The sequence below is a fragment of the Protomyctophum bolini genome, assembly GCF_963924005.1.
Source record: "Protomyctophum bolini genome assembly, chromosome: 14".
In the NCBI taxonomy this organism is placed as follows: domain Eukaryota; kingdom Metazoa; phylum Chordata; class Actinopteri; order Myctophiformes; family Myctophidae; genus Protomyctophum; species Protomyctophum bolini.
Genome location: NC_137875.1, coordinates 14,235,968 through 14,308,056, shown reverse-complemented (window position 1 = coordinate 14,308,056; position 72,089 = coordinate 14,235,968). Strand labels below are relative to the sequence as shown.

The 72,089-nt window shown below is 42.0% G+C and overlaps 2 protein-coding genes across 2 annotated transcripts; one reads left to right on the top strand and one right to left on the bottom strand.

Moving 5' to 3' along the window:
* Positions 1-36,338: 36,338 nt before the first annotated feature.
* On the top strand, positions 36,339-42,859 carry cuedc2 (CUE domain containing 2). The gene is made up of 9 exons (XM_080781881.1): positions 36,339-36,591; positions 37,300-37,392; positions 38,090-38,233; positions 38,602-38,663; positions 39,138-39,265; positions 39,946-40,113; positions 40,993-41,057; positions 41,202-41,262; positions 41,361-42,859. Exons 2-9 carry the CDS (start codon positions 37,310-37,312, stop codon positions 41,505-41,507), a joined length of 858 nt encoding a protein of 285 aa, XP_080638007.1. The 5' UTR covers positions 36,339-36,591; positions 37,300-37,309; the 3' UTR covers positions 41,508-42,859.
* Positions 42,860-45,769: 2,910 nt separating this feature from the next.
* Positions 45,770-68,043, bottom strand: hif1an (hypoxia inducible factor 1 subunit alpha inhibitor). The gene is made up of 8 exons (XM_080782304.1): positions 67,667-68,043; positions 61,699-61,949; positions 56,439-56,587; positions 54,966-55,111; positions 54,586-54,692; positions 51,838-51,901; positions 51,577-51,687; positions 45,770-50,175 (listed from the first exon to the last, which is right to left on the bottom strand). Exons 1-8 carry the CDS (start codon positions 67,862-67,864, stop codon positions 50,119-50,121), a joined length of 1,083 nt encoding a protein of 360 aa, XP_080638430.1. The 5' UTR covers positions 67,865-68,043; the 3' UTR covers positions 45,770-50,118.
* Between the last annotated feature and the right edge of the window lie 4,046 nt (positions 68,044-72,089).

Below are 72,089 nucleotides of genomic sequence, written 5' to 3'. Positions count from 1 at the left end.
GTCTAGTTGCAGTCGACTAAATATCAGAAGATTATTGTCAACTAAATCTACAGGCCTTGATGCCAAAAATCTACAAGCTGACGACGCATCTGCGACGTGTTGTGAGCTTGTAGATGGGACATTTTCGGAGCGTTACACTCACTCGCAGCCAAGCATAAAATGTGTCTTTTGGTTGGATCTCTACTCCCTGGCATTGCAGTGTAGTTTTAATTCGTCAACAAACTGCAGTTTTAGTCATCACAGCTGAGTTTTTATTTATTTTTTGTCAGTGAAAAAAAGGTCATAGTTTTACTCATCTACATTGGGGGGGGGGGGGGGGGGTGCTGCAAGTATTGCAGAACTCTTTGAAGTGAGAACGAGGGAAACGGGGTTAACTTTTTGCTAAAGAATGTGAAGAAATAATAATGGAGGGGCTCACGGGGAGCGGAAACGCTGGCGGTTCCTAATTAATGGAAGCAGAGACACTCCCAAAGTCTCCCCCCATTCATTCACAGGCTCACAATGGAGTCCTCCGCCAAGCAGAACCTGCAATGGAACACGGGAAGAATGAAGGCAGACGGACGGGGCACAGACCAGGAGGAGAAAAAAAGGAGAAACTCAAGCCTTCATTCTTTAGCAGCTCTCTTCTTCTTCTCCTTCTCTTGTTGTATTTCTATTTTATGGTGGCCACCACAGGGCCTAGCTGTGCGCGCCTATAGTCTCTGTTCTATGCGCTGGAACGTTTTCACAGGATCCCACTGGTCAGTTTTGTAAATATAGTCTCCAAGAGGATGGCACCGATCCAGGAGCTGTCCAACGTTAGGCCCCCTTCCACCCAGATGCTCTCTCTCTCTCTCTCTCTCTCTCTCTGTGTCTGTGTCTGTGTCTCTCTCTGTGTGTGTGTGTGTGTGTGTGTGTGTGTGTGTGTGTGTGTGTGTCTCTCCCTCTCTCTCTCTCTGCATCTCAGGTGGATTAGGAGTAGCGAGAGTCAAGGGAAAGGGGGGGGCACATTTTCACGCGAGTCAAATCAAGACAGGAGGGCTGTGTGAATGCATACAGAAGGGGTCTATGGGGGTCCGAGGGCCTACACGAAGGGTCTGTGGGGGCCTACTACACAGCACTTGTTCCCAAACACTGGCGGACACATTTTTTTATGGGTCTCTTTATTTTTTTCCCTATATTGTGTTTTAAATTATTATAATTTCAAAAACAAAAGCAAAAAAATTCATGAATTTAAAACAAGAAATCAAAGAAATTCCATAAATTAGAAAACAAATGTTGTATTAAGTTAAGTAGTATAGTATTAAGTTACTGTATGTATTAAGTATAGTGAAAATAGCCAATCTACACAACGTGGCAAAGTGACGCGTTGTGAGCTTGTAGATCGGCTTTTTTAACTAGTGTCCCAAGGAGCCACATTTCTCTTTTGGATCACGGGGCTAAAAAGTTTGGGAACCATCGGCCTACAGGATAGGTTTGTGATGAGGGCCCTACGAGAGGGCTCTGTGAAGGCCCAACACGAGGGCTCTGTGAAGGCCTACGGGCAAAGTGTGGACCCACCTGCCACTGATTATCCTCCCAGTTAGAGGGTTTAGTCTTGACCTCCGAACTTCAGAGCCGCCCCACACCACTAATCTGTTAATTAACCGAGAAATACCCTGGAAAAACTTTGAGCGGCCTTTTGTGTGGGTGTCTGCGCGTGCGTGCGTGCGTGTGTGTGCATACAGGCATGGATATACGCACGTGAGTGTATGTGTGCATATGGGGTAGGGGCAAGAAAGAGAGAGAGAAAGAGAGAGAGAGAGAGATGGAGGTTCACTGGGGACGTTACTGTGTGTAGTTCTACAGTATGTGCTTGTTGTTCATTTCGTTGCTGTTACTTTTAAGGAAATGGATAGCCTCTCGGTCACCAGACTTACTCATCTGCAAAGAGAAAAGCCTGGTCACAACCTAAGGCAGAGACGCTATTGGCGGAAGTTCAGACCGGATACGATATTTTTTCGACCCCCCAAGATTACAAGATTACCTGCGATCCAATTGGATCCGAGTTATTATAAACTGCATTACTGCATAATTTGATAAACTTGTCTGACCATTTAGTCATTATGCAGTAAATGGTCAGATGGTCAATATTTGAGTATTTGTGATGCTATATATCCTGGTGTCAGTATGCTGGTGTCAGTATCCTGGTGTCAGTATGCTGGTGTCAGTAGGCTGTTGTCAGTAGGCTGTTGTCAGTAGGCTGTTGTCAGTAGGCTATAATCTGGTCTACTCTGTCACACAGCAGTGGTAAACCCTCCCTAATCTTCTTGTATGATTAATTTATTCTTAGAAATGAATTAGGCAATTAATTTAATATTTGCCAATCAATCTATGAACTTGATCAATCATTGCATGTCTTCATGTATTAAAAAAAAAAAAAAAAAAGTATTTATATCTCAAATGCATTTCTAATAGCAGTATTCTGTATTTGTATTTTCGCCCATCTCTGTGCCAGCATCCTAATGTTTAGTTTATGCTCCACCGCATCCATCCCCGTCACAGATCTGATATATATTTTGCCGCACGACACAAAATATCACACGTAGGTCTCAAAATGGGGTTTTTTTGCTCCGAACTAGGCTCAGTGAAAACGAACGCTGTTGATTTGACTGGCGAGGCGGTTGATAAGTGGGGCAACAAAGTCAATTAGTTGTGTATTTATTAATATGTGACAGGTGCTGGGTCGTGCAGATTAACTCGCAGCCCTTCCAGTGATAGGACAACAATAACAGTCAAACATGTCCGTCCGACCAGAAAGTAAAGGTAAAGCAATAGGAACACAGCAAAGCCTGCTCAATTAATTATGTGGATTAATGAAGTTCTGCTTGATTACATGTTGATGGCATTAAAACGCCTATTTTTCTCTCTCTCTCTCTCTCTCTCTCTCTCTCTCTCTCTCCCCCCTCAATGTGACATAATGGACATTCTTACATAAATAATGGAATCCTCTGTGATTAAGGAGGCCAGCCCGTTAAGTGTTATAAAACGCTGCTCTGCTCAGAACCCGCAATCGATTAATTAAAGCCATTGGCCTTGATGAACCAATCACAAGCTTAATCTAGGTTTGACCTCTAACCTTCCACCTTCTCCGACTGGGAGGATATTGATTGAGGAGAATGCTTTTATTTTCAGCTACTGGGAGCAACGTTACCTTTAAAAACACCAGCTGACGGACTGTCTTTGCATTGACCTCAGGGAGGCCTTGTGACCATTGTTTTTCACTTCCATAGATGGAATGGGCCCTTTGAAACACCAAGCGCCGCCCTATTAGAGAACACTATGATGTTAACCTTTTGTTGAGGGTGTTGAGAAGAATCAATAACAACGTACCATGAAATAAATATGATGAGCCATCCTGTCAATCTGTGTTCACTGTCATCTCTGATGCGTTTTGAAGATCTGCTAATTTCTGGTTAATGGGGTTAACCAGAAATATCATTGGTGCAGGCTAAAATAAATATGGGATTGGCATCCAACCCAGCATTGCAGTGTTGATTTCGTCGAGTAAAACTAAGACGAAAAATGTTCGTCGACTACTTTCTTCCACTGACGGAAACTAAACTATGATGACTAAAACCAAGACTAAATATACTGACAATTTCGTCAACAAATAAAAACTAGACTAAAATGTTAGGAAGGGACTAGAGATCCAGGATAAGTAATTTTACACTTGGTTGCAAGCTGAAAATAGCAGATCTACAAGCTCACAACGCGTCACAACACGACTTGTAGAACTCATCAAGGCCTGCCAAAACGCATTTTAGTCAACTTAATGAACTGTAGATTTAGTTAAAATAAGTTAAAATAAGTGGTTTGATTATGAGTGAATCGATTTAACTATGCTAAAAGTCATACTATGCTAAAAGTCAAAAGGAGACCCCGGGCCAGACCAAGGAGCAAATGGAGGGATCACATCGACTCACATGGCCTTGGAACAGCACGGGATCCCCCAGAAGGAAGTTACTAATGTTGCTCTGGAGAGGGAGGTTTGGAGCTCTCTGGTGGAGCTGTTGCCCCCGCGACCGGACTACGGATAAGCGGTTAACTCCTTTGCTGCCCCGGTCTGTTCCCGCCCACTCTATGGAGCTTGTTGTCCTTCCGGGTTAAAAATGGGTTAACACAGCCCACAGCTGTATGATTTACGATCGTCGGGTGCGCGCCGGCTCACCATGGACAGCTCGCTGACCTTTGGAGATACGGCGCTTTGAAAATCGGGTTATAATGGGGCTCAACGGAGCTGGATTTAGAAATCCAGCTAAAAGGTAAACAAACGAACGGCGCGTTCATAGATGGATTAAACGGTTGTCTACGCTTATAAGCGTAGTTGGCATAGATAGGTCCTGATAGCCTAGCTACGTATATAAGCGTAGATGGCAAGAAAATAATTAAAGATGGATGGATGGATAAAAAGTCATGCCGCATTCATCTTCTGTATACAGGAAAATGCAACCATAAATTGGAACGGTCATAGTCTGGGTCACAAATCTTACTCTAATCTCTCCTACTCGTCCTCACACTCATAACACCATAAAGTAGCTTAAATTGATGCCAATATTATTTTGTATATAATGTGCACCTGTAAAAGAATGTACACTTGTATTTCATATTTTGTATTCATAAAAAAAGTGTCTGCACTTGTTATTCATATTTTGCAATCGTAAAAAAAGAATCACACTCGGGCGAAGTAAGGGGTGCTCTTATCACCATACATCACATTCCGTGATAAGCCAAATCAAATCGTCACTGTGTGGTACACACAAACACACAAAGCTGGGCAAAGGAAGGGCTATAGCGCCCCTCAAAGATGGCTTTATAGGTTAGGAGGAACACCTAATTGAAGTTGGTGTGTGAAACAAGGCATCCAGCACCAAACAGAGAGAGAGAGTCACAACCTCCCACCAAGCTGCAAACCACAGGCAAGTGGTTATCAAAGTGGGCTCCGTGTCCCTCTGCAGGGTTCTTTCAGAGGGTTCCAATATAGTACTACATGTCTGTAACTCTGAGAGTGTACATGGATTATGGCTTGGGTCAAATTTGGTTCCATTTCTACACTCTCCCATTATGAGTCCTTCTGTTTAGAAGGTTTGGGAACCACTTCCACATGTGTTTGGTACTAATACAGATTTTCCCACATTTTCGTCCAACTGGGGAAACTCGGGGGTTAAAGCAAAGAAAAAATACCAAGACTGAACATTTTCAATATGTGAAATTAATTATAATATATTTGAAAAATGGTCTTAAGTAAGATGTGAATGTGCATGGTAGATCATTATCAAACGTTTTGTAGTAATTTGAGATATATATATATATATATATATTATTGTTTTTATAGTATATTTTCAACCCAAATACTACTGTACAGTAAATTGCCATTGATTAATTGTTCACACTGTCGGCTGTTTGTAAACTGTGCAGAGGAGCTTGCCTCTCACTTGCATTTTCTGTAGCTCCGGCGATCTACGAGACCACAACGCGTTGCGGATGCAATGCGCTGTGGGCTTGTAGGTCAGTTCTGTTCCCTGCTAGTGCTGCTTTGTGAAGCGAGAAGCAGCAGCAGATTCAACGCAGAGACATACAGCGGTGTTTTCAAAGCACTACATGCCACAGACGACAGCTACTGTAGCCGCATGCACAGCATTTAACATTAAAACGTCAAATATAACCTATGCATCAAACATTACCACTCAACGTAACGCAACGACGGAGGCTGTACTGTACAAGATCTCCACAAAAGTTTACTTGTTTCCTCATGCAGATCGGCTACTCTCACGGCGCCGTTTGGTAACTTGGTTGGTCCTTCTCGCTGCTAGACCAGGGCAGGCTGAGGCGGGGGAAGAGGGCTGCTTGAGCCCTGAGTCGTTATTAAGCAGCGGAGCCGCAGAGAAAATTATTATTATGTGGATCGGCTTGGCACTTTTTGTTTCCCCCCCCTCAGATCACTTGACTAGCCTGCTGCGTTGTGACTGCTTCAGTCATGTCAATCATTCACACCACAGCTACACTGTATACACATACATACGCCCAACCCCATTCATATTTTTTTGCGGATCTACACTGATCTCATAAATGGTCCCTAATGAAATCCTCAGGACGGAAATCCAGTGCGGCTTCATTTTATCTGAACGGGTTGAAACCCGTCACACTGTACTGTATAGTTTCAATGTGAGCATGTGCATGCTGGAGAAAAAACATACATGTCACACCGTTTTGGTAAGTTCGTGTATATGTATATGACGCCGGTGGGACTTCAAGTTACCTAACTGACGGAAACTTTTGTCACACTGTTCGCAGTGGTAAGGTTTTTCTCCTGTGTGGATACGGTGGTGTATCTTCAAGTCACCTGAGTGAATGAAACTCTTGTCACACAGTTTACAGTGGTATGGTTTTTCTCCTGTGTGGACACGCTGGTGTAACTTCAGATGAGCCAACTGACTGAAACCCTTGTCACACAGTTTACAGCGGTAAGGTTTTTCTCCAGTGTGGATATGCTGGTGTTTCTTCAGATTACTCATGTCATTGAAACTCTTGTCACACTGTTTGCAGTGGTAAGGTTTTTCTCCAGTGTGGATATGCTGGTGTCTCTTCAGAGCACCACTCACATTGAATCTCTTGTCACACTTTTTACACTGGTAAGGTTTTTCTCCTGTATGGATACGCTGGTGTATCTTCAAGTCACCCGAGTGAATGAATCTCTTGTCACACTGTTTACAGTGGTAACGTTTTTCTCTTGCATGGATATGCTGGTGCAACCGGAAGGAGCAGGTGCATTTTCCGGCAGCAGCAATGAGACGCGGCTCTGCCGGGGGGAGAGACGCCAGCTGCCGGGAAGGTGGGTGAATTATGACAGTTCCATTCCGCGGCAGTGTCGGTCCGTTCGGCGGCCGGGAAGGTGGGTGAATTATGACGCCTCTATTCCGCGGCAGTGTCGGTCGCGGCTCCAGACGCCGCAGCTGCGATAACAGCTGGGCCGCTGCCAGGGGGAGGGGGGGCATCTGCCGGGGAAGACCGCCTCTCATTTTCGCGGCCGCCGCTCCACTGTGGACTCCACTTCTGCTCGCTTCGGCGGCAGTGCGTTGTTCCGACGTGCGTTGCGTCGTGCTTGCGGTTAGGGTTTGGGGTAGGGTGTCGGGCCACCTCCGCCGAGAAACACTGCCGCCTGCCGCGGACAATCCACGGCTGATGCCGCTGCCGGAAAATGCTCTAGCTCTCCCTCCAGCTGTGTTGGTCAGGGAGTAAAGACACTTCGTCTTGTGCGGGGGGAGTAAAGACGAGGTGCCTTTACAAGTTAAAGTCTCGGCAGGCTGTTTATGAGATACTTCTTTTGCGTCTTCTTGTCTGGTCACAGAGCTAGGGGGGGTTTGTACACTCATAACTTGATGTCCATTCATCATTTGACAGTAGATGTCACAGTGGTTGCTCTTCACGTTGTTATGGTTGAAGGTCTGAGACAAGAAGGCTTCTGACCACTAAAGAACCGAAGACAAGAGCTGTAGGAGTTGGCCTTATAATATGATCTGTTCTTTCTCAATTCTCTCCTCCTCTATCTGCAATTTGCTGCCGACTCTCTGACCTCTATATTTTTCTAGTTATCTACTGTATGTGTATCACTCGCTCATGATCGCTCTTGGTCATATGAAAACACTAAATTGCTAAATGCATTTTTACTCATTATATAGGCATGGTCTAATGTCAAACACAAGACAAACCTTTGCCATAGCAACCACAATATGTGCAGGTGCCACTGCAGCGCACCCTGAAGAGAAAGATTAATGTTTTCAAAGAGGGTCGGGATCCAGTGGGTCCCCATCACAATGAGGAGCAGTTTACCCGCCAGCATTATTCAATTATTTATCATTATATTGCCAGGATTTTCCCCCGTTCAACCCTTATTTTGAAGGGCCAAAAATCCCTGATTGGATGTTATGGCGACATAATAGTGTGTCTTTTGACTCTTTTCAGTTAGGACTTTACCAGAATAACATAATTTTCCTCAAAACATAGCTTAGGACATTTATTAGTTTAGGAAGATGACGATATTATACATCATTTTTTAAACCATATGAACCCTAGCAGGGGTGAACATTCTGCGAAAATAGCAGATCTACAAGCTCACGACCGGCAAAACTATAGAGACAACAGCTGCTTCTCAAAATAAACTCAGAAAAAACGAAAAAACTAAACTGTCAAATAATCACGGGCCAAAATGAGCTAGAAGTTGCATCAATCACAAACAAATCACTCAGCTCCATATATGGGCACAAAGGGCACAGACACACGAACGCATGAGTCATGGTGAATATGTACGAGCTGCGTTCGCTTCCCGCGTTTGGGCGTCTTACTGGTATGTATCTATAGGAAGCATAATTGCTGTGGACGGAGGAACGGATGAGATGCCAGAAATGGGCAAAGCAAGGACCACAATTCAACCTCTTACATAAAATCTGCAAATCTTCCAACTCAGATGTGAAATCCACCCTGCTACTCGACAGTTCAGAAACCCCGGAAGATAACTTACATACATTCTTCAACTGCTGCCTCTGACCGACGCCTCCTAGGAATCCACTGGCCCAACATCAACTCCAAGGACCCCTGTATAGGACCTCACTAGACAAGACACAATAGAAGAAGCACAAATCAGGAGGAGGCAATGTAACTGGACAGGCCACACACTTAGAAGACATAACAGATCGATCACAAAACATGGAACCCTCAGGAACCGTACAGAGCAGGAGATGACGGCGCAAGGGCTGCCATGCATGGCAGAAACTGGATCGGGTGGAGGGCACAAGACCGGATGGAATGGAGGAGTTTCACCAATGGCCTATGTCAGTAGTTCCAAAAGTGGGGTCCGGCCGTCCGGGGACCCCCAGGTGTCCTTGAGGGAGTTCCAGGGGGTCTCCAGCTAAATGATAGTTTGGAACCAATTGGACTCTTATGGGTCTGTAACTCTGAGAATGTACACTCTGAGTTAAATTAACATTGATTTTACAATATAAATTGGGGGTCCCAGAGATAGAAAATACCATTAAATGGGGGGTCCGTAGACTAATGCATGTCATGCTTGACACGAAAAAGTTTGGGAACCACTGACCTATGTTCCTCAGAGAATTAAAGGCCTAAAAGTGTATACTGTAAGTAAATGAAGATTGATGGTGGATCAACCTTAAATGATAGTTTCATTTAGTGGCGTATCAGGGACTACCAGGCGCCACACGTGCAAACCGGTGTTGTGTCTGACATAGGGGTGGGACTATTCACTCACCTCCCGTTTCGATAATGATCTTGATACCGGTGCCGATTAGATTTATATTGCTATTCTAAAGTTATATTGAGATTCTGCTATTTAACTGTTGAGATTAGATATTACAATTTTCTTTCCCCCTCCAAGTTACTTTGCTTTTTATTAAAATTTAAAACAATTATATAAACCATGAAAAGTTTAATCATACACTCAATGCAGTCAGATAACGTAAAAAAGAAAGAAAGAAAGATTAGAGCACTTTTACATAAATTGTTTCTCAGTCAAGTCTATGGACTTTGTTTAGGGTACTAATTGATGACGTAAGACATCATGTGGCCGATATAAATACACTGGGGGACACTGGGCACCCCTCACTTCACACAAGTGTGATTTTTGAGGGGCACTAGCCCCTCCTATGCCCAGCTTTGTGTCTTTGTGTGTATCATATAGCGATGATTTGATTGGCTGATCACCCCATAGTGATGACTTGATTGGCTGAGCAAAGTACATATTGAGGATAAAAAGTGAGGACAGAAAAGTGAAGTCGAAAAAAGTGAAGACATGAATTGCGATTGGCCAGAATGTGATGATGTAAGTCTAATGATGATGTATGATGACAAGATCATTTCACACGTGTGTGATTTTTGAGACATACAGCTTTTTGTCCTAACTCGTGTCACATTTGCCTTTGACAATGAAAGGAGGATTTACGTCATACTGTACGTGTCTGAACAAAATCGGCTTTTTGTGTAAACACCAACATTAAATGCCATTGACAATGAAAGGAGAAATCACGTCATATGTAGACTAGCAAATCAGCTATTTTATCACATACATTCAGTTGTCATCTTACATGATCATGGTGAAAAGATGAGTTTTTTCATGGTTAAAAAACATAAGTTGACAAATTCATTCATGAAGAAGTATATAAAAAAAATTATTGGATGATGTACGACGACAAGAGCACCCCTCACTTCACACTGGTGTGATTTTTTTATGTTGTTCTATTATGTTCAGATTTTAATCCAGTTGCAGACTTTTTTTAACTGTCTTTTATTCTGTGCAAGTCTGATGTCAGTGTGAGTGATGTGTTAGTGTTGGGTATTTACGTAATGTAGTCTGGCGGTCGGTCCCAGTGTGGAGAACCTTTGTAAGAGCCACAGACCTCCACATCCACACTCTCACAGAGCAGATTGCCGTCGCAGTTAACTATGAAACTCTGTTTGTCCCGACGCCAGCGGCGCCGTCGTCTGGCCAGGGAACGCCAGAGGCGCTGCCGTCAGAGACCAGCAGTCCCTGTTATGACCATATATGGAGATCCTTGACTGTGATCAATATTAAGCCCATATATTAGTTAGTCGATTGATACACGACATGTTATCGTTACCCGTCATCCACATTCTATTGGGCGACTCCCCCAGAAGCAAATTCAAACGGAAACGTCACATGACAGGGAGGCTGAGTTTTGCATAACGTTTTTTGCCAATATAAGTGGCAGAGAAGATATATATATATATATATATAATATATATATATAAATATATATATATATATATATATATCCCAATATTTGAGAGAATCTTTTTTTTTTGCCCACCCTTAATCAGTGTACGTTGAAAATGACACGGTTTCTGTTCAGTTCCTGTTGAATGGTTTCTGTTGTGACTGACACCAGACCATGTTGCTCATGTCAACAAGGCCTACAGGCGTCCACCTCTAGTCTTTGTTGCTGTTAATGTTTAAACAGGCAGTAATGACACAAACTCAGCAGAGAATATACAATCTGCTCTGCCAATATGATTTTTGGGTAGATCATTAACTATGGCAGAAAACACGTTATTATTATTTTTTAAATGGGAGGGTATATGTAAATCCCCCTTGCAGCATTTTGAAACACTATTGATATGACAACCTAGCGCATTTGGGATTTTGCACTTAAATTCCTGAATGGAAACACCTCAAAATTGTTGCGCTTGCAGGGGTGGATTTTGGGGCTATATCGAAAAAGAATTAATGGTATGGAAACACTTGTGTAATAGGTTTTGAATTAGAAAGCATTGAACTCGCATGATACTGCTTTTGCACAGTTGAGGGGAAAAACCCGGAGCCAGTGGAATAAACTGAGGGTGGGTGGCCAGGGTGGGTGTGATACATTTACACAAGCCTCTGCACAGTTCTTGCTCTCTCGGTGAGTATAGTGCATTGATAACGGAAGTTCCATCTGTGAATATATTTCCAAGTCAAACGGGTTTAGGAGGGTCTCCTCCCTCCTAAACACCTCGGAACAGGGAGACTATACCACTCCACTAGTACATTTTATATCTATGCTTGGAAATGAAACCACCCCTGTCAACACAGTGAACACACGTCTATTCATTTAACAGACAGCCTGATTGAAAGACAGCCTCCGGACAGAACTTGCAGCCCAATCACCAGGCAGTCTGTGTATAATATTTTTGTATAGAGGGTATATGCGCGTGACATCATCATCATACCTGGAAGTTATGCTGGACCGCCTATACTGAGTGGCAAAAAACTATACATACGTATACAAACAAAGTCCTTTCTGGTTGTATTAAACGATGTTAAACTTTGCCACTCACTTTATGCATGTGCATACCCTCTCTATAGCCTAAAATGTCAAAACATATGCGTCTCACTTGACCACCTTATTTCAAATCTCCCAAGATTTGCATTTTATTAGTGGATGGAAACGGGGGGAAATACATGTGCTTTTCTTTTCTTTTGTTTCTGCAAATGCGCTTCCTATTTCCGAAACGGCTTGATGGAAACACAGTCTCTCTCTCTCTCTCTCTCTCTCTCTCTCTCTCTCCCTCCTCTCTGGGTGCGGTGGGGTGGGTTGGGGTGGGTGAAAGATCCCCCCGTCCCGCCCCCGGGGGTCCTGGCACTAACCGAGGCAGCAGCTTAACAACAAACTGTAAAGACTTCAACTGAGCAGCACACAAACTGTTCTCCCTCCACAAAGACACCCGCTTCAGCAAATGTTATAAGCCTATAATGGGATAGCTGAGCTCTGTAGCAACACACAGAGAGGGATGGGGGGGGGGGACTTCCACTGTCCAGCCAGCTACCGGTAGGGGACACATTTCTATGGGTCCCTAAAGAAAATGGTGTTTCCTACATTTTGTTGTAAATTATTAATAATCAAAATGCAATGATTTTATTTTCAGTAATTTCAACATTAAGAAATGTGTGTTGCAGCTTGTAGATCTGCTATTTTTGAAAAATCGTGAAAATGTGATGTGAATCTTTGAATATTCTTTCAGAACAAACGTTTTTAACTCAAATCTTTGCTTCTGCAGAGGGGTCCCTGGAACAACATCATTATCAGATGGGGGTCAGCGGCCAATTTCATATATTTTTGGGGGTCCTTGACAGAACGACTCAGGTTTTTCAGAAAACTGTCAAATTTGTAGAATCGTCCTCAGGTCTAAATGGGTTAAGTCCTTTATCCAAATGTGTACTGGAGTAAAAGAACAAACATATTGCCCTCACTATATACCATACATACATACGTCTTACAGTACTCGTTATTCAGAATTTCCCATTTTGCTAAATTCTTCCAAAATAACAGATCTACAAGTATAAAAGAGGGTGCATTTGGTAAATGTATATGTTTTAATATTAATCAAAATCAAGTGACTTTTAGTAACTGACGTTTGCAAATAATTGCTGTCAGTGTAGTAAGTATTGAGTTGTACATAAAGTACAGTGCTGTGAGTAAATATGTCACTATGCACCACTTGGCTGGGGGAGACTTCTACTCTCCAGTCAGTAGACAAAAACCCACCGACACTGGCCAACACAACAATGCTGGTCATAATTGGTTAATTGGTGAGAAGGTGAAAATCCAATTAATGTGTGTCAATGAAGCTGTCTGTTTTGCATGATGATTGCTCATCAGTGAGTGGTGCAGTGGATGACGGCTGGAGGGGCTTAAACCCCACTCATTAAAGTTGTGCTTTCCTCCACGGGGTGTCTTTTTTTTAGGGATTGAGGCTGGATTATTTATGCAAAAAGGTCCCAAACAAAACCTCAGTGTTCGCCGGCTCAGTTTGGTGCAGGATTTGACGGTGATGAATTCTTAAACGGCTTGGAACTATTGGATTGGTTGATGCGTTAGGATACTGGGCATAGAGCTTGTAAACCAGCTATTTTCAAATTGCAGAAATGTATATAGATAAGGCTTAAGTGGTTAATGTATGTATTGTAATAAGAGTCAAAATCTACATTTCTAAAATAAATGTAGTGGAGTAAAAGCACAACATTTGGATTTGAGATGTAGTGTAGTCGTCTACTTGAGTATTTACAATTTCCAATACTTTTAGTTAAAGTCAAAATTGTACTTAACTACAGTACTTAAATGTACTTCGTTACTTTACACCTCTGGCTTTGGTGGTGTGTTAGAATACTGGACATTGGGTTTCATTACAGCTCACTGTATTCTATGCATTTGCCTATTTATAGGCGGCATGCAGGGGCTCCCAAACGAAAGGTTCCCGGTTCAACGTGTTAGTGTCTATATGTGTCCTTGAACAAGATAATACTGAACCACCAGTGATGTTTTTGTTGACTAAAACTGAGACGAAAAATGTTCGTCGACTACCTTTTTTCACTGACGAAAACTAAATGGAAACTAAATGAAAACTAAGCTATGACGACTAAAACTAAGACTAACTATATCGACAATTTCGTCATGAAATAAAAACGAGACTAAAATGTTATAAAGGCACAACACGTTGCGCTGCAACGCGTTGTGAGCTTGTAGATTGGCTATTTTCAGCAAGTATACAATCTGCCATTACGATGGCATCAAGGCCCGCCAAAACACATTTTAGTCGACTAAATCACCTGTAGATTTAGCCGACTAAAATTGCATGACATTTAGTCGACTAACACTAATACATTCCAGGTGACTAAAATGTGACTAAAACTAAGTGAACTAACTATTCAAGAGACTATGACTAAAACTAAAATAGAACTTTGCTGCCAAAAAGAACACTTTGAACCACCAACTGATTTTTTTCTTTCTTTCTTGTGATGTTATTGAATTTTGTTGTTATTCTTCATGTCATGTCTATGAATTGATTGCATATAGCTAGGGCCTACGTGGAAACAAGATCACAAGGAAATGCCCATTGCAAAGCGCTTTGGATAGAGGTGCTATATAAAAGCACATATTGTCTCTAGAGAAACCCAACTAGACAGCACATTATATTCTGCCACCCGACTCATATACAATACTTACAGTAGTTGACCAGAGTCCCCCAGGGCTCTATACTAAGCCCTCTACCATTGTCCCTCCCTCTACACTAAATTATCTTCAGAGAATATTTGATCTACCATATCTCACAACACAACCCAGTGCACGTTGTGAGCTTCTAGATCTGCTGTTGGCTCCAAATGCTTGCCCCAGGATAGGTACTAGGTAGGCAGGCTAGGGTCCATCCATGTTGTTAAGCACTTTCAAAATGGTGTCTGTATTTTGTACATACATTTTGACAAAAATTTACAAAAATGTCCATAATTTTTTAGATCAGCTATTTATTTATTTACCGTGGGCTTTAGGCTTAAGTGGTTAATAAGGTGTGCACTGTGCAGCAAACATCATAACTGTTTGGAGTAACGTTGTGACGTTATTACAATTGCTAGAAGAACTAATGGCACTATCCATACGTTCCAAAATGAAGCGATGTGGCTGGCTGTGTTGGCTACCCCCCCCCCGCCCCCCTCCCCTCAACACACCAGTGACAGCATAAAGAATGTGCCTCCATGCTGAGGCGGGCCGGGGCCCCTGTTTGTCTAGCCCCCCGCGCCTCAATGTGTAAGATTGATTCTGTTGCCACACTCTCATAGAATAATGTCACTTTAATCTTGTTTGGGGCGAAATTCGAAGTGGAGTGTGTCTACTTGTTTCCTGAGATTACTTCATCTTTCTTTCGGCAGCGGTGTGTGACTCTGCCGCCTGCTGTCCCCTTGGCACTGGATGTCCCATTACCCTTCACACGCCGCAACTTTCTGCTGTTTGCACAGCGCTGGCCACAGGACCCGACAGGAGGAGGCCAAGGCTCTGCCGAACCAACCAACGAACGAACGAACGAACGAACGACCACTGCGTCTAGCTGTGCTTTACCACTGCTGGAAAAGAACCAACACCCGAGTACATTTACTCCAGTATACTACTGTTGCTCAAGTACAATTCCAAGGCGCTTCTATTTACTCGACTCCGAGTAGGCTTGCCTCAGATTTTGGCAGCGCGTCTACCGCGCTACTGACGTTGTGCGTTGTACTCCGCTAAGTACATTCATCCGGCGGCTTTTAGTTAACCGTTTTAAGTCTTATTTTGTACTTGGTCAATTTGAAAATAGCTGATCTGCAAGTTCACAACACGATGTGGCGCGGCATGTTGTAGGCCTGTTGATCAACTATTTTCGAAAATGTCCGATACATTTAACGATTTTACCACTTTTACTTAGGTATACTTAAAGTGTATTTTAATGCCAATACAGCATTTCTACTTTATGTTATTGCTACTTTTACTTAAGTAAATAAATCAGAGTACTTCCACCGCTGTGCATTGTGGCGTTCGTATGTACGAGTGGACCGTTGCCAGTGGCACTGACAACACCCAACGTGCACGCACAACGTGCACACAGCAGGTTGAAATGGTCTGCTCCACAAAGATTGTCTACAAAGAATCATGGGTTACTCAATGTGGTCCTCTTTGGAGACGTGTGCATGCGCACGTGTAACGCCAGGATTCGAACTCGGCTCTCCTGCATGTAAGTCTAACATCTTAACCACTAGACCAAAGGGATATCCCTATGGACCGGGGGAGATATAAGACTTTTGAGGCCATCAGGCAGAGGCTCTGAGCCACAGTGCTACACACACCAATCTTTATTTTTCCTTATTGATTCGACCCTCAGTCACGAACTGCATGAATGCTGCACTTTCGTTTACTTTGAGAATTACACAGATGCTGCGACGACGTCAACACATTTTCACTGGGTATTCTTATTTCACTTTGTTTGCAGCAGTAAAAAGGACTACGGTAACTTGGGGGATTAGCTGAAGTGAGTTCATCTGCAATATCGTCCTCTATCACTGCAACAGATAAAGACACAAGACATGAAACCTACTATAAACATGGGTATAGGAAAATAGTCATATTAACCATATTTAAATAGCAGAAGGTGTTTTTTTTTGTAAATATTTGTATTTATTTAACCATTTATGAAATCCCTGATTTCCACTTTCAAGTGTCTGTACAGTGCAGTAGATAGTAAATTCCTCTGTGATACTCTACCTCCAAGGTATATTTTTACTATATGTGTTATGTTTGCATATCTTTCCATTCCAATAATTGATTACTGTCATTTTTAAGTCATTTGAACTTGAGCTGTGATCCATCGCTGTCGAGATTCAAGGAAATACATTACAAGAATCTTTATTCTAATATCACAATCACACACCCTTCTCGTGCCGTTTCATCTAAAACAAAATCATCTATGTGCTATAATTTGGCAAAACATTTTGAATTTATATGTGTATAATTGTTGTCTTGCCAATGGCATTTAATTGTATTATCGTTTAAAGGTATAGGCTAAGTGATATTCTTTTGGTTAAAACAAAAGGTTTTTGTTAAAAGGTTAAATCACTATTTTCTGATAGTGTTTGTTCAGTAAAATGTCAGCCAATCAGGATAGAGTATAGCTATTTATCAGCTTAATTTTGATACTGTTCCAGTTCCAATTTTTGTCTGCTCATTTCTTTGTGTCATCACTTACAATTCCACTTGTTTAATCTGTATCCTGACTGAGTTATCTATCCTGATTGGATTGAATTGATATCCCCCAACTGAAAATGCATTTTATGTTTAATATAAAGCAGCAAAGACATGGAGACTCCTGTTACTGAACGCAGTGTACTATCACAATATCGAGCTTTAGAACACGTATTTTAACCAACGAAAATCACTTACCCTACCTTTATTTATTTTTCAATTAAATTCAATGGCGAGCACAGTGAAATCAAATGTACATAATGATACTATACATAGATGAACAAAACATGCGCACATACGAACCATACATAAATATTAATTCACATGTATACATGTATGTGTAATATTTGTTTTCCATGTTATTTATTTAGACGTGAAATATTTTGTACTAAAGCTGTTCGCTAGTAGAAAAGGTTCTCTCTCTGTGACGTGCATCACCATAAATCTGTTTAAAGCGGTTTATAAAAACTTGTAAAGCTTTATTTATTAAATAAATAAATTAAATGTTCATATAGTTCATACTCATATTTACGTTCGTAGTTTACAAGTGGCCGACACTGCTCGTTTCTGTAAATTTGTGTTTGTTCTCTCTCCTTATGGTGTGTGGTATAGAGAAACATAGATTGCATAGCTGTAGCTTTGTGCTGTATGGAAAAGCAGCTCTCTCTCTCTCTCTCTCTCTCTCTCTCTCTCTCTCATAATCTATTCTGCTCAGCCAGCCGCGTACATTGACAAATGTTTCCAGCATTAGGTATTTATCCGCTGAGAGGTAATAGATGCAAGGCTTTTTTTTAAAGGCTGCTGCAAGACACAAGCGGTAGAAATATCACCCTCACGTCCTCACAACAGGAATACACTCTGTTTGCTATATCCAACATCTTTACAAAAGACTGCAAGAGAGGGCTGCACAAATATATCCATTATCCAACGTCTTTACAAAAGACTGTAAGAGACCTGCACACAATATCAAGATGTCCTCTGGGACGTGGACAACATTTTCTTAATATGGTGGATGTGCTTGTGTGTTTTAGTCACATTTTAAGTCACCTGGAATGTTTTAGTGTTAGTCTAGTTTCAGTCGACTAAACATCAGAAGATTTTAGTCGACTAATTCTACAGTTGATTTAGTCAAACAAAATGTATTTTGGCGGGCCGTCGTGATGACAGTTCTTTTCACTTGCTGAAAATAGCCGATCTACAAGCTCACAACGTGTCGTGACGTGTTGTGAGCTTGTAGATAGGCTATTTTCACTAACTGTAAAATGACTTATACTGAATCTCTTGTCCCTTCTTAACATTTTAGTCTAGTTATTTGTTGACGAAATTGTCAGTATATTTAGTCTTAGTTTTAGTCATCATAGCTTAGTTTTAATTTAGTTTCCATTCAGTTTTCAGTCAGTGAAAAAAAGGTACTTTTTGTTTTCATTTTAGTCAACGAAATCAACACTGATCTGGACTGAAAACATCTGTCAGAGGCTGCTTGGAAGTTCTGCAGCGGATTCACTGACTGACTGGTACAACTTACTGCTATACTGCCACAGACAGACCCCGATCCCAAGGGAAGACAAACTATGCACCCATTGCACACAAAGTGTGGTGGAAACAGAGCTGCACTTTCTAAACATTACCAACGACAAAAAAAGAAGCTCCCATACCTATTGGGAGAATTACGACAACGTGCAAACACAGCAGCAAGATTTGTGAACTTGATGCGGTAAAAGAAGGTTGGCCAATTGAATACAACCACCCTAAATACCATCTGTATCGAGTAGACAGAGCTGATACCTTTAAACACATTTCAAATGAGGCATTTTTGTGTACTATTTCAATTGTTTGGGGAAAAACATGCTGCTATTTGTCCCAAAGTGACCGCAAAAGATGGAGCTTTTTTGTTTAAAAAAACGTAATACTGTGTACCTGTATATATAACGACGCAAAGTGACAATGCTCTATTTACACAATGCTGTACCCCAATGCTGTACCCCCTCCAGTATACTTTCCCCATTTTCAAAGTTTGCACTTGCTTTGGCAATGTAAACCTATGTTTTCTCATGCCAATAAAGCTCCTTTGAATACAGTATACCCAGAAAAGGTAAAATCACACCCGTGTGAAGTGAGGGGCGCTCTTATAATCATACGGCATCATACATCATCCCATTCCAGCCAACCACAATGTGCGTCGTCACTTTTGTCTTCAATGTTTGTGTTTACACAGCCCCTCAAAGCTGAACATAGGAGGGGCTATAGCGCTCCTCAAAAACAACCACTAACCCTGGGATAGAGTTCAAGCCTATTAATGGGTTTTGCCTGTATCGCATGTCCTCTCTATAAGCCAGCTCCGGGTTTATTTATACATTTATTTGTTTGTTTGTTTGTTTATTTATTTGTTTGTTCAGTTTTACTTTTTTTTTTTTACTGCTCTTTCTCTTTGTGATTTATACCGGTGCCGGTCGGGTCCAGGGGGGGCTAATGAAAGCTGTGACAGTGCATTAATGAGATTGTTTGTTTCAGGTCCTCTCTACTTCCTCCTCCTACCCCCCCCCCCCCCCCCCCTCCCATCCCGGTGCGATATACTGTTCTGTTCTCCACTGTGCAACACTACATCCAGCTGGATGCCCGTTTTATTTGCACGCTCGTAATATTAGGTGACGATGACAATTAGCTCCCAGAATGTGACGGTGCCACGGTGGTATATAAAAAAGTGCAAAAGAGCATCCAAGCGGTATACATTCTGCATTTGTTTTCTTTCTGTTTGCTCCGTACTTGTCTTATAAGACCCAATAGAATAGATGATAAACACAGTAAAAATCATGATTTAACTGAGAGAGTTATTAACACTTATATTGGGCATTACCGTGCATCGTGTCGTTGTGGGGTAATGTACGAGAAGGACGAAATTTATAATAGAGAGTCGATGGTAATGCATTACTAATGTTTGTTTCATTGTGTGGATGAATGGAGGTCATATTTCACACATCATGTAGTCTTTGTAGTTTCAGAAAGCAGCACTTCATATAGTTTTACATGATTTGTGTTTGTTCTTCTAAAACCAGGATACGTCAAGCACACAGCAATCATTAACCACTTCAAATCAAACCCCGGGCACAGGTGAGCTTGTAAGTTCAACATCAAAAAACAGAAACAGGGCTGTTTAAATCAGAACAATGATTCAGAATAGTGTAATTCACCGCTCTTACTTACAGGGGGGGAGGGGTTAAAGGAGAGAAATCCAATTACAGAAAGAGTTGACAATCGGAGGTATGTGTTGGAGTTTTCCCCTGGCCTTACTGGGGTTAATGGATAACTGCGGTGAGAGACGCCTCTGTTCTTAGGCAAGACAAAATGACCACAGGCAGCCAAAGAATTCGGCAGTCAGTAACTGTAGCCGTTTCCCATACATATATTATTATGGCAATAGTGGCACTGGTGATTGAATTTCTGACCTTTCGTTGAAATGGGAAAAGAGGGGGTGGCGGTGGGGAGGGTGGGGGCGATATTTCAATTTTTTGTTGTGTCATTTCTGTCTTAAAATAACTACGGGGATGAAAGATCATGACTTGATTCAATTACGCTGCCGTGTAAAGGCTAAAGATTACTGTATCCTACACGGATACCTCGGTTGTTACACGCATCTGAGATAAATATTCAAGGCTCTTTCGAGACACTTCAAAACGGATTGAAACGGGTTAAACTGGAAAAAAAAATTGCCGTCCTTTAGGAGCACGTCTGGAGCCCTTTGTTGCTTTGCCTCATAGTCTCGGTTCACCGTCTGTGAATGTTTTCAATGTCTTTTCCACGTGGACGTGTTGTGACACAAGGCTCAGTGAACATTAGCCCATAGGCAAGGGGACTTGATTATTGTGCGATACAGTAGCTCCGCATTCATGTGTACTAGTATGTGTAATGTATGTGTAATAATAATGTGACAATAAAGTGATTATTTGCCGTGTTTATTGACTACTAGAGTTCAATAAACACGTGTAAGTTGCTCTGGATAAGAGTGTCTCCTAAATGGTGATAATTTTGACAGCAAATTCAGATTTAGTCTTGGTCATATAGTCTTTTGAATAACACAACATTTAGTTTCAGTCCTATTTAGTCATCTGAAATGGTTTAGTCTTTTGGTCTTAGTCACAAGGCCTATTCACACTCCAGTTTTAGGTGATAAACTACTCACCTTTCCGGTGGTTAGTAAAGACAGAGAGATGTGTTGGGGTGAGCGATGAGTCGCTTATCACCGCGGGCTTAGCGGTGACGCCATGTTGTAGTTTCCGGTGGTCACCTTATCACCTAAAAAAAAGAAAAGTATGAATAGGCCTTAAGTCAACAAAATTAACACTTCTTCTAAATGGCTGAATTGTCAATTGCAATGATATAACAACAACAACAACATCCTTTAACCACTTGAGCCTTATTTCAGAAACAGCGAAAGGTGAATGTGCCCAAATGCCCAAACCCGTCCCCCCTTTAAGGTTGAAACAGTTTAAACCGCTACACGAGATGACAGCGGCTGATACGGGAGTGTCTGTCTGTATAAAGGGCTGCGTGCGCTCGTCATCATCATGACTCAAGGCTCAAGAACTCAGACGTTCGAGCTGAAGGTTTTTTGGTGGCAGTCAGAGGCTGGCCAGCTCTGCCAATCAGTGGCTACAGTTCTCATTAAAAGCTGCTGACAGCTGTGGGAGAGAGAGAGTTCCCACTTTCATCTCGCTGGAGCTGCTGTCTGGCCCTCCGGCTAACCTCCTTGTCACCCTCTCTCCCTTCTCCCTTCTCCCTTCTCCTCGCTGCCGCCGCAGCAGAGCTGCCCTAGCTCTTTATTAAACCACGGTGCATCCCACAGTCTGGCCCGGGCCCACGTATAACATACTGGAATCTTTTGGCTCGTCTCTTTGTTTTGTTGTTTTATCTCGTGTAGAACAATTTGTTTGATAACCTTGAACTGTCTGAGGGCCCTGGCTGCACTCCCACGCTGAGCCAACGCCAACATCACTCATGCAACAACCTGTTTGATGCACCGTGTGTATTGTGTGCGTGCCTAGTATGTGTGTGTGTGTGTGTGTGTGTGTGTGTGGATAGATATGTTTTGGTCACGAGAACCAGTCACTGGATGTAAATATATTGCATTGTCCATGGGGGGATGTACGTGTGTGTGTGTGTGTGTGTGTGTGTGTGTGTGTGTGTGTGTGTGTGTGTGTGTCATACAAAAATACTACAGCTGCAGACTTCACCTGTCCAAGTTCTACTGAAAGTGGTTAAATTCAATGTTTAGGTTAATCTATTTTTGTTGTTGTTGCATTTTGCTAACCACTGGTATTCATTATTGAAAACCACCACCACACTCCCAGGATTAGAGAGAGAGGGTCCCAGCTGAGAGGAGCCCAGAGACGGGTTCACATTCTCTGGGTAGTACAGGCCTCTGCTGCCCCTTAGAGGCTGGATGGGAGACGACAGCATTAAGACCTGAGAACCTAATACAAATGTCTTCTAAATCATGACAGTTTCCTGAAAAAAACATATGTTTATGCTCAAACCTTTTCATATCAAGGACCCCCAAAATTGTATTGTAATGTATTTGGCCACACACCCACAACTCAAAATGTTTTCTTCCATGGTCAAATATTTTGAGATCAAACGTTCGCTGTGAAAGAATACATATTCAAAGACTTTTTGATGATTTTCATGTCATTCATTTTCATGATTTTTCAAAAACAGCAGATCTACAAGCTCATAGTGCGGCACAAATATTTTGAGATCAAACGTTCGCTGTGAAAGAATACATATTCAAAGACTTTTTGATGATTTTCATGTCATTCATTTTCATGATTTTTCAAAAACAGCAGATCTACAAGCTCATAGTGCGGCACAAATAGATCTGCTATTTTTCAAAAGCTAAAGTATTAAATAATGGTTGAAGAAGTGGTTAAAAGCTAAAGTGACAGACATGTCCCAGCTGTTAATGGAACAACACAGTCATTCTTCCACGAAGGCATTGCAGGAAAAAAGGTTGTTCTGAACGGTCGCACAGGCAGGGTCTGTAAACGCATTGTTTTAAATAACCACTGGTGATTAGGTGGAACATTTCATGTTTTTTTATCTTGCATTTTGCATGAATGTGTGAATATGTTCACAGTATCAGGTCGTTTGGGGTTATCAGCATTTCTTGCATAATTATACTAGCTGTATTGTTTGAAATGTGTTAAGTATTCAATCAATTAATCAATCAATCAATTCCCAAAGTGGAGTCCCAGGCAAAATTAAGCCCCTTTCAAAGCCAATTGAAAATGGTCTATTGACAAGCTCACAATGCATTGAGGTATGACACATTGTGAGCTAGGTAGATATGCTATTGTTGGGTCGTTTGCACAAAATCCTTTCAAACGGGGGTCCCAAATTGTCTCTTAGAGAGTCACTGGAACAAATTATTCTCAAATGGGGGTCCGCATCCAAATACATCAATGTTGGCTGTCGGGGTCTTTGACATGGAAATTCGATTTGGGGTTGCGAATGCATGTACAGGTGTGGTGGCCGAGTGTGAATGTGCGTGTGCGTGTGCGTGTGTGTGTGTGTGTGTGTGTGTGTGTGTGTGCATGCGTGGCTGCGTGCGTGTGTGTGAGAAGCAGGTCTAATCCCATTAGCGTGGCAGAGTGCTGGCCTCGGGCGGTGTCTCGGGCGGTGTCTCTATCAGGTCCAGACTGTCTGCTGTACTCCCATCCACCTCACATGGCTTCACTACAGCGAGCACTTCTCAAACATTTTCATTTCAAGGACCCCCCCCTCCTTGCCCAAGTTGTGTGTGCTCTAGGCCCCCACGGACCCCTCAGAACTCAGTCTGGAGTTACAGAGTTACAGACCTGTAAGGGTCAATTTGGTTCCATGTGTATTGTGTACACTCTCATAGTTACAGACTTAAGGGTCCATTTGGTTCCATCATGTACACTCTCAGAGTTAGACCTGTAAGGGTCCATTTGGTTCCATCATGTACACTCTCTCAGAGTTACAGACCTGTAAGGGTCCATTTGATTTCTAACTCAATATTTTAAGCTGAGAAAGCCCCTCGAGGACCACTGGGGGTCCCCAGACCTCACTTTGAGAACCACTGCAATAGAGAGGTGTTTTTATTAAGTTACGGTAAGTTAAAACGGGCACAACTGAAGGTTTATGAGCAGTTTTGCGTATACACAGTGGTGGGGAAAAGTACTCTGATGTTTTACTTTAAGTAAAAGTATCAATACTACAATGTAGAAATACTCTGTTACAAGAAAAAGTCCAGAATTCAAAATGTACTTGAGTAAAAATACAAAAGTAACAGCGTCACAATGTACTAAAAGTAAAAGTACTCATTGTGCAGAATGTCCCATTTCAAGTTTTTTTCACCAAAATGTATATAGGGCTGAAGTGGTTAGTGTATGTGTCGTGTAATAATCCAAATCTACAAAGTAAGTTACTTTACAACACTGTGTATACAGTATATTGTATCCTGTGAATTTATCTGTCTGTCTCCCTTTTATGGGATTAAGAATGGATGGAAAACACTGCCCCCTAGACAGCAGACTGAGCACTGCACTAAACAAGCTTCTGGAACAAGCGCGGAATTTCATAGGCCTGTACAACAACTTCATATTTAGTTAAAAGTCTCAATTTGAACGGTGACGTCGATATAAATCCACAACTTATTATGTAACTAAGATTAATGTCTAGCAGTCTAGTCTAAATACATTTGTACAGGTGCATCTGGTTCCGTATTTGTACACTCTTGGAGTTAACCACTTAAACACTATCCCCCAGGGCTCCATACCAAGACCCTTGTTTTGTACCCCCCCTACACAGAATGTATATCAGCTATTTTCGCCGAACGTTCGGCCCAGAATAGGGACACCCAGGGTAAAATTAACACGGAGGAATTTTACTGTGCGGTGTTGTATTTTTTCTCTTTCTCTTTAAAAGAGTACAGAGAATTAAACCCAAAACGTTTCTTCCGAAAGGAAGTGGACGCGGTGTCACACTATATCCCGAGGTGTTAAGTTCCTTTTTGTGAGCATTAGTACATGCACTTAACCTCCTATCCAGAGCCCCATGCTGCCTTGGGCCTTGTTATACCTAAAAAGAAATATGCCCGTGCTTTTCTCTCTCCAACAGCCAGGCTCACCTGGAACTTGTCAGAGAGACAATGCGGCATAGGAAGTAGGAGATTGAGTTGCCCGGCTCCCCTCCTGCGCTGTGTTTATTTGCTGTGTCAAGGATTGAGAGATTACACCGTTCCTGCGCGCGGGCAAGGCAGGAATCTGGTCAAGCATCTCCCCGGGCTACAAAACGTCACCCGACGAGAGGAGAGGGAAGATTATCGACACCTGCATTAAGAAGGAAAGTCCTGACTGGGGGTTCATTTGCTGCGATAAGCAGGCCTCATCAATCATTTCTTTTTTTTTGGGGGGGGGGGGGGGGGGGGGGCAGAGAGAGAGAGAGAGCGAGAGAGAGAGAGGCCATTTACAACCGAGTGGGGTTTCATTTAGGTCTGTGGGTGATAGAAGCACCAGCGGTTGGACTATACAGAAGGTCCATTCACTGTCCCCTGACAGGGACAATGCAGTGCATTTTGAAAGCCTTGCGCTGTTGCTGCTTTCCAGTATTGTCCATTAACTGTATGTGTGGAATCAATTAATCGCCATTTTACGTTTTGAACTAAAATGTGTAGAAAGACACAGGGACAGGGATTGGCTCCATTCACTATTAACCACTTCCACCCTGTAGTCCCTATTTTAGGTATGACATTATAGACGGACATTTTTCTCCAAAACAATAACAGTTACAAGCTTGTAGAGATGTAGGTTTCCTAATTCTGCTATTCATCGTACAACAAAGTATACAGGGCTTAAGTGCTTGACAAAGAAAACAAATATATAGGTTTGGTTGCACATAAAATACTGTATGTCCCACATACATTTAACTCAATGCAAATCATTTCACAACAATACATTGCGGCGAAAGAAAGATATCATGTGAAGAATTCACACAATAAAAAAATCTATGACGATGTTTTTTCTTCCTTTATTTTTCCAGCTCTTTCTATTGAACGACGAGAAGAAGAGTCACTCAGCAATCATCAGTGGCGGTAACACTAGCCCTCATGTGCTGTCAGGCAGCGCTGTGTGTGATTGATCACCAGCAGATAAACAACTGATCAGACACAGAACGGGACAGGACACACATTGATCCATGTCACCCACCATCCGCCAGCATACACAACATCTATCTGTCAAAATACCACAACAAGGCGGAGGAACTGTACCTCTGTGTGTGTGACTCACAACATGCACACACGGGCACAAACCGCCACACGCAACCCTCAACATGCTTTACATATCCGTTGGTGACTGTTTCTTTGGTGGTATTTAACTGCTCCCCGAAACATTTTCTTACAGAAATAGAAAATGAAATATAAAATGTGAATATTTGTCACTTTTTCTCTAATAATGTATTTATTTTGTTTGCGCATGTAAAACCGAGTACTTTTGAATATCCGAAGTATAAAATAGGACTCAAGTGATTAAGAAACATAAGATTGTGGAATTTGGGGATGGAAAACTTTAGGTGACAATTTTAGAACAGACTGATAGTGAGACAATATATATATTTAAGAAGGATAAAACATAAAATGTGTACTAGTACCAACAATGTGCTATTACAGTGTACACTGTTGTACAATAGCAATATATGAATCCAAAAGAAAGCAGAATACCACTGCATGACGTGACAAAGACCCAGACGAAGGCGTTGAATCCTGTCCAGTCTGCATCTATACTTTTGAGCGTCCGGTTTCTTCTCTCCACTCTAGACTAGAGTGAGTCAATGTCAAAATAAATATAGTTGTACGTGGCCTCCTGCCTTAAAAGTAAAGAAGGGGAGGGGGGGGGGGGGTCCCCTGGATAGGCAGGGGTTAACAGCACCTGCCCCGAGGCACCCCAAACAACAGCTAGAAGAAGGCAAACTATAGCCTGCTGCTGCTTTGACAGTGTGTCTGTCTGTCTGTCTGTCTGTCTGTCTGTCTGTCTGTCTGTCTGTCTGTCTGTCTGTCTGTCTGTCGGTCGTGGTGGAAACAGTTAAAAGAAAATGTTTTACTGAAGTAAAAGTATCAATAGGCTACTCTACTGCAATATAGAAATAATACTGGAAAAGTATTGCCTGCCTGCCTGCCTGTCTGTCTGATGGTCATAGATAGTTGGTCTTGTGGTACATGTGGCACAAGACAAACAGGGGGAAAAACGTTTTATCATGTAATTGTAAACGGCCTGCGGTTTAACGCCAGGCTACCTCAGCCGGGCCGGGTGACCATGCAAGATAGTTTTTTTTATAGGGATGTCCGATACTAACTTTTTTGCAACTCCTAATTTCCGATACCGATATCAACCGATATACTGTATGCGGTCGTGGAATTAACACATTATGCCTAATTTTAAGGTTTTCTAAATGCAAATAAATCATATCATAAATCATAAATTTGGGAGGATTTGAAATGAATTAAAACCGTTAAAATGTTCATGCAAATAACGGGCAATAACATCGGGAGGCCGATAATATCTGACATCCCTAGTTATTCTGGACGGGACCCCCTTTTGGTGTTTTAAGCTTTATGTTATACTTTAGCTATTGAAAAATAGCAGATCTGCTTCTTGGAACAACATAATTTCCTTTGAGGATCGGCAGCCACATACCGGTACATATATTTCTGGGGGTCCTTGATTTAAAAGACGTGTGTAGAATCAGTTCTCAGGTCTAAATGGGTTAAAGTGTTCCCATACCCGAGGCGGGGTTGACGAAAGGACCTTTCTGTGTGGAGTTTGCATGTTATCCCCGTGTCCCCTAGGGTAGGTACCCTCACAAAAAACATGCAGTAATCCTGGTCTCTAAACTACCTCCCCCTGGCCAACCGGGGCGCCTGATAGAGGGGAAAGGAACTGGCCGGAATAACATGTTCCTTTCCACGCGCTACGTCTGGCCGGGGAAACTCCCCCTGTCAGCTGTAAAGGAGCAGCTTGGACTCCTCATGCATAGAAGGAAGCATGAGTTCAGTCATCTGCCCCCCAGGTTGGCAGAGGAAGTGTAGCACCCAGGATTAGATCAGATAATTGACACCGGGTGAAAAAATGGGTTGCAAAATCGTGGGATAAAACATTTAGAAAAAATAAATGGGTTAAAGTGTCCTACATCATAAGGATAAGATGCCCAGCCTGCACAGGCTTACAAGACACAAAATGTACATATACACCAAAGATACACCATAAACACAATACGTAAACAGTTACATACAATGTTTTCCAACGTAACTGCCATGCCTTCTCTATGAATCTTCCTAAAACAAATCATTCCTTTAGTGATCATATACAAGATGCAGACATCCAAAACAAATCTGGGTTCCTATCCTGGATTTTTTTCAGATAAAGAATTTCATAAATTATCATGGAGGACAATGGGATACAAAATTAAACTCATCCTCGCAAATCCGATCCCAGGTCACAAAGAACACACAATGGCTGCTTCTCAGGAATGCCAGTATATCTGCCCATGCACCTCGACTGAATACTACGTGTTTTTCGTGCACCCGTCGAGCCACGGGACGGGCACCGCACGACGCAGAGGGCATACTTAAGTACAGAAAAAGAGGGAAGTAAAAAAGGAAAATGAAAAGTGAATGGTCAGTGCAACAAAAGGGGGCCAGGAGTTTTTTCCTTTTTTTTTACACGGACAGGAAGAAAAGCATTAGCGCCCTTTATGTGTATGGCAGGGGATTTCCGCGCGCTAACACTGTCAGTGTATTTTACCCTTAATTAAAACAGTCACAAGTTTCATTGGGCGGCGAATCAAAGGGTGGCTACGCCTGTGTGTGTGTGTGTGTGTGTGTGTGTGTGTGTGTGTGTGTGTAAAACTTGGGACTCAGGCCTCCCTGGTATGAAGGGGATTTAAGTGGTGTTTCCCATGGTCAGTCACTCAGAATTGGTCATTATTGCCTTGTCAGGAGATGAAAACACGGCGAATAAGAATTATTTAAATAGAAACATGACTATTTCCACCGCCCTGCAAAGCCACCCCGTTAAAACTGGTACCAGTTCCTTCTCAGGCAGTTCAATCAATCGCATCATCAATCGGCAATAATGCACCATAAGTGCTTAGCTTAGCACACAAGAGTGCTGTGCTATTCTGGGGAGATTGTAGAAGTTGTAGATCGTCTAGTTTTGGCCAAAAGTATTCTGTGTACATTGGAAAAAAGGGATGGGGGGCCTAGGATAGACCCCTGGGGGACTCCAGCCAACAAGATATATAGAAAATACTCAACAAGCCTGTAATGTGCATTGAGGTTCTATGAGGGGGGGGGGGGGGGGGGGCGTTCCTTGAATGTTATTGTACCAAAACAAATTGGCGCGTTAAGCATCCCTCTCCATGCACGGCGAACCGGAGCGCTCTCTTCTCCAGTGACAGAACACACTGTCTTCCAACGCGCACGTGCGCGTGCGTGCGTGCGTGCGTGCGTGCGTGCGTGTGTGTGTGTGTGTGTGTGTGTGTGCAGACACACACACACACACACACAGACAATGGAGGTACCAGCCAGGAGAAGGGAAACCGCTTGATCCACTTTGGCCAGTGTACGGGATGCCCTCTCCCTCTCTCTCTCTCTCTCTCTCTCGGCCCCCAACCGGCTTTGTCATGCTCGGACTCCGAGGTCAGGAGAGGACCCTATACCTAGCAGCCTAATGACCCAATACTTTCCACACCATTTCACCCCCTTGATGGGAACAGGGGCAAGCCTGCACCTTTTACCACCATCTTATCAATTATAGATCAGCCCCAATGGTTTGGCTAATTAAAAATGCAACATTATTTCTTTTTCTCACTCCCACCAAAGGACAGGCCCTCTTGTGTTGTGTCGGAGAGCCGGGGTGGGATTCCCCGTCTCGTGTTCTCTCCGGGGGGGACGATAAAAAAGGACTTATCTGTTACAGCGGGCATCAATTATGCACAAGGGACAAATAATGGACAGAAATTACCGATCATAGCTCAGGCAACTCTAGACGGCTGGCCCCGGCGGTCTGATTGACGTTGGCGTGCTCGGAGGTCGATGGGAGATAGGGTGACACACACGTTATTAAAAGTCTGTTATTGGGGCAGGCGATCAGCTGACCGCGCCGGGGTACACCCATCGGAGACAGACAGAGAGGACTAGGACACTGTGCTGCAGCCCGCTGGCTTCTAAAGAGGAAAAAGTGACGTCAATTCCATTGTCACTTTCTTGTATGCGAGTGGCTGCGCTGATAGAGTAAAGGTTCGGTACAATAGCTATACGCACTGGCTGGAGCGAAGAGAAGGTCATTCACGTGGCTGCCAACCGGCCACTGCTGGCTCAATGCAGTAGTACGACTGCAAAGAGCCATTATCAGTTTGTGATTATTCTACCCGATCACTTTGTTCATTTGTCAAATCACCAAGAACTGGTGTTTTGGCAAATCAAAATGTGCATGCATCTACAAAAAATACTTGCCATTAATATAGTGGTTGCAACTGCATTAATTGATTGCCCGAGTCCCGTGGTGGGAGTTCTGCTCTGGTTTTGGTCAATATTAAGTAGTTCCGGACTCGGGCAATCAATTAATACAGTTGCAACCACTATATTAATGGTAAGTATTTCATACAGCTTAAGAAAAATCTGAACTATCCCTTTAAGTCGTTGAATTATGATTAAGTAGTTGAATTATGATCGATTAAGTCGATTTCATTATCGACACCGGTAAGACTTTCACACAGCTGTGTGTCAAAAGGCTAATCATCAAAAACGTGCAATAACCACGAGGCGGCAACAGACATAAAAGAAATGGCTCTGTATGTCGACGCGGTGAAGGTTTAATGAGGCTGGCTGGCGGTCGGAGGAGTGTAGCTGCGCTGCGGTCCTGACGGGGATTGTATTGTCTGACATTCATTCCCACAGTCACTTCCGTCCTTAATCCCTCGCACTGGCACTGCTCGTCTATAAAGCTGTCCTATGGGGAGCCGATATGTGGAAGACGCGCAGTCAGTTGCACACACTGTTGCCTTTTGTTTTACTCCCGTCTAACACACCTGGCTGACTCTGTGAAGACAGATTATGGTGTGAATGTGAAGGTTTAGTGTTACCTATAGCGGCGGGGGGGGGGGGGGGGGGGGGCATACTATATTATATCAATATTCATTGAGGATACTCATATCAATGTTGTAATGTCAGGGGTGTGTCTGTCTCTGTATCAGGTGTCTGTCTGTCTGTCTGTCTGTCTGTCCTTCGCAAATGGCAATTCGACCGGACCAGGCTTTTCCGAGAATCAGAAAACAACTCATTTGCCTAAACTAAAATTACACTAGTCTAGTTTGACCGAGGGTATGAGGAGGACGCACCCCCCAAAACCTGTGCCTTCGGGGCATTGTACAGTATGCATTGGCTTCCCTGATTGGCCAACCCAAAAGCGTCGGATTCACGGATGAAAAAGATGAAAAACCATAGGGCTAAAGCGAAGGTCAGAAAAAAGACAAGCATAAACATAACTTATTGTTGCTGATGGGTCATCATCTTATCTCCATATTTGTACTTTTTATGATTTTTTTTGGGTGCGCGGGTTCCGAGTAAAAGTTCAGAAGTTCGGGATGAAATTGTAGTTATAGCACCATCCGGAAGGACTATTATGTATTGCTCTTCATTCAGAGTTTTGGACACTTTCTTTGGGCTATATCTTGGTTTTACAATTTTGAAAAACATTTTAAATACCGGTAGTTCAAATAGGCGATATACAAGCTCACAAGGTGTCAATGTAGATCGGCTAGTTGAACTATTTTAAAATGATTTTCAAAATAGTAAAAAATGTTTAGGGACAAGGGACCCGGCCGACAGCAACCATACTGTAATTGTACCACAGTTCCTCAGGGCCCATGCAGGACACACTGCTGTAGTGTTTGCTCTTTACATGTACTGATAAGGAAGCATGAAGACAGCAGACTGAGGCTCTGTTGTTGTCAAGTCTCTGTGTCAGTGTGATGGAGGGGCTCGCTGACAGATGCTGTGATTTTCACTGACCCCATTGTCTTCAAACAACACACAGGAAGAGCGCACACAGCACACACACGAGCACGGCGCGCACGCATGCACATGCACGCATGCACGCATGCACGCGCGCACACACACACACACACACACACACACACACACACAGGAAGAGCAAGGGGGGGCAATAGTTCAGGCATCATGCCCCCAGGGGCTGCTCACCTGTGTGCACGTGCGTGCGTGCGTGCGTGTGTTTAGAAATCCTTTTGAGTTACAATTTGTAACAGATTCAGGTGCTGGGTTTTGGGTTGTTTTGTTGTGTTTTGGCATTCAGAGGTTATGTTTAGATTTAAGAAACACCTCGTCCATTTTCTACCCAAGTTCATATAATTGGTCCTCACTAGACCGGTGCATGTTGGGCCGGATCTCCCTAATTATGCCTCTATATGGGCGCATCGGTCGGATGGGCGGTTCTTGAGTGGTCAACTTCGAATTCGGTTAATCGGCGGTTCTAGAGATACGTGTGAAGTCGTGAACAACAGACTCACACACAGAGGGGCAGAGGTTTTGTGCATTTAGGATAATGCTCATTGTGAGATGGCACCATTTCTGCCTATGAATTCACTCGGTGTCTAAGAGGAGAGCTGTGGACAGTTCAGAAACACGCCTATCATCAGTGGCGTCATCGGTAAGCAGTTTTTCAAACAACAACCGTCCTTCAAACAAGATTTCACTTTTTTTTTCACTTGCTGAAAATAGCCGATCTACAAGCTATTTTCAGCATGCGACTAATTGTAAAATGACTTATACTGGATCTCTTGTATACTAGTCCCTTCCTAACATTTTAGTCTAGTTTTTATTTTTTGACGAAATTGTCAGTATATTTAGTCTTAGTTTTAGTCATCATAGCTTAGTTTTTATTAGTTTCCATTTAGTTTTCGTCAGTGACTAAGTCTTAGTTTTAGTCGACGAAATCAACACTGCGGCGCAGGGGTTCGTGTAATTGTGCCATGTGACCCGGCCGGGCCTGCTGGATTATCAAGTAGGGTGACACATGTTTTGTGTGTCATTATTTGCGGATTAGTGCTGGCCTGCACCCCCTTTGATGTGCAGATCATCCATACTTCCGTCCTGTTTTAAACACTTAAACCCTCTATTCTCAGTCAAACAGACATGAGTTGCAACTGTACGCCACCCAACCCTGATCTACAGTATATAAACTCACAACGCAACTCGCCCAATTTGCCCACGAATTTAACCGGATATCAAGCCATATGTCATAACCGTGCAAACGGCCTGCATCCAATGTTTACTGTAGTACAGCATTGGTTCTCAAATTGGGGTCCCTGTGGGGGGTTCAAAAATGTCAGATGGGTGTCGGTCCACGGCCAAATACATATATCAATTTGAGGGTCCAATTGGGCACGAAAATGTTTGAGAGCCACTGTAGGCCTACTGAACACATACACAAACACTGCAGGCCCTTCAAGTCTCCCAGTGCTGTGAGAACGGACGCTGCTTGTTGAACTAGAACCGGCGAAGCCTGGTTATTATTGAGCTGCTGGCTGCCTGGTTATGACAGCAGGCATTATTTCAAGGTTTGTCTCCAACAACAATAGCTAATACATCTGACAAACAATCATTCAACACCGAATGGAAAGTAAGTAACTGTGCAAAGAAAATAAAGTAACCCTGTTGAAACCCTGTTTCATGATGGGGAGACGTTTCAAGGTGATTCTGATTCAACAAAGACTCTAATGAGGTTTTTTTTTTAAATCACACACAATGAAACATTAAAGTCCATAGACTTGGCTGGCACAACAATTACATCATAATTTCCCATAAACAAACATTAAAGTAAAGCAAGTTAAAACAAACAATATGGGTTTCCGACCGTGGCCAAATACATAATGTATCCTGTCTGGTAAATAGTAAATACCATAGCAGTCTTGTACCATAGCAGTCTGGACAAAAACATTCACATTCACTCAACAACAGAAGAAAGCATTCCCTGTGCGTGTGTAGCAGAGTGGCTCAGAGCCTCTGCCTGATGGCCTCAAAAGTCTAATATCTCCCCCGGTCAACATAGGGATATCCCTTTGGTCTAGTGGTTAAGATGTTGGACTTTCACGCGGGAGACCCAAGTTTGAATCCAGGGCGTTACTCACACACACGCGCGCACACACACACACACACAAACACACACACACACACACACACACACACAATAAACTATAGGCCTACTCACATTTGTCCATAGCTGGGCTCTTGCAGATGATGAAATCTGAGCAACCATCTTCCAAGGATTATTCAGCAGTTGACGTTCTAGTGAAGAATAAGGTTTGTTGTTTTAAAGACAAGTTTCAGAGATTCATGTCTGCTCCTTGTGTTAGAATATGTCTATAAACCTCATATAACAGTTGTTTGTCGCTATGTTTTATCATTAGACCGCAAATTAATTCTGCAATCTGATTCTGCAAGCAAGCCAGTTGTGTCACAAAGGTCAAACCAAATCAATATCATAGCCTATAGGCTATACATACACTAGGAGAATAGATCCAGTATTAATACACCATCCACAGTCACCACAGTAGTGACATCTAAGATTTGTTTTAGTGAATCATGCAGATGTGATTAATCAGCTGTCATCACTCACCTTGGTGTCAGGGAAACATTTTGAGGTTGTCTATCAGTGCAGGATGAAGTTGCATTCTTCACGTCCTACATGTAATAAGAGTGTTTTGGTTTCCATCTTGTGGTCAGAATGTGAAATTGCAGTTAATCACTGCACCTGTTAAAACAATGAACCAAGTGGTGTAAAGTAGTACATTTACACATTACTTAAGTAATGTACTTAAGTACAAGTTTCCTTTCCAGTTTTCAGTAGGCTACTTTTACTTCTAGCTGGCTACTAAATTCAATTTTCAATTCAAAGGAGCTTTATTGGCATGAGAAAACATATGTTTACATTGCCAAAGCAAGTGTCACAATATAATAAAAACAGTTGAAATGGGGAAAGTATAGGCATACAGTTTAGGGTACAGCATTTTGTAAACAGAGTTCCAATACTCCAATACATCTCAGAGGCAAATATTGTACTTACTCCACTATTTGAAAACGTTATAGTTACTAATAGCCAGGTATAATTTGATTATGCTATTACAAAACATATTAAACCACTCAGTCAGCCCAAACCCTGCTGGGGGGGGGCAGCAACAAAAACAGCAAAACCCAGCTGGATATAGCCCCTCTCGAGGCCTCCGTAAAGTTTGTTTACGTTACAATAAACAAAGTGTGTTTACTTTACAGTAAACAAAGTTCGTTTACTTTACAGTAAACAAACTTGACGGAGGGTCCCGAGCTGGGCTAGGTTGCTGGCCTGGTTAAGCCTGGTGAGGCGAGGTTAAGTTTTACCTGGTCTTACACGTCTCTTTTTGTAGAAGAGGTCTCTACTGTATATGTGCTGGCACGAAGAGCCCATGTGTCCACCACGACCACCAGCGTCCACCCACTGTTGTCTGACTATTTGAAAATGGCACTTGGCCTGTTGTAGCAGCTCATAACAGGCCGCCACGCGGTTTTATTTACACGGTATGGTATCTGGCTTGTGAAGTTGTGATGTTGATGTGAGGAGGTCTCCCGAGCCGAGCGCGTGCGTCCTGGCTTGTAGTTTTAATTAAACGTTTCTGTTTACTACTACTAGGAGGGGTACTCTAATTCAAAGAGATCGGCCACCGGAAGTCGTATTGTTGCTAGATTTTTGTTGCTGACAGAACACAGGCTGTAGATGAGCCTAGTATACAAGATATAATATTGGTAATGATATTATTTATTTATTTTTTAAATGTACAAAGCAACATAATGTGTGTGTTGTAGACTAGCATAGTTTTCTTTTTACTGTCCAAATGAATAGTTTTTTGGATTCAGTTTACTCTAGACCGGTAGTAAGAGTGGCGACAGCCGCGACACGCTTTGATCTCGCCCCAAGGTGGAAGTTGGAACTATCCCATTAAGATAGAATGAGCACTTCCACATTCCATTGTTACAATGGAAGTCAACTGGAGTCAACGCTAGTATCGCCACTCTCTTACTATTCCACTCGGCTCTAGACTAGAGAATACTATTATTCTGAAAGGATCGGCCACCGGAAATCTGGCTTATTGCTGCTGACGTCACAGAACGGATGCTAGTCGTTAGCTGTAAATTTGTTGTTTGTTGTTGTTTACACTGCTGCAGACTGCAGAGCTCAGTTCTGTATTAATGAACGAATGCTGCTCATGCGTGTCAGTGAATGAATAGTGCGTGCTTGTTTGGTGGAGATAAAAGGATATCTTATTTATTTAACAGAGAAGAATACCTTACATTTGTTTACTGATCGATGCTGCTGCTCACTGGATGAGAAGATCTGCTGCAGTCTTCTGCGTTTTAGCCAGGTTTTAGTTTAACAACCTACCAACAGTCAGATAAAAGGTATCTATAGCATTGTGTCGTTTCTTTAATCACATATTTTAGCCAGTTAATAGCGTGCCTATTCTGGGCGTCTCATATAGTAATGGGCGAAGATTCGTCAACAATGGCACATGCAGATCTCATAATTTCATTATTTTTATGTGATTTAAATGGAAGATGTAATGACATCATCATATGCTAGTCAATTGTAAAATCCCCTGCTGTTGTATAGCATTCTTTACGCGAGAAAGTAAATGTCATTTATTTAGGGTAGTATTGTTTTGAATTTTATTTTATGATTCTATTCAAGTACAAAAGTAGTATGAGTGTGTCATCAACCCCAGAAGACTCTTTCTTATAGTCTAAATACCACAATATGAGCACATTTCTATGTGAAATGCTTTTATACATTTAAATAAGAGTTGTACGAGTTAAAGTACATAAGAGTTAAATAACTTGACAAATATGGTGATGTAAAGTTACTCGACAATCAGCAGGCAACTATAGCACCTGCATGGCTACAGCAGTATGAACAGAATCATGGATGTGCACATGGAAAGGATTGGTAGGCTATTTCCATTTATTTCACCATAGTAAATGCTGCATTCATGGTCTGGAGAGGGCAGTTGTTTTACAGACGGGTAAAAGGGCAGGGGCTGAAGCCCCCTTTGATGTCTATGTGTGCACACCCCTGAACAGAATGACCTTAGTTTACATGCTTCTCCTCAGTTCGGACACTATGGACCTCCACAAGATCATCCACGACGCGCTGCATGAGTTCATCCAGACGGACCAGACCTTCATTCCAGATGCAGATCTCAGGTCAGACCTACTACTATACTGCATGGATCACACACACACACACACACACACACACCCTCCCCACACTTTCACTTTTGTTTTGTGTCATGCATGTTTGCCAGCCTGACAAACCTGTTACCTGATGACTTAGGGGCCGTTCACATACCTAAAACACAGCTTCTCCTCGGTGTGTCCTGTCTCCTCCGTGTGTCGCAAGCTCGTGATGCATTTCCAATGGGAGTCACATTGTTTGACGAGACAACCTTGTTGCATGAGGGGGAGGAGGGCAGAAGACAGCAAGGTTGTCTCGTCAAACCACGTGACTCCCATTGGAAATGAATTGCGACACACGGAGGAGACGGGACACACGGAGGAGTTCTTCTATGACGCATAGGGAGCTTGTAGATCGGGCTATTTTCACAATATTATTTATCTGTGGAACGGAGCCAAACTAAATTGAATGCCTCAACTCCTAAAGTGCTTGTCAGAGTTGGGGAGGTCCCCAGTTCAAAATAAAATGATTATTTTGGAGGGCCACACAACCTGAAAAGGTTGAGAACCGTCTTAAGGCCTATTCACACTCTAGTTTTAGTTGAACGGTGGTTAGTAAACAACGAGAGATGTGTTTTGGGTCGCTTACCACTGTGGCGTGACGTCTTGTTACCTAAAACTGGAGTATGAATAGGCCTTATTTTCCTACTCTTTCTTCCCCGCCCAGTGCCCTGGATGAGGTTCTCCTGTCCTACATCACCGGGGTGCTAGAGGACCTGGGCTCCCAGGAGAGTGTGGAGGAGAACTTTGATGTGGAGGTGTTTGCAGAGATGCTGGAGGCCTACATACCCGGCTTCGCTGAAATTGATAGGTAAATTAGATATAAGAAGAACACTTTCTCTCTACTGTTTTCCCTGCAGCTATAACAGATGCAATGATACAAAACAATGCAGAGTCGCTGTTTTTGGAATAGCCTGAAATGCCTTCTATCTAAATCAGTGGTTCTCATACTTTTAAAGATTTTTCAAATATTTTTAAAAACACTTTGTAAGTCGCTCTGGGTAGGAGCGTGCCACCGAGTGGCGCTCTACGAGCTTGTAGGTCTGCTATTTTTGAAAAATCGAAGAATGACTGACATATAAACATAGCTTTTTCAGAAAACTGTCAGGATGTAGAAGACATTTTTAGAATCTGATCTCAGGTCAAAATGGGTTAAGCATTTGTTATTTTGCACTACAGTGTCAAGGTCTGTGAGATGATGTTCAGCCTGGCGTCCAAGCTAGCCACAGCTCGAAGCTCAGGTGAGATGCTCTTAACTAGCTTGCTATTATTACGATATGTAAGATCGCCCTGGCAATAGATTCATGTCCCAGTGAATCTTTTGATCAAGCTTCTTTTTAAGTTAAAGCTCTATATTCTGATAGTAAGAATAGTGTTTGTTCAGTAACGGGGATCTCCCCATCTCTCCAGATCTTTAATAAACCAAAAATACATTTTCAGGTAGGTTGCCAATTTCAGTATCCATTTGTCAGTTTCAATTATATACGTAGTGTTCCAGGTTGAGTTTGTCTGCTCATTTTTCTGTTTTTATCACGTTCCACTTCAAATTGGTTACTGAACAAACACTATATACTGTAGCCATGATACTTTCAGAACATAGGCCTACTTAACATTAATTGAAGCAAAAACATTTAAACTTCAGAACATGACTGAATATCTCCTCTGGTCTAGAGTGTACAGTACGAGTTTGTCTGATTACCATTTATTTCTGGCAGAGAATGTCGTGAGCAAGGCGAGAACGGATGACATCATCCCACTTCAACATGTAGCTCTGTCTACTGGCCCTATTCCGGGCAAAGACACGCACTGCCTTAGTATGCAGACAGAGGGCGCCACAGCCAAGGTATTACAATCTAACCAATATCAGGTCACATTAGTGGATTGTTTTTGTTCTGATTGTCTTCTCCGATCGAATCGATTTATCAGTTATAAAAAAGAATCAATTTGAATAAGAAGTTGTTCATTTTGGGGGGAAATTTAGCTCTTTCAAAACGCAAAATAGCAGATCTACAAGCTCTAAACACATTGTGAGCTTGTGAATATTTCCGTGATAATGTTGTATTAAACAGGGTTATTACTTTCCAAGTGGTTAATCAGAATAATATTTAGTTTTAAACAGTTTGAATTTGAGTCGATATATAAAAAATAAAACCGATTATCAAAACTATTGAAAAATGGAGTCCTCAACTCACATGATGTGACTGATAGTATCAGGCCAGAATAACGCCTAGGAATGTCTAACAAACAATCCACCGAATGCACCGATGGACTATAGTGAACGCATAGGTTGCATACAGTATATATTAGATTATTAATTATTAGTAATTTACTTATACAACAGATTTTAATATATTATGCTTTTAAGGAGTTTTTCTTAGTCGTTTATATAGTATTTTTATATATTAACTGTGTACGTGTGTACTGTGATTTCTTGTTGTCTTTGATCACTACACAAAATAAGTTTCCAAAAGGAAAAATAAAGTTCTTTGAAGTTGAAGAGATGTTTCGTTGTGGTGTTTTTAGGTCCCAGCCTCAGAGTGGGAGCAGCAGGAGCAGCACCTGTTGGAGATGTTTCCTAAGTGCAGCCTGTCGGAGGCCCGCAGCGCGCTGTCCATCGCCAGGGGCGACATGGAGGAGGCCGTGCGCCTCATCATCGAAGGGGACATCCAGCTCAAACCTTCTCCTCTCAACGTGAGTGAGGAGGCGTCCCCAAAAAACAAATGTCCAGAGTATCGGCGGCTGCCAGCTTTGCATATTATGCTGTTGTTTTGTATACAGACGTCCCTTTCATTCCCTCTGTCGTGTCTCGAGATCTTTTTGTCCTGGAAAAGTTGCCTTGGGGCCATGTGGCCGGGAGTAGAGCTCTCCATCGGTACCCCAATTCCTAAAAAAAGCACCCGCCGGGGTCCGGATCCGTGTTTTACCATAATTACTTACGATTCTACAAAATGTCTTGTTGTCCTGTTTCTATGTCAGTGGTTCTCAACCTTTTTCATGTCGAGGACCCCAAAAATGATTATGTTAAATGTGCACGTTTTCACGATTTTGCAAAAATAGCAGATCTACAAGCTCAGCGCTATGAGCTTGTAGATCTGCTATTTTTCAATAGCTAAAGTATAACATACTGCTTAAAACACCAAAAGGGGTTTCCGCCCAGAATGGATTATGTATAATACCCGAGTGGATCGGGTACAGGCTTTAGCATGTCGGATCTTGTGTGTGCATCAGAGAAGAGCCTTGCTCAGCGCTGATCAGTAGAGAAAATCCTGACGCGTTACGATGATTACACTGACATTGCAGCAGGGCATGCCGTCAGTTCAGTGAGAGTGGAACGCATCAAAATATACCTCCATGGAATAAAAATGCACGTGTGTGTTGTGTGATCATGGGTTCCTCATTTATCAAAGACATGCAATTTGATGTCTAACCCTGACCACCCGATATCATGGCCGGACACTCTTAACCACATGGCCACTGAACAATTGTGTCCTATACTGACAACAAATCACACTTTAATGAGTATCATTTTCCTGTTGGATGACAAAGCGCTGTTCTGTCCTGTCGGCTCAGGTGAACCACGGGAAGGATGTGTCACCGATCGCAGACCAGAAGCTGAGGGACAGCATCCTACAGAAGTACGTCCCGCTCCGTGTTCATTTTGACAGCGAGTTTTGATTTACTGTAGTTTTTAGTCATGTCCTTTTGAATAAAATGTCATTTAGTTTCAGTCTATTGGTGACGAATATAGTATTGGTGACTAGTGTTTTGTGTTTCTCAAGGTATATGCACGTAGACAGGGAAGAGGACAAGACAACGCACCGGCCTGTCGCTCCCAAAGACGTAAGTCCTCGCGTTGTGTGCCATCATAAGTTACAAACGTCAAATCTGTTCTGCTCTACAAAATGCGTAAAATCTATTTTATTTTATTGCTTTTACAGCCTCCAAAGAAGCTGGTTCGTTACCACGGCAACCAGGTGGTGACCACTAAAGGAGAGCGGTACCAGCTGGTGAAGAAAGAAGAGAGCGACGAAGTGAAGAAGACGTACGTCAGTCTGAAGCCTGCCAGGAAGTACAGATTCCACTGACCAAATACACTACATCTCCCCCCACTCCCAAGAGTGTACAAATGGAACGGAATGTAGAGTTTGTACACTCTCAAGAGTTGTGCATCCATAGGAACCCCACTTTAAGGACCCTTTTTTATTTTATTTCAAGGACCCCGAATGAATGTGTATTTGGTCACAGACGGGGTACAGGACAACCCCCATTCCAGATTTGAGTTGTTAAAACGGTTGAAAAAGAAATCTCCTTTTTCCCAGACGTTTTTGAAAATGCAATGGGTGGGGTTAAAGAGGTTAAAACAGATTTTTGATAGCGATGCTATAGTAACTAAGAAGTAAGAGCAGCTATGGTATTTATTTTTTTATTTTTTGGGTGATTTTACCATTTGTATTTGGTTTAGTTGTTATCTGCCTTGGTTGAAGACTTGTCTTTTTTATTGGCAACACTGTTTATTTACCTCGCAGACTGTTGCCATTTTTACATCAAGTTTTTTTTTTTTTTACAAGTTCCGGAGGGGATGTCAAAGCTTGTTTTTTGTAATAACCTGTGTAATATTTACGTTTAACTATCTCAGCAGGTCTGATGAAGCACTGAGTTTATTGTTCCGGTGTTCTCTTTTTACATTTTTCTTTGTATTGACACTAAGCTACAGGGGCAGGGCTGCGTCGTCCAACTAATCCCAAATTCGTCTGGAAGAAATTTGTTTGGAAAACTACCCCTCTCATCTACGCAAAAAATGTCACATAAGCAGGCTTACAACTATAGAGGCCAATTCAATCTTGTCATATTTGTGGATTTCTTAATGCCCATTTTAGATTAACCTGTAGTTTCTGCGTAGTCAGTCACTATGATTTTGGGAACAGTCATATTTCGTAGCCAAGATACAGCGATAATGTTGTTTTCACACTACAAGGCTTTCCCATGCTAACATCTAAAATGACAGGGATGTTTTCCTGGTTGGGTTAAGCAGTAGCCCGTCTACATTTGGGAAATCCACTCCAGATCAAATACTTTTTCATTGCTGTAAATTGGCTAGATTTCCGTAAATCCTGTTAATAGTTAGAGTTAATGTTGAAGTTGGATATTAGTTAGCAATTCCTCTACACCCAGAGAATTATAAGTATTTATAAATCAGTCGAATGCTACTTGAGGAATAGATACACACACTTCATTCGAATAGTGTCCTCTTTATTTTTGATATAAATGTCTAGATTTGCAACGTTTCTAAATGCTTGCCGGTGTCGTGGATTGGAAGGAACCTGTACGGTCCTGTATGTTTACATTTATTTTCATCTATTCTCTACTTTATTTGTTTTGCTTGTGATGTGCTGTATTTGAATTGTTTGAATTATTTTAATGTATATTAGGATACATTGATTAAAAGGAGTAATTCAACCAAAATAATGACTTATTTTCGATCAATTACACACCCCATGAAGCCTTGAATTCATGGAGATTTTTTGTTTGTTTTTGCCTCATTCTAAGGGACGATAATTTGACGACTGGCGACGGCGTAGTATCTGGTAGGAGACACAATGGTTTGAGTCTCGTATTTCCGCAATTTCCATTTCCGCAATTACGATTTCCGCAATTTCCTAAATTTCCACAATTTCCATTTCCGCAATTACCATTTCCGCAATTTCCATTGCTCAGGAATGCCGCTGCGACAAAAAAAAACAACGAATTGCCATGAATTCAAAGCTTCATGGGCTGTGTAACTGATTAACCTTGCGTGACCAGGCTTTCCACCTCGGAGGAAAGCCTAGTCTGTGTGATCTGGTCGGGAGCGGATCATATTGTTACGGCATGTTGTATTCATTGTTTTGTTGTCATCAGGCCAAAACCCTCTAAACCAGAACATCCTTTCCCCTCAAACCGGAAGAATAATACCTTCCCAATAATAGATTAGCTGATTTCTAAAATATCAATGTGAGTGTGCTTTTTTGTGAGTGTGTTTTCCAGAGACTATTTAGCATCCGTATACCTTTTATATCCCACGAGGAAATTCTATTCTCAGTGCAGGCTACGAGAGAACGAGTCACACTTTTATTGGGAAGGCATTATTTTCCCAGTTTGAGGGAAAGGAAGTTGTGGTTTGAGGGTTCCGGCCTGATGACTACAAAACAATGACTACAAACTAATGAACCCGAAAAGGAAGGCTGCCCAGGATAGTAACGGACTACTCCTTTAGCGTACTTACACTACTTCTGTTTTGTCCTCCATACATTGGACTGACCTCTAGCCTTTTATTTTGGATCAGGGTATTATCTATTTGCTTCTCAGAGTGTAACACTAAATGTTAAAGGTGTTATCTCTTCAGAACTGGTGCGATAAAAGCTCCTTAGGGATCAATGTGACAAAAACGAAAGAACTTGTCATTCATGAAAAGGAACCTGTGCAGTCCAATTACAATTGGTGGACAAATAGTAGAGGTAGTAGACACTTTTAAATACTTGGGCACATATATTGACAGCAAACTCAATTTCAGTGAAAATACTGACCAGATTTTTAAAACTTGTTACCAACTCCTCCACCTACTACGCAAGCTCAACTCCTTTAGAGTGAGCAAGCATATTATGGAAACAGTCTATAAAAACCTGATAGAGGGAATCTTGACTTTTAACATGGCAATGTGGTTTGGCAATCTAAATGTAAAAGGAAGAAGCAAGCTGCAGCGAATAGTAAACCTAGCCTCAAAAATAATTGGGAAGAGACAGCAACAATTAGGCTGTATCTACAAGGAGGTACTTCGTAAAAAACGACCCCTCTCATCCACTCTGCAGGGAGTTCGAACTACTTCCCTCTGGTAGACGGTACAAAGTACCAAGAGCTAACCGTAACATTTTTAAAAATTCTTTCATACCAAATGCCATTAAGGCACTAAATGATACCATGTCTCGCTAGATTAGTTTGTTTTCCAATGTATCTGCCACTGTTGTCCTGCACTTTTTTGCCATGAGAAAATAATTGTGTTAAGTGTTGTTGCTGTTGTTGTAACTGTTTGTTTTTTACTGTTTGAGACCGAAGACGAATTTCCACACGTGGACAATAAATGAAACTAACTAACTAAGTTACACTTGCCTCAATGTCATCTTTAATAATATGGTATTATTGTAGTGCACAATCATAATTTAACTAGTTGTGTTCAAATAATAACTTGCTTTGAAGATAATTTGGCGTGTTGTTACTAGTTTATAGTAAATAAAGACTACATTTTTTTACATGACAAATTTTGCCTTTATTCACTTAATTTCCCCCATCAGTAGTACGGTATATTAAAATCACACTCATGTGAAGTGAGTGGACAATGGACAAGATCTTGAAGAAGTAGAGCAGTTCACTTATTTAGGAGCCACAATTTGCAAAGAGGGAGGTGGCATGAAGGACCTGAGGAGTAGAGTGTCAAAAGCAAGAGGTGCATTCATCAGACTGAGAAACACCTGGAGCTCAAACAACATCATGAGAAGAACAAAGCTAAAACTGTACAGGACACTAGTGTTGCCAGTACTGCTATACGGATGTGAAACGTGGAAAATGAACAAAGCAGACAACAAGGCAGTTGATGTGTTTCACAACAGATGCCTACGAAGAATACTCCGTATACACTGGGAAGATCACATCAGCACCAAAGAGCTGCTAGAAAGAGCTGAGATGAAGCCGCTGAGTGAGGAAGTGAAGCTGCGTAGATGGAAGATGATTGGACACATACTACGACAGGACCACAACAATGACTGCAACATAGCATTGACATGGGCACCAGAAGGGAAACGAAGGAAAGGAAGACCAAAGACCACCTGGAGGCGTACCGTTGAGAAGGAGAGACAAGAGGGAGGATGGAGGTCATGGACTGACGTGAGGATGGCAGCAGCTGACCGTGAGAAGTGGAAGCGCTCTGTGAAGGCCTTATGTGCCACAAGGCACGAAGTGGATAGGTAACAGGTAACATGTGAAGTGAGGGGCGCTCTTATTACATCATCTCATTCCGGCCACTCACTTTTGTCTTCAATGTTTGTTACCACAAACTCAAAACTGGTCATTCATTGTCAATGGCATTCAATGTAAGTTTGCACAAAGACACAAAACTGGCCAAAGAATGACATAAGTACCCTAAACAAACATTTAAAGTCCATAGACGTGGCTGGCGACCGTTTGTTTAATTGGGCTCTAAACAAACAAAAAGTCCATAGACTTGGCAGCCACATGACGTAATTTGGGAAAGCCTCAAGCATTGGAGGGGCAGCCCCTCAGAAATGCAACACCACTTGGACATTTGACCAGCAGTAGCCATTTCAGTGTAGCAGAACTCCACAAACTTTATTCAGAATTGAGAGAGAGCATATTATGGCCAAAACAATAAAACAAGACATTCATGAACCACTTATGAGAATTTTCCCAATTTCATATCCTGAAAATAAAAATGTGCTTGCAACAACTAGCCTAGTGCCACGCCGTTGTGGGACGAGGCACGCATGGTAAACAAGATAACGTCGGAAACAGATGACATCAAACAGAAGAGAAATGGATTTATAATCCAGACAACGTAACAACAAAGGAAGTATTGCTTTTCCATGACCGTAACATGTACATAATACAACAGATATGCACACAGTCACACTAATGAAAAGCCTGATCTTTAGTGTATTGGTTTGGAAAGCATGCCCTGAAAATGCTAAATATTTGCCAACCTAGAAGGAATCGTCCTTTCTTGTTAGTTCACCACATTATCCAGTATCCACAGACTTAACAGATTCATCCAGGGTTGGTTTTATACTTAGATCAGCTACTTTAGGCACACAGAAGGGGTATAAATTACACAGCCTCTAAATACTGATGCTTTCCTGTACACAATATTTTGGCACATTCAGCACTTTACAGGCAATGAATCTATCCCATCAGTGCTTCTTAATGTCCTTCATAATTTATTCATGAACTATTAAAAGAACACTCAAATGACACAATGGCCAGCTTTCAAATGGTTCTCACACCTTGATATCCTAAATAATTGCAAGTCTCTTTTTTTAAAGAGTACATAAAATGACATTTCTAAAGATAAGCTCAAACACATTTTCAAAAAACAGTCTTCAGATTAATTCTTGTTAGAATTTTAGTGATGGACCTGGGACAGTTCGTCAAGCGTCTCATGAGCACTCTAAATGGTGCTGACAATTTGACCAAGAAGAAAAAGAGGTAGCTAAGAAGCTTATTACACCGACTTTCAGCAAGGAGTAAAAATGTTTTTTTTTTTTTTAGAATGAACCGATACCAATTTGCAAAATGGGAATGCCGGTGACATCTTGAATATTTGTTTAGATACTTGTGCTCAATATGTGTCCCACTTGAATGTGTGTCTGTAATATACTTAAGTTACAATCTAATGTCAAAATGTAGTTTACAGAAATCTCATATTTATCAATAAGCTAATTGTAGTCAGCACTTGCAAGCCACTCATGATACTTCAAACCAACTAAACAACTAAAAAAAACACCTGTCAGTTAATGCTATAGTATGGCTTTAGTTTGGATTCACATACAGTATTTAACATTTATTTAACCACTTATTAAACCCAGGCTGGTGCTCTATGCTCCGGGGGACTCAGAGTCTGTGTTGTGAGCTTGTGGACCTGCAAGTTTCCCCAGAAGAGGGAGAGAGACTAGGGTTCATATGGAAAATGAAGTTGATCAAATGGTTCTACTCCTATGCCCAAAAACAGGACCAAATGTGTCTTATCCTTTTGGAATTTTGGTGCAAGACAGTTTAGGACTACTAGTTCCTGCTCTGAGACGCTTGAAAAATCCAGGCCCAGATGACAGTAAGTGCAGCCTGACATGCCACAGCAATCTGTAACATTACAGAATTACAATGGTTCCCAACCCTTTTCTTTTCCTCGGAGGCCCCAGTTCTTACAGTATATCTGACAAAAGTTGACCCCCGTGCGAACACACACTCGCGAGCCACAACACCATATAGTTCACGTACCATGAATATAGACGATCTACAAGCTCGAAAACACGTCACGACACACGTTGAGCGCATGCGTTCTTAAAACTTGAAAAATAACAACGTTGAATATTGTGGACAACATAATGTCATGCTCAAAACAGGGATGCCAGGTTGAAAGTGGACAAAAGCAAAGGTGTGCTTTGGCAATCAAATAGATTACAATTCACTGATTCACCGGTAACGATTCGATTTGATTCTACGATGCATCGCACCTCTCTATTTACTGCACAACAATCAGATATACGGAACAACAATTTTTATTTTGAATTATATTATATGTAATATTATAAATATATTATATTTAGGCTTTGATTATCAATTATGTCACATTGCTGCATTGCACTGCATTGCTGCACGGTCGAATCGCGATGCATGGCTGAAATGATTCTTTTTGACACCACTAGAACAGCAAGTTGTGATTTTGCGCAACGTCTCAACGCGGCCTCGTTATGCTGTGACCTTTGGCACCCCCGCAAGCGTGTCCCAGACCCCAGGTTGGGAACCACTGTAAAATACGTTGCTGATAAACACGCCTGCAATCGAAAAGCGGTCACACTATCAGCCACTGCTGGATATGCTAGTCACAGCTACTGTAGTGTATATGAATGAACTTCTTAAACCCTCAACTCTCCAGACATAAAACTGTACTTTGTTTGCTCTCGTTTTCCTTCTACACACTTTTCGCCGGTGCTTTACCCCTAATCCCTAAACTTAATTTCCTTTGTTTTTATTTTCTTTACTATTTTGAAAAGCATTTTTAAATAGTTAAAATAGCCGCTCTACAAGCTCACAACGGGTCGATGCAGAGCAGCTATTTGAAGTATTTTAAAATGTTTTTCAAAATATTAAAAAAAGAAAAGAAAAAAAAGAGGCAAAAATTGTTTAGGGATAAGGGGTAAAGCACCAGCAAAAATAGGTCCCTGTATGTCTTCGACCAGAAACAGCCGATCTAGTAGCCCACAACGCCGGCTATTTCTGGCGAATGTTTCCCCTCCCCTCCAGAATAAGGGGTGTTGGGGTTCAAGTGTTTAAATTGTTTTTTTTATGGGCATCCCTTTAAAAGAAAAGCATTTTACTGGTATGAACAGAGGAATCGCATCAAATGCCAGCTAAAATGTCTCTTGTATGGATAATTTTCCATGCACCTTTCTTACTGGTATATGTACCATTGGTAGTCAAATACATTTTCATTACTTCTTAAAAAATAAAAAATAATGCAGGCGCGCACACACACACACACACACATTCAATAATATCCTTAGAATATAAATCAAACAGCATAAGGATAAAACTAATCATTCAACTCAAATAAATTAATTATAGGTAATCAGATTCCTTTCTGAATTCAATTCAAGGAAGAAATATTTGTTAATCACTCCCAAAACCATGTCATTAGCAGACCTATGTGCATGAACAGTGAGCTTATGTGAATTCATATTCACAAAATCAAAAGCATATATTATATTTTTGTCCTATAGGTATGCTATAATGCGACACATTATTCATTTACAAATGTGAGAGGAAGCACTTCAAAATGTTTTCAGCTCAGAGGCTGACAATACAGGATAGTTATAGTCTAATCAAACTACAGTGGTGTTATTATGTATGAGATTAGAAATGTTTTGTCATTGACCTTGCGTCTACCTTTTTTTTTTTTCATTTCCATTTTTTTTCATCGCACAGCAACCAGTGTTATGAGCGTGTACAGAACACAGTTGTGAACCGCGATGAATTGATATTAAAAAAGGCGTCAAAAGGCGAACTCGGCACACAGGGCGTTTGGACCGGGAGGCATGAAAAGGCGATATCGGTGCAGAGTGAGTTAAGTCATCTGGAAATTGTAATGCGTCATACGCTAAGATGAATGTGCTTCTGTTGATGTGCAAATTCAGTACCACCTAAACCCTTTACAGGTCAAAACAGACCTGTAAAGAGTTTGGTGGGATCTTATTTCGCTCTACACAAATCGTTTCACCAAAAACACCAGATCTACAAGCTCGCAACGGCGTTGTTGTGAGCTTCGTACATCGGCATTTTGGGGCCGGCATTTTGTTCCGCCCAGAACAGGGACGAACCCTGGGGGCTCAAGTGATTCACAAAAGTGGCATTTTACGCTTTACGCATATTTTGATTATCGCGATTATTTTCGCCATGATAATTGTGACGTGTCACTGTCATAATTGTCCCATATCCCTACAGACCATGCTTCAGATGTCAGGAAAACAAGACCAGTCGGTCACACTGGCATGCTTAGAGGTTTGGAGGGTAAATAACAGACTACGATACAGTGGAGTGAACAGACGTTTTAGACTACTAAAGATGAGCTGACATGAGAGCCAAACCTGCAAACATCACTTCTTGAAAGCAGGGCGCGGCAGCTCCGAGTCAAAATGTCTTTTCCGGCAGCAGCAGTCGGATTTGCAATGAAAACAGCTCAGACCGTCAAAGGAGAGTACTCAGTTGCACTGTCTCCGCTTAGTGCCATGCAAATGGTAGCTCCCAAATCTGAGAACGCAGCGCTCACACACACACACACACGCGCACACACACACACGCACGCACGCACACACACGCACACACAACTTTAGCGCACGTTTTCAGCAGCAGTGTGGTAGCGTTTAATGGGTTGGGATTCTAGCTGAAGCCCTCGTCATATCGCCCTCGTATCATCATGTTGAGTAAAGGCCCCACCTGGAAGAGACGGAAGGATTCATCAATTAATGGCGTTTCACGGCATGAGACGGAACGACGGCAGATTCTACAAAATGTCTTCTAAATTTTGACAGTTTTCTGAAAAACGTATGTTGCTATGCTATATCAGTGGTGCTTATTAAACCTTATTTGACCGTGGACCACACCCCCTCCCCCCGATCTGAAAACATTTTGTTCCAGGGCACCCACACCCCCTCCCCCCCAATCTGAAAACATTTTGTTCCAGGGCACCCACACCCCCTCCCCCCCAATCTGAAAACATTTTGTTCCAGGGCACCCACACCCCCTCCCCCCAATCTGAAAACATTTTGTTCCAGGGCACCCACACCCCCTCCCCCCCAATCTGAAAACATTTTGTTCCAGGGCACCCCAAGAAGCAAATTGAGATTAGAGTAAAAAATGTTGCCTTCAAAAACCAGATGGGCCCGTACGGATCCATTTGGTTTCATTTCACGCCCAAGAGTTAAAGATCTATAAGGGTCCATTTGGTTATCCAACTCTCCACCATTTAGCTGGGGACGACCTGGAACCGCATCAAGGGGACAGCGGTCCCCGTACCACTGGTTGAAAACCGCAGTAACTACACTTTGTCTTTCCAGGGTCGTTTCACATACTACACTGTGTCTTTCCGTGGTACTAATTCAGGTTTAGCCATAAATATTCCCAGTAATTGGGTCACGGAGGGGGTCAGTATACCGGTGGGATTCCTAAACGGACGTCCTGAATGTGGAGCAGCTTTACAACGTGGCGTGATGTTCCAGAGACTGCAGTGGCTGGCGGGGCAGTGAATGATGTGCTGCTACGCTATGTTCCACTTCTGGGAACAGCACGTCTGTACTTATTTATTTACCCATTACTAGAGAGGCTCCAACTCCAACACCATTTTTTGGTAAACTTTTGGTACCCCCCTTTTCTCCAATTTAATTTCATTGTTATTCCCTGTACTTGTAATGATACTGGAATGTTCAATTACAGGGCTCGAATTGTACGTTTAAAAAAAAGGCTTTATAGCCCATTTTGATAATTTGATTTTGTAAATGATAAAATAATTTCAATGTAAATGTAATGTGTATGAGATTGATGCATTTTGTGCTGTCACATACATGTATCAATAGCCTACACATTAATTCTACACATTTATTCTAAATATTTACAACAGTACTTTCAAAAGAAAGTGACGTTTTGGTCGCAGCACAGCAATAAATTGAATGTTTTGTTATCGGGTCGGAGTACCGGGACCTTTACCGACAAGAGTACGAGTACATGGGTATTGTATCTCACCCCGATACTGGTTAACGGTACAACTCCACCCATTACTGCTCAGCAAGCAAACCAAACAACAAACAAACATGAAAGGCAAGGCGTTCGTTGTGTTTTTACTTCATGTGCGTCTCCCAGCGCCTCTCCCAGCATCTTCTCGATGTTCCTCATGATGGCCACCTTCTGATGAGCTCGGAGAGGGTACTCTATCCTCTTGGGCGTGGGTGCACCCTGAACACAGACAGCAGTGCATACGTGTTTACAAAAAGACAAACGGCTACCCCTTAAAGGACATTTAACCACGAGGAATTCAGCGATTGACCAATCAGAATCAAGCATTCAACCAAGCCATGTAATAAAGTGAAATAACAGCTTTCATACCTTGTACCAGAAGTTTACAGTGAACGTTACTCCACCATTCAGCAAGGACTCAATGTGATGCCACCTGACAAAAACAAATAACAATTTATTAAAACCAATAAGATTAAGAACTTTATTTGTCACTGTATGAGACATACAACGAAACTGTATTTAGTGCATCCATACAAACAAACTGTAGTATCAACAAAGAAAAAAATCACCAAAGACCATTTTTGTAAGCTCGACAATTTCACCACTTAGGCCCAATAGTATATACTCCGTCCACGCTACAATGAATAGTGAGAGTATAGCCAATCTACAATCTCACAACCCGCTGTGAGATTGATCTGTTAGTTAGTTAGATCTGCTATATTCGCTATTTTCGAACATTTTGAATATTTGGGTGCACCCGAACCCTACGCTCCGACGGGGCAGCACACCTAAACTTAACCTTAACCCTCTCCCAACCCTTAACGCACCCCTCACCAACCTTATGTCTAACCAATGCTATGTCTAACCAAAGGATGCCTCCCGTCTATGGGAACCAGGTGGACAGTGATGTAAAAAGTGGAAGCAGCAAGCACAGTGATGTGTCTGAGAATAGTTTTGAGGTAGACGTTTGTTCTCCTCCATCTCCATTCTGACCTGAGATCAGATTCTAAAAATGACAGTTTTCTGAAAAAGGCAATTTTTTTCAAAAATAGCAGACCTACAAGCTCGTAGCGCTATTTTTCAATAGCTAAAGCATAACATAATGCCAACACCAAAAGGGGTTCCGCCCAAAATGGGTTGATTTGACCAATACGGTCAAATCAATCCAAAACAGTAAAGCCTTGGTTTAACAACTTACCAGTGTCTAGATGCGGGATCAGGAAAATCATGTCACTTTCAGCTACATACTGTACCACTTCAAGAGGAGCTAAATAGGCGAAACATTTTTTGGTCAAATATTCGGGAGGCGTCCTTTGGTTAGACATACTGTAGCATTGGTTTTACAACAAAACCGAAACGGGTTCCGAGATCACCAATTCTGGCTGCACATGCACCCAAAAATCTGCCGAGCGCAACCGATAATTTCCATTGGTCACTCCAGTGCACCTTACATTGAGCAGGTGCACCTAAATTAAATGCTGGTACATGAACAATATTATGTAGGCGGAGAAGATTTGTGGGTAAAACCCGGAAGTAAGCTTTAAGTAGGGCTTTAGTAACCATTATAAAAATGGGTAGCTCAAATCATCTGCATTCTGACTGGTTGATAGGTGTGCTATAATATAATAAAACAACCATACAGTATGGCAATGTCTTTGTACAATGCTTCATCACTTGCACACTACTGTGCAATTGCAAATGTAGTTAACTTTTTCGTAGTAAATATGCTGGAGTGACAATTTTGCTCTAATGGTGGTGGCAGGGCCAAAGCCGCCTTCTGCGCTAAACGGTGCAAAAATAAATAAACCGGAGTGTGCCGTCTGTCTGCCCGACGTGAGTATGTTGTCACGAATTATAGCTTGAATAGCATCACACGTGTCAGCAGCACAGAGTGCACAGGTGAAGCTGACGAGTAGAAAAGGTGACAGAACAGAGAGACACAGCAGCAGGGGGAGGCAGGTAAAGCATTCAACAAACTGCTGGACCTCGTGTCTCCCTCCACTGAGCGGCAACGGGGCGTGTGAGGTGTGGCGGAGAAACCATTAAACCCACAGTCACCTCGCTCCGCCGCCAACTAAGCCATGCAGCGAAGCATGCAGGGTAAGGCAGACAAGACATGATTGGGTCGACAGACTCTGTGGCTCATCAGAAGCCAGTTCACACACACACACCGCCTCACACACTGTGCCACGCACGTTCAAACACCACACTTAGCCTCATTATAGCATAACGCGGCATCCAAGTCAAGATTTAGGCCAGCGGTTCTCAAGGTTTTAATTTCAAGGATAGCGAGTTTGGTATGGATTAAGCCACATACCCCATAACTCTGAGGCCCCTTTTCCACCAGGGCTGAACCGGCCCGGTTCTTAGTCCATGAGCCAGGGCCCAAAAATGTGACCGTTAATTACGAATTGAGTGGGCAAAACAATATCTATATTAAATTGTTTATATGATCAATATGTAAGGGATAATGTATGGCTTAGTGGTCAATGTTTATAGACTGATTAACCACTGACGCATAGCGGAGGTGGTTAATCAGCCTGAAGGTGATTTAAGGCTTAGATTAGACATTAAAACAACGTAGTTTTAATGTCTATACACGGTCTAAATATAGACGTTTAAAAAACTGCTAACCAACGTCTAAACTAAGCTTAGACCGCTAAAAAAACGTTCAGTAATCCATTTTTAGACATAGCTATAGCTATATAGCTATATACTAATAGCTATAGACGTCTATTGCTCAGTGGGATGTTGACAATTAATGTGAAATCCACCGTATGTGGAGGGCAGTGCACTTCACTAGGCCTGTGCGAGAGCATCAGCGATTTCATCTAATTGACTTGTTGTCGAGTGAGCGAGTGAGTGAGTTAATGTCTGTATCTCTGTTTACTCCTCAGCGTTTACAGGTGAAACCAGTGTTCATTGGATCGGATGTCATGTCTTTTGTGAAAATGCTACTACCAAACCATTCATTCTACCATTCACATGTTTTGTACCAGTGCTGGCAATTCACATTCGGGTAGCATATTTGGCTTAACTTCATCTTTAAGTTTATAGGCTAACACAAGAATGGTCATCTGTGAAAATGAAAATGAAAAATCGGATAATTCCACTTACCAGTACATAGGGATATAAAGCACGTCTCCTGGACCAACAACAGTCTCATAGCCCACTATATTTTTAAAATTGGGAAACTTGTCATAGTCGGGATTATCGAAATCAACCTGGAAATAACAAAGAAACTTCTTTAGGAAGATATAGGAAAAAGGTAATTCAAGCAATTTTCCATATTTTTTGTCTTTGATCATTTTTCTTGTTCTCATCGTTGCTTTTATGTCTAACGTGAACAGAATTCAAATACTGTAGCCAATCACACAAAAACGTGATTGAAATATCTGACCCGATAAGCTAAACTGTGATCGGCTAAACTTTAGCCGATCACACACAAAAACACCTGATCAATTGAAAAGCATGTGAATGTTATAGAAGTGTCTCACCTGGCTCTGCCGGTCGCATGGGTGATGGACAGGATACGGATAAAGACACTCAAACTGATCCGGAGGGAACAGGATGCACCTCTTGTGACCCTTGACCTGCGCAAAGAAGTTCTGCTGCTCGTCATAATGCGCCGGCGTTACATTGCCTGTGGCGAGAGAAGACACGTTGATGTGAGGTCGTAATGTAGCCTGGCGCCGGCATAGCGGTCCAGGCACCTTAGCTGGTAATCCGGCATGACAGTGTGTCGCGGGTTCGAGTCCCGATACCGACGAACTTTGCTGTACAGTATGTCTCCCCCCCCCCCCCCATCTCTCTCCCTGTTGGCAAAATGCCCCAAAAATATCTAATAATAAACGGATAGCAGTGGGCCATGGTTCTCTTAATAAACGGATAGCAGTGGGCCATGGTTCTCTTAATAAACGGATAGCAGTGGGCCATGGTTCTCTTAATAAACGGATAGCAGTGAGCCACGGTTCTCTTAATAAACGGATAGCAGTGGGCCATGGTTCTCTTAATAAACGGATAGCAGTGGGCCATGGTTCTCTTAATAAACGGATAGCAGTGGGCCACGGTTATCTTAACAAACGGATAGCAGTGGGCCACAGTTCTCTTAATAAACGGATAGCAGTGGGCCACAGTTCTCTTAATAAACGGATAGCAGTGGGCCACAGTTCTCTTAATAAACGGATAGCAGTGGGCCACGGTTATCTTAACAAACGGATAGCAGTGGGCCACAGTTCTCTTAATAAACGGATAGCAGTGGGCCATGGTTCTCTTAATAAACGGATAGCAGTGGGCCATGGTTCTCTTAATAAACGGATAGCAGTGGGCCACGGTTATCTTAACAAACGGATAGCAGTGGGCCACAGTTCTCTTAATAAACGGATAGCAGTGGGCCACGGTTATCTTAACAAACCGATAGCAGTGGGCCACAGTTCTCTTAATAAACGGATAGCAGTGGGCCACAGTTCTCTTAATAAACGGATAGCAGTGGGCCACGGTTATCTTAAAAAACGGATAGCAGTGGGCCATGGTTCTCTTAATAAATGGATAGCAGTGGGCCACAGTTCTCTTAATAAACGGATAGCAGTGGGCCACAGTTCTCTTAATAAACGGATAGCAGTGGGCCACGGTTATCTTAACAAACGGATAGCAGTGGGCCACAGTTCTCTTAATAAACGGATAGCAGTGGGCCACAGTTCTCTTAATAAACTGATAGCAGTGGGCCACAGTTCTCTTAATAAACGGATAGCAGTGGGCCACGGTTATCTTAACAAACGGATAGCAGTGGGCCACGGTTCTCTTAACAAACGGATAGCAGTGGGCCACGGTTATCTTAACAAACGGATAGCAGTGGGCCACAGTTCTCTTAATAAACGGATAGCAGTGGGCCACGGTTATCTTAACAAACGGATAGCAGTGGGCCACAGTTCTCTTAACAAACGGATAGCAGTGGGCCACAGTTCTCTTACCCGCCATGCCGATGAGCAGAAGATTAGACGTCAGCTGTCCCCAGTTTCTCTTGGCCTGCTGCTTATTGATCCAGTTCCAGTTGAAACCCAGGAAGTCCACCACGATCTTCCTCCCCACCGTGTCATTCAGGGTCTGCTGCAGGTAAACCCTGATGGACGGAGAAGACAAAGGAAAACGTTCTCTAGAGATGGACAAGAAGATACGATATTTCCTGTTTGTTGGTATAGAAGTGTATGTTTGTATGTCTCTAAATGCTCTGATGAATTGAAAATGGTGGACTGTAAACAAGTGTAATGCATTATCATGGTGTCATAGTCAACAGTTTTTGTATTGACCTGTGCTTTAGTTTGAAATGTACCCAGTCTGCATGCTGGTAATACATTTTCAATCAATCAATTCAATATGCGACATGCAATAATGCTACTGAAATTGTAGTAATTGTGGAGGCACCTGTTACTGTGAACAAACGCTCTATAGAAATGATTACTATCTAGAGCTTTAACATTTAACAATACATTTTTATTTTAACCATCAATTATCACTTCGCTTACACTAGCTGCCTTTAAAAGTTCTGCAGAATAAGCTAACAATGTGGAAATCTCCTTTCCTTGCCTGTCTAGACGACTCTGCTATCCTCCTACCACCCTTGCCTTGACACACCACTCCTTTACGCCTCCTTCTCTACCTACACCACTTTACAGTGTGTGTGTGTGTGTGTGTGTGTGTGTGTGTGTGTGTGTGTGTGTGTGTGTGTGTGTGTGTGTGTGTGTGTGTCCTGGAAGTTGCAGCGTGACATAATTAAAACACACGCATGGCATCACTCTAATAAAAGAGACTGAATGGGGTTTGGGCTGCAGAAATATCAATTACTTCACTTTATTCAGAAAACACTTTTCGGCTATCCAGCCTTCATCAGTGTCACTGATGAAGGCTGGATAGCCGAAACGTTTGTCCCTGTTCAAATATGAAATAAACAATTTGAACTGAAGTCTTGGTGTGTGACCCACTACCGTTATTTTTTATATATTTTGAAACCTACAGGCAGAACATTTCAATTTCAATTTTAGTTTAGTCATAGTCTTTGGACTGAAACTTAATTTAGTTTGTCATATTTTAGTCATCTGGAATGTTTTAGTGTTTAGTCTCCACACTGGCCGCGTTTTTCGGGAAACCGATGGAGAAACGCCACTTACAAATCCAAATTTGTGTGTGGAGACTATTTTCAGCATGCAAACGAAGTGTAAAATGACTTATACTGGATCTTTTGTCCACTAGTCCACTCCCTTCCTAACATTTTAGTCTAGTTTTTATTTGTTAACGAAGGTGTCAATATATTTCGTCTTAGTTTTAGTCACCAGAGCTTAGTTTTCATTTAGTTTCTATTTAGTTGTAGTGAGTGAAAAAAGGTAGTCGACGAAAATGTTTCGTCTTAGTTTTAGTCGACGAAAACAACACTGATCCCTGGGTAGGTTCCAAAACCCTACCCTGGAGCTCAGACTGTTTCCTGCATCCATATTCACTAAAAACTTATCAACTCCTCTGGGACGACTGCTGGCTGCCGCATTACACCTGACCATGCTAAGCTGGAACGTCCTGTTCTAACTACAGACAGAGTCCAAGAAGTTTGGATTCTGATGAACAACACAGTAGCGTCAAACAATGTCTGCTGGTTAAATACTAAAAGAAGATCCCATGTGCTGCTCCACTGTCTTTTTGGGAGCTAGTTATTGATCTACAAGTCCATTACTAAGAAGACATCTATCCTGTCTCTATCCTGGAGGAGCCCTGTGGGTTTGCTCTGATGATACTAAACAACTAAAGTGCACCCTGAGGACTGCTTATAGACTTTCAACACCTCACCCAACCGAGCTGATGTGCGCACACGCACACACACACACACACACACACACACACACACACACACACACACACACACACACACACACACAGCATTGTTTCCCAAAGACTGGGTCGAGATTTCAATTGAGTCGCCAAAATATTGTTTTTACATATTTAAAAATAATAATAACCTAAAGGGCGAGGTCGCATGCACGCATCCGCCCGAGTGACAGCAGACTGCTGGGCGAGCGCTGGCGGCGCTTTGGCATGGGGGTTCAGATCAACATATGGAATAAAGAATTCTGTACTGGCCATAACTGTGACAATGTGAACTTGGCGCTTTAAACTTTACAGCAGTGAGTTCACGTTGTCACATGGAAACAATGGTTATCTCTTCTGAATGGTCATCTAACTACCAACAACGTTGTTCTGAGAGCGACCAAGCACCGACCAGAGGAGACCTCCCAACGTTTGTGGCCTATATGCTGAGTGAATTTAACACATTAACAAGAGCAACACTAGAGCAGGAGCTAATTGGAATGATTGAGATAAGATTCATTACAGAATTACACATTTTGGCACGCCTATCTCATCATCAGTGACGGGCTTGTGGCTGTACTTGGACCGAGTGGCCGCCAGACTTATCCTGTGCATTTTACAGAGGAAACCAGAACAATGAGCCCTACAGTTTCTCAGCCTTGGGTTCACATCTTGCACGCGCCAGAGCTGTTAATGCTGCATCCCATGAGACATCACCCCTCACCTACTGTATAGTCTCTAAAAAACCCCAATGCTTCCATTATGCAGTCTGTGCTGTCGGTGCAACCACCGTTTCGTCCAGGATTATGCACCCCATGCTGGACTCGTATACGCTCACCGGGTAAGATTTATATAAAACAAAATAAAAACATACGTAATAAATATCAAAACTTAACACTGAGTGAAATCAACAGAGCAAAGCTTTCAGTTTTACATATTCCTGCTAATAAAAACATCTTTGCGCACTTAAATGCGGTTTGTATTCACTCCAGTGCATCTCCTGTGAGCAACATAGTCTTTCATATCATTCATTGCACGTGCATGATGTGAATAAAATAAATGTGAATAAAACCGCTGAACCTCACAAGGAGAGTGTTCTTCCGGATGCTTCAAACGCCAGTGAGCAACTTTCATTGAAATGAATAGCTGGGGGCGGAGCAGTCCACCCTCTAATTTATATATAGCTCTATCTATGGCATTGCCCCATTTCTGTTGGCGGATTGTTCACAGTCACAGGCCAGCTTCAGCCATGCATGGTGCACAAACCTACCTCATCTCAGACATGTCACTCTGTAAACTAGGTCTGTCACGATTACACAAATAATTCACTCATAATTCAATAAGTCACAAATAATTGTGATTAACGATTTAATTGTGTTCTTGGGCATTGAACATGGGAACATATGAATGCAAGTTTAATTTCTGTTTGGTTACAGGTTTCATGATCGCAATTTACACAGGGGGGATATGACAAATAACTTATATAATACAGGCTTACCACTGCATAGTTACAACCCTCAAACAAAAGAGACCCCGCAAAGTGACGCTGAGGCCCATCAGCCACACGGACTTCCTTGTCGCAGACATGTCGCTATGACACACCAAGTGTCCCTGACCTAGCAGTACCCGTCACGGACTGTGAGTCTGAGAACCACTCGACTGTGACGTACACTGTGCGTCTGACTCGCACTCGGTTCATACAGGACAATATATGACCTCACTGCCCCAGAATGATGGTTGGTCGGGCAATGAACTGGAATGCATAGCCTGGATATAAGCCTGGCGTGCATGACATGTCCGATTTTGAAATATTAAGTGCAGTGTGTGATGTTGAAAATAAGAGTTAAATAGCTCTATATTCTGATAGTAATCATAGCTGGATAGACTAGCGTTTGTTCAGTAACAGGAGTATCCCTGTCTCTCCAGCTCTTTAGTAAACAGGTATTTAATACCTGGTATTTATCCCAACCTGCTTGTTCAGTTTGGGATACCAATTTTATCCAGTCAGAAGAGAGAACAAAGTCAAAGTCATACGATTTGTCACACACGTTACCGCAGTGAAATTTGTTCTCGCATTTGACCCATCTCTTGGAGCGGTGAGCCGCAGCCAAGGAGCCATGAGCTGCAGTGTGCGCCGCGCTCGGGAATCATTTGATTAGTAGTTTTGACCGCCCAATCCAACCCTTTGATGCTGAGTGCCAAGCAGGGAGGCATTGGGTCCCATTTTTACAGTCTTTGGTATGACCCGGCCGGGGATCGAACCCCGACCTCCCAGTTTCAGGGCGGACACTCTAACCACAAGGCCACTGTCTGTACTCTCACTGTACTGTACTGTACTATCACACCCAAAATCATACAGTTAATATGTGTGTGTATTAGGCTACACAACAGTGACACTTGAAAACCAGCCAGGGACCCAGCCAGAGACACACAAAGCTCCGTACTATAGGAGTGGTTGCACGTCTTGCACCACTCAAAAATAATGGGTGAAATTGTCAACGCACCTGAAAATAAAATTTCAAACAGCTGGAGAGACATGGAGACTCCCGTTACTGTGAACAAACACTCCATAGAAATTAATACTATGTAATGTGACCGACTTCAACTTTTTAATATTACATTTTCAACCATCCATTAATCAATCACTTCGCTTACACTGCCTTTAAGTGCTGTTGAATAAGCCAACAATGTGGGAATCTCCTTTCCTTGCTGCCTGTCGTGTCGACTCTCTGAGTGCCATCCTCCTACCACCGTTGACATACCACACTCCTCCTCTACGCCCTCTCTAACTACACCATGCGTGTGCGTGACTGTGTGTGTGTGTGTGTGTGTGTGTGTGTGTGTGTGTGTGTGTGTGTGTGTGTGTGTGTGTGTGTGTGTGTGTGTGTGTGTGTGTGTGTGTGTGTGTGTGTGTGTGTGTGCGCTCTTGTTTGTGGTCAGGCCAAGTCAGATCAGAGAGCTAAGCACTTACCCAGATGCTAAATCCTTAGTCATTCCCCACAGCTTCCCGTCATAAAATTTCAAAACAGTAAACACTTTCCGCTTCGAAGCACACCTGTAGCACGTAGCCTAGCCTTGTCTCTATAATGCACCCATTTAGAGTTCAAGTAAGGTCCCCGGTGCTTTCAGACTTTTTTTTTTTTAACTTTTATAAATATTTAACCAATGAAATGTATTAACAAGAGCATGTAGTCACATGCTCTTGTTAATATTGACATATATAATATGGTTAATATTAAAATATTAACCAAATTGGAATCATTGGAACACAGGTTATTTTTTTCCATCCATATCCTGACAAGTAACCACTTTGGGTCTACAATGTGATAAACCAAAATATAATGAATTGCATTTTTTTTAATATATATAAATATACATTACCTCTCCTCTCCTTCCATTTCCTCCGTCGTATGCATCTTCTCCACAAACTCAGAGAACTTCATTTCCATCCGCTGTGACTTGGGGACAAAGTCCCCGAAGTTCGCCATCTTCTTCTCATCGTAGTAGAGGAACTTGTGGTTTTGAGCAATGTACACAGAGAAGTCTCCGTTCCCGATGTTCTCCTGCAGGTAGCCGATGTCCCACTTCAGGGCCGGATACACAAGGTTTGTGTCCGTTAAAACCACAGGTTCCTGGAGAGACACAAAGACGTTAACACCACAGGCTCATGGAGAGACAAAACGAAGACACTGACTGAAGAATGTAAAGCGCCTTGGATAAAGGCCCGCCGCTATATAAATGCACCATTTACCATTTTCATTAAGCACTGACGCCGATTCTACAAAATGCCTTCTAAATCAATAGTTCTCACACTATGGGCTGGGCTTGGTTTTGAGGTTATTATTCTGTGAGTTTATTATTCTGTGAGGACAGTGAGGTTAGGGTTAGGTTAGGTTTAGGCATAGTTATTGTGAGGTTAAGGATAGGGTTAGGGTTAGGCATATAAACCGTGTAGAAAGCTCCAGGAAAGAGGTAGTCACGATTCACAACCTTTTCTGGATAAAGGCCAACTTGAAAACTCACCTGACCACTTAACTTGTTAAGGTGTGGGCAGCGTGCATAGTATATTAAGTACCTATAACTATTTATCGGACCGGTATGAGCCTGTAGATCTGACGAAAATAGCTGATCTGCAAAATAGGAGATCTTGTAGATCGCCTATTTTCTAACAGCCCACACGGGGTTGAAGTGGTTAAAGGCCAACTTTAGTTTTTTTCAACCAAGGTTCATGTTTTAAGTTGTTATTAGAGAAAGTAAAAGATGAGTGTTCATTTTTTTTCATTTGCTGCTTTCTTTTGTTTTAGGGATTTTAGCTGTTTTTGACAGGGGGGCGGGGGCATTCGAGCATGGGGCTAAATATGTATTTCTTTCCAAAATTTTATAGCTTTTTATTTTTTATTGTTTACTATAGTCCTGAAATATTGAGCCTATTACAGTGTGGCTTCACCCCAGTATAGGCTACCTTCATATTCAATAGATCCTGTGAACCTTTGTGGCCAGATGTAATTTCTTGGGGTCTAGTAGGACTATAGTAAATGATAAAAGAAGAAATCGCTATAAAATTATGTAAAAGAATACATATTTAGCTCCATGCTCGAATGCCCCCGCCCCCCTGTCAAAAACAGCTAAAATCCCTAAAACGAAAGAAAGCAGCAAATGAAAAAAAAAAATAACACTCATCTTTTACTTTCTCTAATAACAACCTAAAACATGAACCTTGGTTGAAAAAAACTAAGTTGTCCTTTAAACAGATTTTTATGCTACATTAAAAAGGAGTAGATCCAGCCAAAAATGACTTGAGGCATATATGATTTGATGACCGGTGGAGTCGGAGTCTGTCCGTCTATCCATGTCAAAGAGTCTCCTATTGACTGACGACCCGGTCATCAAATTATTGGTTCAGGAATGCAGCAAAAACAAAACAAAAATCTCCATGAATCCAAGGCTCCATGTCCATTGTCCATAGGGTGTGTAATTGATAGAAAATACGTAATTTTAGCTGGGGTCCCCCTGGAACCCCCTCAATGACCCCTGGGTGTCCCCGGACCCCACTTTGAGAACCACTGACCAGTACAACCATGATCATTCATAAGACTCCACATGTACACTGATTCACACATTAGTACACTCATATTATAGGAGTCATAATATGATCGTACGTCGTTTTTAAATGTTTATTTATGCGGTCATCACCGCTTTGATGAGTTTACGAAATCATCCCAAATTGTATTTTTTTATGTATCTCTCCCAGCTGAATTTACTGCTCATTAGGACAGTTTATTATGCATTATTGATTGATTGATTGATTGATTGATTGATTGCTTCATTAACAGTTTGCAAAAAAAAACAGCACAGAGGTACAGTTCGGTTTTATGGAACTGTCAGTTCCATAAAAGGATGCTGGAAGGATAAACCCAGGAAAGCACTATATGGCTTGTTTCCATTGGGGTCTCTATTTTTCCCTTTCATGTTTCTCTTTTTTCTTCCACAGTAATAAAACTGAAACTGATTGCAGTAAAGCCTGTGGTGGCACTGCGACACTACACTGGTTTCTATTATGATTTCACAAATATTATTTCAACACCATGACTGAGTGCTACTACTTTAGTAGGACATGTGCTACGTGACTGAATGAACGTACACTGGGCAGCTCTCTCTCTATCTAATGTATGCTGCTCCACACCACCATGTCGCGCGTCGGGGAAAGAAATAGCCGATCTACAAGCTCACAACACATCACCTGCGCGGCGCGTTGTGAGCTTGTAGTTCGGCATTCGTTTTCGACGCGCGACACCGTCCGTCGTGCGGGGAAAGGGATAGGACTCGGGTTTCCCATAGCCCGGAGGGACGGTCTAGACGCGCTGTGATTGGCTAGGTTTGTCGTTGCCAGGAGCAACGTTTATAGATCCGACAGCAGAGCAGCGTGTCAGTGAGTGAACTCGATCGCAACAAGAAAAAATAAAATGTAAACGACGTAGATAAATCAACACCTTTCGACATGACAACGTTGTGTAGAGGAAAGAGAAATGCACAACATATGCATCTTGTTGTGTTTTTTTTTTTTTATGGAAATAATTAGCAGTATAGTACAGCATCTTGCAATTTATGATGAATTGAACATGGTGGGCCCTATTGTAAACAAGTGTAATACTTTATGGTGTCGTCCACAGTTAACAGTTTTGTATTGAGTTGTGCTTGGAATGTACTGTAATTCTCCAATCTGTTAATAAATTCATCAATCAATCAATGGGTCTCGTGACTCAAGATACCGATATTGTACGCCAAGATAGAAGATACCGATGTACGTTAACTAGTACCCGTCTACGTAAATACTCCCTTAATATCAAGTCCACACCCACAACACCAGAGAGAACTCAACAAACCATCTAGAACCCAGATTCGGCACAAAAAGGGACAAAATTAATTTCACTCCTATGCCAGCAAAATGTGGAACGCCCTATGTGAATGTGAATCCCTTGACTCCTTCAAAATCGCTCCCCGGTGCGGTTTTGAAGCAAGTCCCCCCCCCCACCAGCTTTTCCCCTCACTGTATATTTTCTTTTCCATTTTTACCTCCTTTTATGATGATGTCCTGCTTTTTGTTATATAGAAGTGTATATTTCTCTAAATGTTCTGATGAATTGAAAATGGTGGACCCTATTGTAAACTTTATGGCTAGTTTATGGTGTCCACAGAACAGTTTTTGTATTGAGTTGTGCTTGAAATGTACAGATATAGGCTACCTATTCTGCATACTGTTACTTAGTCGATCAAGCTCGAAAGACCGACCGATCCTCCAAGCTATGGGACAATCATCTCTCAGGTTGCCAGGGATACGGTTTCACTTTCACCAGTGCAGACAGAGTTGCCTGCCTGCAAAGTATAACACATAATCCCCACACACTTAAATTAAATGCATGATTTTTTAGCGATCTGATTCTGAAAAAGCTTGTCAGCAAGTCATTGAGATAGCAGCATTTCTTTCTTTGTAGATCTGTTTTATTTGTATTATATATGGGCCTATATATATATATTCTTTATTATATTCTTATTATATACAGTATTCAAAATATTTTCAGATGGGGGGCCCAATTTAAGGCATGTGTCATCTCTGCTCTCACCATCTGTCTGGATGCATTAAACTAGGGTGCTGTATGTTTCCATTTGCGGTTTAGCCTGTAATTGGGTTAATGGCTGATAGAGGCTATATGACTTTCAAGATGGAACAGAGGGGGAAAGACTTGCATACCATTGCACTTTATGCAGTGCACTTTCAATATTGACCCCCTGGTGTCATCTGGACATTTTAGAAATATGCTTACAAATCTCAATCTTTTTAATGTAGTCTTCTTGGCCATGTTACTTTTGTTTTGTACGGTTTTATTCAAATTTGTGTTTCCAATGTTATCTCAGCATTATGGAAAATGCGGGTCCACCCCTCAATGTATTCTTGAGAAATAAAATAAAAGGCTGAAACACTAACTGTTTTTATGGTCATTTCCAGGCTAGCAGTATAAAACCTACTTTGCTCAAAAACGGGTCAATAAATATGGCACGGCCCCCTCTGACGAATTCATGAAAATGTGGTAATGTGGGGTAGGCTAAGTATGTTTATCCATGGAGATGTTGATGAACAGAAATAGACCCTGATGCCCTCTGAAAATATGATCTTTCATTTTCAGCATAACTGAATAAATGAATAAATAAATAACTGCTCATGAACCTATTACTTAGCATCAAATTAAAATGGACACTTGTAGACTGGCATATTCTCAGACTCATCCGTCTGTATGGTCTGTATCTGTCCAGGATATCTCTAGTTGAATATCCAATTTGTTCTGGATTTCTTGGCACAAAATACACATCAATTAAACTTAATTTGATGTGTAGGACATGCTAATGTTTATTTACTTTGCGGGGGAGGGTGTAGTGTCACTCATAAACTCATAGAATGGATGGTAAGCTTGATGTAAACTCAAATACAGTTTGTTTTGCGAAGACTATATTCACTTCACCCTGCTTGAACCTTCACCAATGAAACGCCAAATTACTGTAAGCTGACACTATATATAAAATGCACAGAACTGCATATTCACCAATAAGAGGATAACTTGATATAGCATCGTTCTTGCTCTGGACAGGACTGGACTGTACTGTACAATGCTGCATTCAAATGCTGTCCCTCTCAAACAACAACTCTCTAAAAAAAGCTCGGCAGGGTGGAGCTGCTGACCTAAAAAGAAAAAGGGATCTACAAGCTAGGCTCCTTATGCTGTTAGCTTGTAGATCAGTTATTTTAGGCAAGTGACAATTAGGGCTGGACCTCATATGCATTTCTAAGAAGATCTCACATAACAGATGTCATCTATGGTGATGAGCACAGCTGTGTTTGGATCAATTCTTTCTAAATTATTTATTTACCTCACCTGTTGTCTACATGGGGTCTGGGGACCCCCAAGGGGTCCTTGAGGGAGGGGGTTCCAGGGGATCCCCAGCTAAAAGATTGATGGTTAGTTTTAGGAACAATGGTCACCCTAAGGAAGCCTAAGATGTTAAACTCTTGAGTGAACAAATGGAAACTAAATGAACCAATTTGGTTGCCATTTGTACACTCTCCCATGCAGTCCCAGAGATAAAATCATATCAAATTGGGGTCCGTGGCCTAGTCTATTGTCACAGTGCATAATTGCATATCAAACTTGGAACAAAAAGAAATGTCTTATTCACTTCACCTTGAAAAGAGTATGGTGATGACTAACGGAATGCTAAATTACTGTAAGCTGACAGTGACACTCATATATAAATGGACAGTCTGCCTCTGCATGTAAACAGAGCTGCTACTTTTCCCCCCTTTAAAAATGTGAGGGTTTTTTTCCTTCGTTTGTATACTATTTTTAAAAAATTGAGGAAAAATGCTGCCATTTGTCCCAAAATGTCTGCAAAAAATGTGTGCCATTTGTTTCAAAAAGCTTTATGTGTGTGTATGTGTGTGTGTGTGTGTGTGTGTGTGTGTGTGTGTGTGTGTGTGTGTATATATATCGATGCAATATGTGACATAGTTGTTTACTCAATGCTGTACCCCTCCAACTCCAACTATATAAACTTTCCCCATTTTCAACGGTTTTATATATTTATATTTTGACAATTGCTTTGGCAATTCTCATGCCAATAAAGCTCATTTGAATTGAATTGAATTGAATTGAATTGAATTTTCTGCATCTGATCTTGACGAGAGGATAGAACTTGATAGCACTGCATTCATTCTAGCTCTGGACTCATAGTCTCAGACCGTACGTATACTGTTTACATACAATACTGTATTTATTGATGACTGATGATTTTTTGATACCTCGTTGTTGATGAGCATCTCGGCCCGGGGGTCCGTGTGGGACAGCCTGGGGATGGCTTTGGTCTGGAACGGGTACTGCCTCAGCTGGGACTCGGTCCAGCCCAGGCTCTGGGACTGGAGCCCTGCCTCATCCTCGGTTCCGAAAGCAGCGGAACCCCCGGCGCCGGGATCAGCCTCAGCCACCGACGCAGTAGCCATGAGGAGGCCCCGGTTAATAACGAACGATCGGATTCCGTTTTTAATTCGGATTATGTGGCGAAATTAACAAATTAAAAAAATGTCAATTAACGATTTCAAGGCATAAGCTGCAGCAGATCTGAGTCCCTCTCTGTCTTTCCTGCAGCTCCGTTCATAAGCACTGCCTCTATGTTCCTAAGGTGTAAACACACACGCACACGCGCGCGCACATAATACAAACAGCATTGACAGGCAAAGAACTAACGACACACACGAAAAGACGGGACGCACTCGGAGAAAGTGTGTGTTTGAATGTGATTCACACTGACCCCTACTGTACTGAAGGGATAACTGTAACTGCTGCATGGTCGATAAAGGCATATTGTATCTCTACCGGCAGAGGGAGCCACTGTACCTCATTTGTTGGACCCTCTCTCTCTAGGCATGAAATTCTGTGCATTTCAGTATCGTAAAAAGTAGTAGCCTATACTTAAGACAAAGTATAGTAACCGGAATTCAAATAAGTTTTCAAATGTAGGCCTATAAAAAAAATGAAAATAGCAGATCTACAAGCTTTATTTTCAAATGGCCAAAATGGCTGAAATGTTTAATGTAATGTAATGTTTTGTAATAGCCTAATGATCTAAGTAACTAGTAACTAACATTTTCAAATAAAAGTATTGGAAGTATTGGAAATTGGAAATACTCAAGTAAAGTACAAATACCTCAAAATTGTACTTAAAGGGATATTTCACTTAAAATAACCTTTCATCGTCTACTCAGGCTTTTGCGAACACACCAGACAGTTTTTAAGTTGCTCGATTCAATATTTAGATATTTGATATTCATTTTAGCTGCCCCACCCCCTTACTACATTGTAAGTTCAAACTCCATTTTCACCATGATAGATTCATATTGTCTTAATGGGCGGCGGTTTTTATTTTCACCAGAAAAAAGGACAGGTATTTTCGAGGAATCTATCATGGTGAAAATGGAGTTTGAAGTTACAATGGGTTCGTATAGGAAGTGGGCGGGGCGGCTAAAATGAATATCAAATATCTAAATATTGAATCGAGCAACTTAAATACTGTCTGGGGTGTTCACATAAGCCTGAGTAGACGATGAAATGACCAAAAGATTTTTTGAAAATGAAATATCCCTTTAAATACTGTAGCCTACTTAAGTAAATGTACTTAGTTACTTAGTCTAGTCTAGGTCGTCCTCAGACGAGCCTTCCATTGTCGATTCCAGATCCGGCCAGCTCGTTGGTGCTTTGCGCTCCATCTTTCTTGAGTACATGATCCACATACTGTATGTTAGTATGGGACGTCCTCATGACCGGTAGCACCAGTTTTCTGGCTGGGAGCTCTTGGTGGCTTTGGCAGTGTCCTGCGAGTCTCATTCTCCTGTACTGTTCTCCAAGTACTGTTCTTGAAAACAATTTCAATGTACTTTTACTTTACTTTATTTCCCTTTCTTGATTCTTCAAACTTCTACTCCACATGCATCGCAGAGGCAAATATATCATGTATTAGTCTTTTCTCCTTTGTACATACACTGTTTTAATACATATTTGAAAGTCCCCAGGACTTTATTGTTATCCTTTTAGCCTAAATGTCTCGTGCTGTTTACATTTCTGACTAATAAAGTATTCAATCAATCAATCAATCAATATTAATAATATTTTTTTCGGGCAATGTTAAACATAACAATGTTTAAGATTAAAACATTAACTTTTTAGTCTGAGCTGTAGGCCTATTTGAATTGGGGGTGGGGGTGGCGTCGGTGTCATGGATGTCAGAGCAGTTGAAACAATTTAAATACTGTGGAAATCCTGAGTAAATATTTGAACGGGGTGGTCACGGTAGCATTACAGTAGTTTATTGATCCCAGGAGAACCCTGAACGCACTACACCACAGGGTGTAGTGCACCTTGCTCTGTGTGGTGTGACGAGACCAGCCGTTTTCAACCCTTTTCATATCAAGGCCCATTTAATTATTTATTGGGCATTTTGTGCCACGGACCACCATTTGATGAGATTTAGCCTCTCAGACCCAAAACTTAGATTAGAATTATGTTATCGTTGGATAAGATTTTGTCCACAATTCCATGCTGTATTGATGTGGTATACCATTAGGAGAGATAACAGGCAAACGTTGATCAAAACATTCACATTCACATTTCTTGTAAATTAAGTAGGCCTAATGGAGATGTTTAACAATGATGTATTTGACAATGATGTATTTGACATTTTACACTCTCAAGAGTTAAAGACCTATAAGGGTACATTTGGTTACCAACTCCATCATTTAGCTGGAGACCACCTGAAACCCCCTCAAGGACCACTGGACTAGACCCACAGTTTCTCAAACCGTTACATGTCAAACACTCCCAAATTGATGTGTATGTGGCCGCGGACCCCCATCTGAAATTGTTATCATGTGCCCTAGGCCAGGGAACCTCAGTAGAGAAGATTTATGTTAAATTTAAATTATGACCTAACATTTTTGATATTTTCCAAAAATGTAAATAAATAGCAGATGTAGGCCTACTATTTTTGAATAGACAACATTGCATGCACGCGCGCGCACACACACACACACACACACACACACATTTAATCATGTATTTATGTATTTATGTACTCATAACAGATACAATACAAGGACACACATATTTACGAGGTGCGCTGTACACAAAATCTTGGACAAATACCCACACAGACACCCTTCAGGGGTACAAGTAACAGCGTCTTCGCCATATTTGACGGCTACCAATAATAAAAGATTGCAGATTGTTTTTGCAAGCCGTTTAGCTGTTTACAACCAACCTATGTACATGTCCTAGGCTGCCAAAGATACATAGATTACACACGCACGCACGCACGCACGCACGCACGCACACACGCACACACGCACACACACACACACACACACACACACACACACACACACACACACACACACACACACACAAAACTAACCAAAACAAAACAAAACAAAACAACAACAAAACTAAACACCATCCACCCATGGAGACCCCCAAGACACTTGTACCCTGGTTACAGAGCCCTGGGGGGGTCCCTCATGCACAGTGTTTCAATCCCTGGTTACAGACCCCTGGAGGGGTCTCATGCTGCAGTGTTTCCTGTATACAGACCAGTGAACTGAGCTATATCCTCTCCCCATTCTCTCCGCAGATATCCACGGCCAGGGGACCCCCGGGACACCCCCAAATCCCCTGCGGTGTCAGGAAGGCTTAAACATCTCTATCCGACTGATACCAGGCAGGCACACATCACTGCTCTCCTCTTACTGACAGATACAGAGCATTGTCAAAAACAATATAAGAATGCTTCCAGGAGATTGTATTGACTAGGGGGTTTTCAACTGATTGTGAACCAGGGACCACCACCACCACCCTGGGGGGACCACTGCTGGGCTAAGATTAGTTAAACGTGTGTTGAGGTGACCCTTGAAATATGCTAGTGTGCCAGAGCTAAAACATAATAATAATAATAATAATAAAAAAGAGGTGTCAATAACCAAACCCCTGATCAGAGTTCCTCTTACTTTATCCAACCTTCCATATGTTAACTGATAATGATTTCTAACATTTATGAGTGAGCTAACACATGCCATTACATGGCCACATTTCTTAATAATGATGACACTTTCCTTTCTTGAGATTCTAACTACTTTTCCAGTGGAATCTCTTGACCTCAGACTTCCCTGACAATAACTGACTTCTTAGGTCACCTGGTCAGTTAATGCACTGCTTCTCAGTGGTTAGTGAGCTTGAGAGTTTTATACATTTGAAAACTTGAAATGGGGTATTCTGCATAATGAGTACTTTTACTCAAGTACATTTTGAATTCCCAACTTGTACTTAATACTGTAACAGAATATTTCTAAAATGCAGTACTGATATACTTTTACTTAAGTAAAGAAATGTAGCACTTTTTCCACCACTGGCTATATGGTTTAGATTTCCCTTATGAATCAAATGGATGAAATGTTTGCGACAGAAAAATGCAACCGTACTTTGTTTCCAGAGTGCTGAAGGAACACTGGAGGATTTGACGGTGCATGAGGCCAGGGCAGTGGTTCCCAGGCAGGCAGGGGGATCTTCAGGTGGTCTCTGTCACCTCCAGAGTGACCCCCGGACCCTCAGGGGTGTTGTGTGTCCCGAAGCTTTAAGCCATAAATCCTATTAGGCGAGGCGAGCCTTTTCTATAACACTGTT

Coding starts and splice junctions, on each gene's coding strand:
- hif1an (XM_080782304.1), bottom strand. CDS start 67,864: ATGGCTACTGCGTCGGTGGCTGAGGCTGATCCCGGCGCCGGGGGTTCC. Junction 61,950..67,666: donor AGATGCTCATCAACAACGAG/GTATCAAAAAAT, acceptor GTGTCTCTCCAG/GAACCTGTGGTTTTAACGGA. Junction 54,693..54,965: donor CATGCGACCGGCAGAGCCAG/GTGAGACACTTC, acceptor TGTTATTTCCAG/GTTGATTTCGATAATCCCGA.
- cuedc2 (XM_080781881.1), top strand. CDS start 37,310: ATGGACCTCCACAAGATCATCCACGACGCGCTGCATGAGTTCATCCAG. Junction 38,234..38,601: donor GGCTTCGCTGAAATTGATAG/GTAAATTAGATA, acceptor TTTGCACTACAG/TGTCAAGGTCTGTGAGATGA. Junction 38,664..39,137: donor AGCCACAGCTCGAAGCTCAG/GTGAGATGCTCT, acceptor TATTTCTGGCAG/AGAATGTCGTGAGCAAGGCG.